A 60,948-nucleotide genomic window follows, 5' to 3' on the forward strand; every position below is an offset into this window, starting at 1 on the left:
AGAACAGACTATTAGGAGCTAGGAATATTATACAAATTTTAATTTTATAGTATATATTTTCACACCTAAGTCTCCCAAGATGCCAAAACTTCCTTATAATAAAATGCATTAAAATAATTTCCAAGAAAGAGTCAAATATAAAGTATTCAGTGGTAATAAAGGTCTCTGCTTTAGTTGTGTGACTAGAAGATAAGCTTTAACATTAGCTCTTAATCCAAGAAATTAACAACAATCAAAAACTATGGAAAAAATATAGTGGCCAAAAATCCAAACATTCTGTTTAGTTTAACATTACAAAATGTGAATTATCTGCCATGTCTCTTTAAAAACTCGATTAAGAATATATTAAAAATCGTTTGTTGGTCACTGATCTTATTCTGATCAGAGGTGTGGGGTGTGTGGGAGGAGAAATTAAAACTAGAACAAGTTTTTGAGAACACAATGGAAACAGAACCAGCAAACAAACTCTACGCCACTAGTGGATCCAGACAACCTAAAAAATGAGGGGGGCCATAGTGAGAATGTTATCATCATATAAATTGACAAATTAGAAGTCAGACAGTAGCAACACCCATTTCCACCTGTGTAACACATAAATGGCCATTTCTTGACAGCGACACCTGCCAACCTGCTTAAGTGGACAACACACTGAAGGTTGTGTGGACACAGATGCTAGAACTCTACTCTTGTTCTTGGTAAATGCCCTTACATGTCAGCATTAAAATATCCTGCCAAGATAGAACTCCAGGGTTGTTTTGTTGGGTTTTTTTGTTTGTTTGTTTGGTTTGGGGTTTTCACTATGATTTTTATGTGGGGATTTTGTTGCTGTGTGATTATTTTAATTCAGAAGAAACAATCACATACCTACTGTAAAAATGAAAGATGCAGTCTTTGTAGTAATTAATAACCTCATTCTTCAGATGCAGAAAGCAAAATAAATAAATAAAATGAATTGAAGAAAAACCATGTCCATACATACTCTATCATTATTTCCAGAAAAGCTGAATTACCTTCAGGCCAGTACTGAGTGGGATTCAGCAGTTACAAAAAGTGGTCTGTGGTCATCAGAAACAGGGGACCAGGAAAAGAATTTCACTAGCCTTTCCATGTCTTTTTTTAAAAGAACAAAATTGATAGCTGAGTCATGTGCTAATATACTGCTACAGTGATGGCCCATAAAGGAACATGCTCCTGACAACAAATGCACATAGACTACAATCTGATAGTATCCTGAGGAAAATTCTTTTTATGGCCCCTGGAAGCCATGGGAAATATTCCTTCTACTGGGTAATTTCCAAGAATTTCCTCAGCTTCTGGATTGTTTTGTGATGTAGTATCTGACCAAAAGATTCCAATCCAATCTTATTTCAGGACAGACCTACTCACTGGTGATTTTACACTATCAAGTTTCTGTTTTCACTTTAAAACAAAACAGAAACTCCGAGTGGCACATACAGAGGTTTTTAATTCAGTAACATTCATGATTAGGCAACCCTCTCCCCCCTTCTCCAGAGAGGAGGAAGCAATGAAATATTAACATGTTCTGTTACAGTTGTGCTTTTAGAAGTCAGTGTCTATCCCACATTCTGCCCAAGCAAACAAAATAACAGAAAACATTTAAAAGATCTGATAGTCACAGAAATTATGGAAGATAAAATGTTTGCAAATAAGCAGGAGTGTCAAGATATTTGCCATTCTGATTGCCAGCAGCAAAGTAACCTTTAATTAATCTCTTAAATTCATTTTCTTGTAAATATCATTTTCCTCCTGAATGACCCAAAAAATTGACACTGTAGTTCCTCACTCAAAGAAAAACAATGATAAAAAGAAAAGTAAACACACCATTTCTTAGGTAGTATTACCATTTGATTTTCACAAACATTCCTTTAAGTAACAATCATTTAAATCCTTCTCAAACCCAGCTCTGTTAAAATTATTCTTCACAGATTATTGCTTTTTTTTTTCTCTCTCTTTTCATGGTTTATAAAATCATGCTGCCAGATCCAACAAGTGGACACCCCTGGCTGCAGTCACAAGCAAAAGCTTGACTTTCATTTAGCTCTTCGCCAGAAAAAGAGACAGACCACTCAAGGTTAGAATAGAAGTGCAAAAGACCCAAGTAAGGCTACATAATAAAAGCTTTATACAATTTATACTCTACCAGCTTACAAAAGGAAGTCTTATGATCTGGAAGTCACAGGCAGGAGAGCACAATGCACTGCAACAAAGGAAATTGCTATTTGCAGCCTCAATTCTTTTTGGAGCACATGCCCCCATTAAATGTCTTGTATGATTTCCCTCTTTGCTACCTGAAATCCTGATAATCTTGCTAATCTCCAGGAATTGAATGCAGTTAGCAGCCAACAAGTTCTCCATTTCCATGCCCTGAAAATCATGTTATTTTTAACAAGTCATATGTAAAAAACAGCCCAGGGTGGTGAAAAGAACAATCTTGCTCTATTTATCTGATGTTGCCTTTTGGCCGATTTTTTTCCCTGATCTTTTCCATTAATTAGAAAGGCCCTGAAATTACAAGGTAATTGGGGAAAAAAGAAATCTATAATATTTCTTTTTGAATCTGAGAACCGAGGCCAGCTAAGCATCACTCATGTTTCTAGAGTGAACCCATACATACAGAGCAGGAATTTAAGTCCATGTGCTTGGCTAATCTTTATCCAAACTTGCACTTACAACAGAAAAATAGGAAGAAAATAAAAGAAAAACTAACAGAAGAAAGGTATTCGTTCACAAGATGGAAACAATCATGTTTCATCTTCTTATCTGGATGTCATTTTAAAATCTGCATAACAAAGGCTGTCCTGCTGAGGATCTTTTGCTCCTCAAGGAATTGCAAGGTTTATTTTCATACTCCTTATGCTACAGCAGCCACTATACAGACACAGTTCATATTTTGATAGAGAAGCACATTTATAGAGTCACAAAAAACCCAGAAAGGTGTGTGAAGGGCTCAATACCACAGCAACTTGGCAGCCCCTAGCCAGCATAGGGTTCCTTAGAGATAATACATAGACAAAAAAGTTATATCCGTTTTATATAATTACTCTGAACTGAATTTGGGACAGAATCTATTCTAACTCCAAATTTTGGACTTTATTCTCTTCCACAGAACAGTTAGAGTCCAGGGCACAGACTCAAAACTAGATGCAGGGTTCAGAACTTCTGTCAACTTCTTGTGTGTCATTGTGCAGATTGATTTATCCCTCTAGGTTTTCTTTATATATCAGAGTCATTATTCTTTCCTCTTGCCTTTTATCGTTTATAGATCACCTCATTTCATAAAAAGTGATCATCACTGCAACAGGAAGTTTAACAGTGTTTTTAAAAAGATCATCTTTTTTAAAGTCTAGGAAATGCAGCTTATTACAAGACTACAGCATCTAAAACAGCCACACAAGGTCACTTAAGGTATTTGTAAGTGTGCTGTGATCCGAAGCAACCAACACAATACAACTTTAACATCTACAAAAAGAACTCAAAGAAAAAAATACCTTGATGCAAGGAAAAGGTGCATTAACCCAGGCTTAGCACCATGCAAACACAGATCAGAGTTAGCATGAAGTACATGTTGAGGAGCTTTCCTCTTGATATACCCTAGGCTCTCATCTGTCCCTGATGTCACACCTGTCCCACTTGTCACATTTAGTCATACCTTGCTCTGAATAGGATCTAGCCTGAAGCCAGCAGGGCGGGATGTCTGCTGAGTTGTCCCAGATTTTTATCAGATCATTGCCTCCTGGCAGAGACTGGAATGTTAATGGTTAATGACTCAAATAGTTGGCCATTTGCTGTATCACATCTGCACCACCACACAACTGAAAGGAAAGAGGAAAGTTTTTGGATGAGTGGTGGTGAAACCTCTGATACTCACAAGAGAGCGTACACCACGTAAACCTAAACTATCCTGACCCACTGAAATACGTGTTTTGTGGGCTTTCCCCCACCCCCAATACATCAAGACTGTGACCATCACTTTGACCAATAGACAACTAAATGGCAACAATCAAATCTCCTTGCTGGTGGTGGTATCTTCTGACTCTAATCCTTTGTTTATCTGTTTTTCTTTTTCCTTGCACATTTTCTTAAATATTTTTATGCTTTTATATTAAAAGATTTCTGTGGATAATTTTAATCAAAACAGCTACACACTGGCTTTCCATTGCTACCAAATTGTTCTAAAATATATCCTACATATCTATATATTTATAAACACTGATTATTCAGTGTTGTTTCTCTCTAATCTGCCCCAAGAGATGTATTAAAAAGAACCTGAATTATCTTCACCGTCAGGGGCAGTCCATTGGCATTTCTAGCCTGTAGTGAATACAATAGTCTTCATCACAAAGGAAAAACTGACAGAAAACCCCATTCTAGATTGACACATATTTAAAGTTGTGTATGACTGAGAGCAAAGTCATTAAGCAAATACTGTGTTCAATCCCAAATAACTCTAAAATACAGTCTCAAAATATAATGTAGACTGAAAGGGACCTTCAGGTGCTACTTAGTCTAATACCTAATTCAAAGCTAAACTGCTGTTCAAAGATCAGACTGCTCAACACCTTGCCCGGGGTCATGAACAGCTCCAGCAACAGAGATTTCCTCACATCTTCTGGCAACTGGTGTTTGAGCAATTCCACCATGAAAAAGGTTTTCCTAGTACCCAGTCAGAAATTCCCATGCTCCAGCTGATGCACACTGACTCTTGTCCTTCCGCTGGGTACCTCCAAGATGAGTCTCACTTCCTCTTATCAGTGTCCTGCAAGCAGACAGTTGTAGACAGCAACAAGACCTCCCTCAGTCCTCTCTTCTCCAGTTTCTTCAGACTCAATCACATGTCATCTGTCAGCACCATGATTTTCTTCAAAGACTCACAGAATGTCTTGGTTTGCAAGGCACCTCAAAGATAATCTGGTTCCAATTGCCCCGTCAGGGGCAGGGCCACCTTCCACTAGGCTCAAAGCCTCATCCAACCTTGGCCATTCCTTGTTGTCCTATCACTACATGCTCTTGTAAATTGCTCCTCTCCAGCTGTCTTGTAGGTTCCCTTCAGTACTGGGAGGTTGTAATTAGGTCACTTTGAAGCCTTCCATTCTCCAAGCTGAACATTAGCCTTCCTCATAGCAGAGGTGTTTTATCCCTCTAACCACCTCGACAGCCCTTCAGCCATTATGAGCTATCTCTGGTATGGTTTACTTTCCTGTATATTCAGTCTTTTAGTGCTTTTTGAAATTCTGTTCTTCCTACTCCAAGCACAGAGGGAGAAGTCTTCAGGAGGTGACTGCTCATAATGCCATAAGGTGCTAAAATCAACTGTCAATAACTTCAATATTTTCTCTTCTATTAAAAAAAAAAACAATGAAACCCAGCTTTTCCTAAAGAGGATTAATTGTTTCAGTGTAGACATTTGATATTTTTTCTAAATGAAAACTGGCATGACAGAAATTTCCCTTTCTGGCATGTGACAGAAATGGAATATTCCCAAATATAGCCGATTTTTTCCCCTTGATCAATCCACCTTGAAAGATGTTCTACATTACTTACCATTGGCAATGAGTGCATGAAGGCATAGAATATTGGCATGTTTTTCACAGATACTTCTCTGCACCCATGGATCCATGCCCAGTTTTAAATTGTCTAGCATCCTGATTACAAGGGTACCAAGTACCCTGATCAAGGTGATTCTACTATGCAATTTAATCATTTAAAGCTGGGCTTGCTTCCATGGATTCCATAGTCAGTTTCCTGTAAGTCCTGTGACAGTGCCAGAAACATATGTCAGGGAAAAAGGTCTGGATACAAAACCATTTTCTCAGGGACATTTCTTAAACCACTATTTCACATTTTATTGCTAATGCCACATACTGAGTTAGCCACAATTAACCCTGAAACTCCCTCTCCAAGCATGTACAGAAAGTTATCTATTCTCATTCATTCACTAAGCACTAATGAATTAATTTACCTATGTTTCCCTCTGATCTCACCAAGGTGATAAATTAACAAGTTCTCAGATGCTCAATTATATTCTGATCCACTCTTTGCCCAAACAAATAATGTTAAGATCTCCACCTCTTTCTTACAAATATGGAGTTTCCCATATCCCATTCTATTCTCCTGCACTCTTCCAAGACCCATCCACAGCTCAAATCTGAACTATGTTTCTAGGTAGTAGAGGAAAGGGCAAAAGCCAGCAGCACTATTTCACCAAGTGGTGTCTCAAAGGAGGTTTGTTGGAGAAACTATCCTTTGACTAAGAGACACCTGCAGGGAGAAAAGAGAAAGAAAATTTGTAGCAGCAAACCATGGGAAAAGACATTTTCTCCTTTTCAGTACAGGATAATTTGTCAACCTTATCTCAACCCAGGATAAGGGTTAGAAAATGTCATTAGGGTCAGCATAGGTTTTGTGTAACACAATAGTAAAATAAAATTCCTACCTGGATCCTCATCCAGCACTAATGTGCATGGTTTATCAGTACAGATGCTCAAGAAGTGCATCAACAGCCTTACAGAGATCTTCAGGATCACTATATGTCCTATTCTGACTGCAAGGTTTGCCGTATCTCTGTGGGAAATGTCACTCCAAACTGCATATCTGCAAGGGCCAGGTGAACCCAACAGTTGTTCTGCAGGCATTTGCCCATTCACATCAAAATATCTGTCCTGTTTGAACATAAATGACTGGGAGCCACAGCAATACAGGTTAAGGATGGACATGTGTTCATGTCCACTCTGAATGAGGAGATAAAAGCAGTTTCTGATACACTTGTGCACATTCATTTGTAACTTTAGCTGTGATAGGATAGCCCCGAGTGGAACACTTGCAGCAAGTAATGCATCATCAATAAACATTTGTACTGAGCCCAATCTATACCTGAAAGGAGGATGACAACTTTTCTGCAGTTGGTGCAGCTGTGTCTTTGCAGCAGTGATGGATTCAAAAGAAAAAACATCTGTAGCAATTCCAGACCTACTGCTGCTGTGCCTGGAGCTCAGACATTTCCAGGAGCATCACTTAACACTGCCCAGCAGCTGTTGCTTTATTTCCCCACATCCTCTTGCTTTCTGTGCATTTTATCCCCCTGAGCAGACAAGAAGCAGAAGCAGGTGCACCACTGTCAGTTCTGGTGCCAGCACCCGAAGCAGAAGATTCCAGCAGAGTGTATTTGCTGCTCTCTTTCCTCAGGCAGGGAGATGGGGTCATGGCCTCCCGCACCAATGCCATGGCACTGCTGTAACTGCTGGGGAAAAACAGAAGGTTGGAAGAGGGATCTTGCTTTTCAGTTCCATTTCTCCTTCTGCACCATGTGACAAAATCAAGTGTGACACTGCAATGCCAGTTTCCTACATAAAATCTGGATGCTGATTTTTAAAGAAACATTTTTAAAGAAGAAACCATGGAAATTGCCCACAGCTCTGAGACAACACTCAGAAAAGCCAAGCCTTTTGTTTTCTCTAGGCAGCTGACTCACAGACTCTAGCACTACTACTTTGCATTTTAGAGTAAACTGCTGGGTTTAGGAATTCCTTATCTCAGCTTGCAGTTGCCCTTTCTCATGCCGTCTCTTTCCTATGCAATAACAATTTTTAATCCATCAACCATAGTCCTAGAAAGAGAGAAACTGTTTCCTTTGCATTTCCTGCAGGTAAAAGCATTCAGAATGAAGCTGTAAATGTGGGGTTTGGGTGAACAGCACTAGCACTGACTATAGCATAAAGAAACATTAAGCAGGAGAGAAGAAATAATAAGATCAACAGTGATCCCAGTTGCATTTCCTGAAGTTCTTGATGGTACTACCATCACAAGTGGCCACAGAAGGGACATCAAAACACATCTCCTGAAGTCATACACTGGCAGCAGTCAGTACTCATACTAACAAAGCCAAGGTTCCTATGGATGTGTGCCTTATTCCTGAATTTCCTTATGTGTAGAAAGCAAAAGCCCCAGTCAATGCTTTCTTCATGGCTGGAGACTTAAATGCTGACTATGTGTGGCTTCTGCTCCTCAAATGCCTTGTTAGAGTCAAGACCACAACTTCACTATTGGATCTACTGGGTCTCTTCTCTATCCATGTACATATCTGTTAGGTTTCTACTTCAGCCCCACACAAATACAGCTGGCTGCAAATCTTTTCAACAGAATCAAGATGTGTAACAGGCAAAATATGTCTGCATTAGATTCATTTGCTCAGGAAACAAGCATCAACACATTAAAAGGAAAAAGATCTCTGCAGACTGCTGACATTCCTACCTTTAATTAATTCTCACTTAGTTTCACAAAATCCCTTTCAGACAGCTCTATATATGAATTTTGCAAGTGGGAAACTGTGGAAGCAAATGTCTTGCTAAAGCAAGATAATACCATTTACTGTCATGAATAAAAGGCGGAAATTACTTGCTCCAAAACTGTTGTAAAAGAGGTATCACTGTTTTGTCAACACTCTTCAAGGCTACAAAATTCTAACTTCCATGAAGGAACATTAAAGTCACCACTAATCAGAGTCACTTGGAATTTTCAATCACCTGGAAGATTTTATCGTGATTTTTATAATCTTCCATTAGATGTCAAGAGCAACAGAAGCCAGAAAATAACTGAATTTACAGAAGAAAATAGTCTGAAACTGTTTTCAGAGGTGATGTTTCACTCCTATAACAGGGTCATCTAAAAAAGTGCTTCCCAATGCCAGTATTCTGTCTAAAGCTTTGAATTCTCTCTATATTTGACTGACTCCCATAAAATAAAATATAATATTTAAAGTTCTCTCCTCCCACAGTCTTCCTCTTAGTTTTTCTTTCACAGTAAAACTCTAAGGGTTTTCTGGCAGCATACATTGTACTATATATTCGATAAGTCTTGAAGTTATACAATTTCATATTACTAAATTGTGTAGAGCTTGCACCAAACAGAAACACTCTTCAGAGCAATACAGCAGCATGCTCCTGGTCTCAGAATGATTTCCTTATGTTTGTCATCAGCCACGAAAGCAAATACTATCAGTGAGAACGCATAATATAGACCACACAAGGAATGCAGCCTGCATTTACAGATACATATGGCTGTGCAAAATACATGTGTTCAAGAAGTCATTCAGCAGGCCAGTCATATTTAAGATGACAGAGGAAAAAAAATAGAATTTGTTTGATTAAAAATATGAAATAATTTTACGGTATTGTAAAACATTCTCTTTTGTTCCACGCTACTGTGCTGGGCTGAATTTTTTACTGAAGAAAATACCTTTTAAAAGAGACAGCTTAAAGCTTTGCTTCTGCATTCCCCATAGTGCAATGCATTTATTCACTCAAGTGCTGCAGGCCAAATGCCTTGCCTAGTTCCAAAGGAATTCAGTGTGAGCTTTGGTTTAGGTATACAGACAATCAGCTGATCACATAATTTGCAACAACAGTGTGGCCTGCAGGCCTTTCCTTTACTGGTGAACAAGGCAGCCATCAAACTTGCTAAATGGGCAAGGTTTCAAACAGGTTTTACAGAGCAGGCTTCAAACTCTGCAGAGCCTCCAGAGCAGCAGCAGTATCTTCTGCACTGTGAAATCCCTCCCCTATATTGCACAGTGACTGGAATGGAACAGCAAAACCCTTCCACACCAAACCTGTGAATCACCTGAGACACCTTTAGAACAAGTAAATAAGCAGTTACACCTACTCTAGCATTTCAACTGAAGTTGTAGGCATGTAGAAAGGAGAGAACAGAAGCTAGCCAGCTGCATTACTGGTGTGTGATGGGAAGAGGTCTGGTGGGGGAGGAGAGCAATCTGACAGCACCATGTGCACAATACAATTTTCTGTTTCTGCCTCCAGCACCACTAATATCAGACAGAAAGTAAAAAACAGCTGTCCTAACCTGTCATCCCAGCTATCTCCAGAATCAGCAAAATCATGCTCTGGACTTCCTCACAGCCTCTTGTTCCCTTGTGACCATTTTTCTCTTGACTCGCAGTCCTACAAGACTCTTCAGCTTTCTTATCCTGTAGCTTTATATCAATACTGTAACATAGTGTAAGCTGTCATCACATTAAAATAAAAAAAAAAATACACTGTCTGTCAAGGGCAAGAGGGATTGATAGTTTTCCACAGGAAAGTCTGTATAGCATATGTTAATGTTAGTCAGAGAGATGTTTTGCATGTGGACAAGAAGTTGTGGCAGTGCTCTGTGGTGCTGTCATCCTCGGGCGAGGGCATTGCACAGGTACAGACCAGCAGCTACAGAACATCCACTGCCCCAAGAGCATCAAACAATGCAAGAGGAGAGAGTTTACCACTGGTCCTGTCCACTGAGGTGTATAAGACAGAGAGAGATTGGGAAGAGGAAGGAGGAAAAGAAAACAGAGATCTCTTATTTGTGGTGTCTTACGTACTTTCTACTTACCATTGATGTCGACAGCTGTATCTGCTTTGGTGTGCTTTTCCAAAAGAAGGCTCTGCTAGAGCTGACAGCTTGCTCCTTTCATCATAGCTGCCAAAACACATTCCAGAGCCATGATGTGGAGGAGCAGTTAGACTAAGGGGAACACATACAACAAAAGGCAGAAGAGGATGCCATTGGAAAGTGGTAGGAAAAAAAAAAGAACAAATGGTTGTAAGCAAATCAAGTGAAATAGAGAATGGGTGCTAAACAGTAGAAAGAGAAGACTGAAAAATACTGCTTTCTGTCGAGCACAGTGGCATGTTCACATCAGGAAGCATACTGTGAGACCTAAGACATGGAACAAAGAATCAAGATATGTGAGTTCAGATTTCATCTGAAAGGTTTTCCCATCAGATCTGACCGGAGACATCCATCTCCCTGTTTTCAGTTCTGTGGCTGCAGAACACCCTTCAGTTCTTGGTGCTGCTCTCTTAATGGAGACCCTTCAGCAGGAGAACTGGATCTGAAACTGTGAGGGGTGACTGTTTTGTGGCAGTAGCCATACCATTGCTGTCAGAGAAGTGGAAGGCAGGAAGCTCCAGGCCATGTTCCCTGTTTGCCACCAGCCCTCATGTGCAGGCGTGTTCTCTATGCCAGCTGTGGGACAGCACAGCTGTGCCCCTCAAGCGAAAAGCTTCAGACCTACCAGAAGTTCTGGGGTTAACTCCAGGGTTCATTTTCTTGCTGTTTGAAAGGGCTTTGAACTTCTTTTGTCTAGCCAGCAGCATCCAGGCACTCTATTATGCTGAGGTCTCATATCCACTGTGTGCCACAGAAAACAAATTAAAAGATGAGACAGTCCCTAGAAAAGCCCAGTCCCTTTTCCACAGGTGTTTTCTGTCACCTGAGCTCAAGTTGTCTATGCACACAGTATACACACGAGAGGTTTTTTGCCACCTTTCTGGACCTCTCAGCTAGCAGCTGCTGCACACACAAAGGGTTTGTTATTTACAACTAACAGAGAGCCAGAAATAAAGGCTGAACTGGAAAGTGGACAGCAAAGGATACGTACTTTCTAATAATGAGAACAAAAAAAAAGTGCACTTAGCTCAAAAGCTGATGACTTATACTGAAGAATTTACCACATAGGATTTCCTCTCAGGTCATAGTTATTAGCAAAAACTAGGTAGGTATCACCACCAAAAAAAAAAAAAAAAGCCACCACCCTTTGCTCTATCGTTGTCAAGAAAAGGCACATGCCAACAACCCAGTGTGGTGTTTCTTCACAGCACAGATCTGTTCTTCACAGCACAACCTGACCCAGCCAAGCCCATCTTGCTCCCTCAACCTGCCATTTTCCATTAGATAAACACCTCTGTGGCTGTCCAACAGACTCCTTCCAATAAAACAGGGCCTAGCACTGATCATGGTATTCCAGATGCAGCTTGACAAGTGCTACATAGAGGAGAACAATAATTTCCTTTGACTTTCTAGCTGTGCCCTAAAAACACATTATCTGTCTTTACTTTCAGCTCACAAGTAGTCTTAAATGGTGTTTCAAAACTTGCCGGTATTTAGCTACCTCCTAGTTCTTGCATTATATATTTTGCTTTTCTTTCTGGGGTAGTTTGTTTGGTTTTTGTTGGTTTGGGCTTGGTTGGGGTTTTTTTGGTGGTTTTGAGTTTTTGGGAGGTTTTTTCTGGTTTTGGTAGATTTTTTGTTTGTTTGGGGTTTTGGTGAGGTTTTTTTTATTTTTTTGTTGTTGTTTGGTGGTATTTTGTTTGGGTTTTCGTTGTTTTTTTTTTTTTTCTTTTTTTTTCAGTTGATTCCTCTTTGGTAGTACTTACACCAGTTTCCCCTACTAATACCATTCTGAGGCTAAACCTTTGTGGAAAAATTCAGTCAAAATGATACAGCGATTTCTGAACTGACAAGTAGAAATACATTACTCCAGCCAATCTGAAAAATTTTGACAGGTTCTGCTTTGGGTCAAAAAAATACTTTTTCCTATCCCTATGAAAGACTGCAAAAGTCTGGTGGCTTAAAATACATCAAAATGTCACAGTTCATACACATTCAGATAAAATCCAGCAAGCAAAATCTCTGAGGGTTCTGTCTGAAGTGGATACACTTAATTTTCTTGCAAAGTTTAGCACTCCCTGGGCTGCACAGCACTAGACCAGCTGGATACAATTGCCGTGGAGATCCATGTAGTAGTGGCTTCGGGTGAGGGTGGGTTTGCATTACTTTGGCAGATTCTATTTTTGAGAAAATCAGAAAATCACTTGGGAAAACCTCTCTTTGCAGACTCAGAGAAAAGAAAAAAAAAAAAGAAAGAAGAGGTATGACAGAAAGTTTGTAATTTAGAGATAATAGGATAGAAAATAGTTCAGTAAATTTAAATATAGTTAAGAAAAGTTTATTTTTATTTACAGACCTATGAAATTCCTTAGTCATATTCTGACAGATGTAGCTGATTGTCAGGCTTTGTTGGTAGCAAATGCTTGTGCATCTTTTTTGTAAACAACTATCTTTTCAGACTGCTTACAGCAGCCAGAGACAAGCCCATCTTCTACTGGAAACATAAAATGTTTATCCACCACCTGCTAGGAAGGCTTTTGTTACTTGAAATTTGTCTTTTGAGCACTGTGGAAAGTAAGCATGTCTTCTAAATCTATTTTCAAATAATGAAGCAGTTTTGATGCCTTAAAACATGTTTTCTTCAAAATAAATAACAGATTTTATCACTTGAATTGACTTTTAAATGCTTGTAAAAAGGTTCAGGATGAAGCACCCTAGAGAGAATAAGTTTCTCAATTCCCAGAAAGCCAGGCTGTAAATCCCTTACTGCCAATGGCAAACAGCAATTCACATGCTTAACCCTGTAAGCACTGGTAAGAGCAATTCTTCACTGATGGGAATTAAGCTTCCATTTTTCTAGCTCGGTATAGCACAAAATGGTCAACATCAGTGGATGTTCCCTATGACATTCTTCAATGTGAGCATCAAATATCCTCATGAAAAGGTCTCTCAAGGAAATCCAAAAAACCAAATCAGCAGAAGTCACCATTTACTACAGCAAAAGTTAGGTGCCCTTTTGATGGAAAAACTTATATTGACAAAAGGCTGCTCTGGCAGTTCTGTTTTACAGAAGCCTGGAACCAAACACCAGACACTATACAGGCAACATAAAACAGTCAGCAGCAATTAATGCTGGTCAGTGTTGACTTGGGCTGAAGGTGTGCCAGGCACTGTGAGAACAGGGCACTCTCACTTTAGCTCTCTGCTGCTAAACCCCAGCAGCTATTGTCATCTGTAATGGCAGTCTGGCTGTGGAGAATTTGAAAGATAAATAATGGCACACCAGCAAGCATTTATCAACAACAACATCATTAAAGCACTGGGAAGGGACATTTTTTTAGAAGTCTTCATCAGCTCTACGAGAATTCATCCCTGCATACTGACAGTGCTATTAAAAAGAATAGATCAGTGGCTTTTAGAGCAAGAGAACATTGCTAGCAATTGTCTGACCTAAATATACAGAATCACATCCACATAAAATACTTTAAAAATAATGCCACTAAGGTCAAATAATCCAGCATTCAAAATTCTCAAAATGGCAGTACTAAGGTTGTCCTCATGACCTCAACTCAGCAACGCTTAATTCAGGCTCCCTCAGCATGACTGCAGAGAATGGACAATCCTACTTAAATAGGTAGCTAATCAGCTGCTACTTTTGCCCTTGTACCTCAGAGCAGCAGCAGAGTGCCACAAAAACCCAGCCCCAGGACTGCCTGTCATTTCACAGGTCATTACAAGCCCAGAGCAAGGCTCTCAACCACCCCAGGCTGAGGAACTCATGGGGCATGCAGAAACAATGCATCAAGGCCGAGACTGAAGGAATGAGAAAAGCACAGGCCCGGTATTTCTAACTCCAAAACTTAGAAGTTCTGCATTGCAGTAACCTGAATAGCTGCTGGTAAAGTCCAGGGTTAGGAAGGAAAAAGGGCTTTTGCATAACACCCACAAATATTTAATTCAGCTGCGCAGTGAGATGATCTGGTCCCAGGCACCACACATGGACGGTCCAAGCTTATCCTTCTCTGAGGGGCCTGGGGGTGAACTTGGTCTCTGGGCAGTACAAAGATGAGGACCAGTCAGGGAATGGGGAGGGAGTGGCTCAGGAACATAGGAACAGGGGAAGGAGCCAGTGGGGTCTTAACAGCTTTTTAAGGTACTTTTCTTGTGTCTCCCTAAACCAGGGAGGGCCCCCCAAGGTCTCCACACTGCATCACCACTTTTAGTTGTGCCTGCAATCCTTTACAGGTAAGAAAATACCTGCTTCTACTTGTACACAAAAGAGCTTTGTCTGAGCAATGGACATTGCTCTCAAGAGCAATCTCGTAACTACACTCCAAAGAAATCCCATACTTCACTCTTTTCTGACCTCAGGGGTCCACTGTGGTAACATACTTATCAATAAGAACAAAGGCCAGAGGGAGAGGTGGTGCCAGCCCTCTGCTTTATCACTCTTCAGCACTGGTCATGGTGCTCATATCAGACCAAATAGCTCTGGATTTCAAAGTATTCTTTCCTCAAATGTGTTCGTGTACGTCTTTGGGCAATATTCTCATTCCATTAAATAAGTGTTTTTGTGAGCAGCCACACATATCACCAGCAGGACTGCCCACCACAACAGCCTTTGATACCACAGTGTCAGCATAACTAACTTTTGTTTCCACAGCATCCAACTCAAAACAGGCTTATATGGTCTCTCAACTAAGCCTATTTCAGATTAAATAAGGCAAATACTAAACCAGACAAAGGGAGCCCACTTTGAATCATCCAGTATCCCTCAGGATAACCTAGTCAGAGCCCAGAAAGCAGAGTATCATAGCTAAGAGGAAGGACAAAAAGAACACACTTCTGTAGAAGACAAACCTCTGGTTCTTTAAGTCAGCTTTGGTAATTGAAACATTTCATATATGAACTTGATACCTCCCAAGAATCCATCCCTACTGCACAGCATAGGGCCATGCAGAGCCACCCCAGCCAGCCATTTCCACACGGTAAAACAAACAGCAGGCACACACAACACCAATTGCTGTTCTGGATCCAGGTGCTGCCAAAACCAGCAGATCAAAGGCTCTACCTTTCCTAAGGTTGGAAGCTGCCAGAAAGCTCCATTCTATCACTCCTTTCCCAGCCCATGGATCTAGACAAGGCAGATCAATTTTTTTCAGCCATGGGGAGAGCTACACCAGCATTCTTGCAGACGTGAGATTTCCTGCCTTGCCACCTGATTTCTGACTGTATTCATGAAATCTAATCCTCCAAGCTGCTGTGCCGAGGAGGATGGTATTTGTGAAGGCTTTGAAGACCCCGGGCAGGTAATTCCTGAGGTAATTCTGAAAGCAAAACAAAGTGACAGTCTGCTTCCTGATCCGTTTTTCTAGGAAAATTACATTTTATGGCCAATTCTGTCCTTACACACTGACTATAAAATTAACTTATTAGCTGACTCAACTCCATTTTATGTGAAGGATTGAGAAGGATTGCCTCCAGCCCTTGTCCCTTTAACTCTAATTATCAAGTGTATACCAGATTAAATTCAGAATGAAGTAGCTGGGTCAGGCAATCTACTTAAAGTTTAATGGAAGTTAATGATTCATTGATCAAACTCATTTATGTCTAATTAAACCCTTCCTGCATTATAAAAGACAAGGGGGAAGTTTTATAATGCACCTCGCTCCCGTTCACATGGTGGATTTGCGGCAGAACTCCATGGAAAATTCACAGCATCTGTCTTTTGTGAGTGCATGGCTTGGCAACAGCCCTGTGGATTTAAAAGTATAATTATCTTGGATGACTTCAGCAAATGGATGGGGTTTACACAATGCTGGCACATACAATACCAGCATCCAGCTGCACACAGCCAGACTGAAAACTGAGCTCATACACACCAGCACCGGCACAATGGTGGGGTTCAGAGAGTGGAATAATAACCAGACCTGCTCAAGTGTGAGCCCCACTGGAATAAGGCAGCAGTGATGTTAAGCCTGAGACAGGGAGAAAAGCTTCCTATTGCATGCGGATGCACCTCAGTCTCTGCTCATGCTTTGAAATTGGCAAAGGAGCCAGCATCCAAAGCATGGCAGTGTTCAGCATTGACACATAACCAAGAGTGACAAGCAACCCACTGCAATGCTCAGGATTTATTCCTTCCTCCACTGACTGTCCCTTCTTACTAAGCACTTTCTAGACATCATCTTGTATATGAGGATGTGATCACACTACAAGGCCCCTACTAAGGGACTATGCACCAGAACATGACTTTTGTCACAATTATTCAACACAGTATAATTAAACAGGAACACCATGTCTTACTTAGATATTTATCATCTTGTTACATAGATTTAAAATTTATATCATTCCTGTGAATAGTGAAACATTTTTTACAATCTCAGGCTGCCAGGGTACAGAAGAAATGCTTTATTTTTTCCCTGTAATTTGAAGTTATTGGTCCTTCACATCTTCATTAGGACTACACGGTCTTAAAAATCATGCTTTTCAAGCCTTTTTAGAGGTATAGATCCATAAGATGGTATAGTGATATAAATTACTCTGAAGAAATAAAATGCACTGTAATAATTTTCATTCTTCAGTAGTCTACATCCCTATCACTCCTCAACTGTCTGACTAACACAAGATAAAACCAACTGTCCTTGCAATTTATCAAATAGTTTAAACAGTTTTGTGTTGGACCAAGTTGTTTTCATGGCAGGACACTTTTTATCTCCCATGTTATTCTAGTTCTATAGTATTTTGCAATACTATATGGAATCTGTATGGATGTCTAATGATAACTTGTTGACCTATTCTGCTTCCTGCTTATTAAGTTACAGTGGAGTATAGGTTTCACTGTCTTCAAAACTGCTTTCCCACTGAATTCCTGATGGTCCAATATAGCTGTCCTTTAAGTAAACGAGTATTTTCAGTTACTGAGATGTTAATACGAATGGTTGGTTATATATTAAATGGATACCAACTCCCAATTTATATGTCACTTGTCCCAAAGAACCAAAGAACCTGACCAGCTGTAGTTCATACAAGTCTATTAGAAGCAGCAGCAACCTTTGATCTTTTGTAACTTTTTGCCTGTAACTCTTTCCACCATCCTTTCCAGCCCTGGCACACCAGAAAATTGTGGCATCCTGCACTCTGCTAAGTTGCAGATGAAACAGGACTTCGATAGCTTTTCTCCTCATTTCCAAAATTATTTGCCATATATATATATATATATATATAATGGTTTGATTTTTGACAATTTTCCTTTACAAATCCTTAACAGTTTTAACTCAGTTTAACAGTGGTGAGTGGCTGTTGTTTTATGGCAGTAAGGCATCACTCAATTTTTATTTTACAGTAAATTGTGCAGACCAGCTATGAATACACTGAGGTTCATTATCTCAAATGGTACTGTTTGGCACTCCACTTCTACCCAAACATTTTATTTCTTTATCCATAACTGTTCCAAGAAGTCAGTCAGTTTCCAGAAGTCTACAGAGAACTCTGTAATAATGAGGTTGTATAATTTGCAGTGGAAAGGTTATTTCCTTTTTTTTTTCAGAGGTCTGTTGAGAACGGCTTGTATTTTCATTGTTTCCTTTTGCTATTTGGACTGCATTTAATTTAACTGCAATTAAATCAAATGGTAACTGCAATTTAATTTAGCTGTTACTGCAATTAATTCTATGGTCTCCGAAACACTTAGTCAAGTTTGACTGGTATATGGCCCCTCTGGGTTTCCAAGGACAGTCTTTGATTCCAGATTGGTCATGCATATCCTTTGGGGTGGAAAAACAGAGTTCTTGGTGACCTAGGCATTATGACCCAACCACCTCTATATGTGCCACTATATACACTCAAATCATCTTGCTATTTCCAGCAATGTTGAAAGACAGATGGGGTTTATCCTATCTGCCAGACCATTCAGGGAAGATGATGCACATGAGCACTTGTAAATCTTTATTTTGTAGATTTTTTACCAATTGTTTTCAGTACCTGTCTTATGTCTCACTCATAACTCTTAAATAGCAAAAAAATTAGAGGGGAATCACACAGAAAGTGGAAACAAGAACGTATGACCAAGAATGAATGAGGGAGTAACACAGCCCAGAATAATGAATCAAAAGAGGAATTCACAAAATGAGTTACAGCTGGCGTGGAACATAAAAGGAAAAGTCCACTGATTGCATCAGAAACATTTTAATACTTTTACTGTATATATATACACATAAGAAATATATAAGAAAAAAATATAAAAAAATGCATGTACCTTATCTTTGGAAGAACAACAAACAATGTATGACACAGATAAGACTGAAATATTAACATTTCCATTCTTTTTTTTTTTAGAATGACACAATGGATAATAAAGGAGAGAGGAACACTGACCAAAATAAGGAAAGGACATATTAGAAGTACCAAGGCAAGATAGATATTTTCAATATAGCTGGACCTGACAAAGCTCACCCTAAAAAAATTTCAGAAACTGGTGAAAGCCATCGCTAACAGTTCAGAAAACAAAAGTGCCTCTCAGAAACAGAAAACCAAAGCAGAACCAGCAGCATCTGTCTAAAATAATATTCTAATATGTATTACTGGAGTTTTTGCCAGTGCTTAGGAAAATACCAGCAATAAATACTTAAATTATTATTTACTATGACCAAGAAGACAATAGGCTAATAAAGATCAATAAAATGATATTATGCCAGTTTAATTTCATATATTTAGTAGGATTACTGGCCTAGATGATAAGGAGAAAGACACAGATATGGCATTTATGTTACCTAATTTTTTCATATACCTGCATGATATTCTTACATCAGTAAAATACAATTCAAAGGAAATGTCAGTGCATGAATACCTGAATTTAAAACACGCTCACGTTTTAAGTCAGAATTTTCTGTCTCAAGATGGGATTTGGAGGGATCTGCAGTGAATCCAGTGCTAGTCAGTATTTTTAATAATGATATCATGTAAAATAAAATTTTATTTAAAGTATTTAGTCCAGTCCCTTGCTGAAAAGGATTGTTATCATCTCACATATCAGGTAAGAATGTTTGATAATCACAGAAACAATTATAGGAAAATTTAAATTGAAAGGGACCTCAAAAGTCTTACTTTCTCCACAAAGGATCAGACCACTTTACTTTTGGAAACAGTATCCAACTTCTGATTATAAAATGATACATTAAAAAAAAAAGGAAAAAAATTGTATTTTGAGGCTTTATTCCTTGTCCTAAGTGTATTATTCTCTCTCATCAGGCTGAAAGAAATTGTCTGAATGCTGACATTGTCTGTGGATAGCGACAGTTTTCATCATCCTTGGATGCCTTTTCTAGGGTCTAACCCAAATTTTGCCTCAATAGTGGGTACTTATAAGTTACTTTAAAGCACAATAAACATAATTTAACAAATAAGCTATAAGTATAGCTTAAGCAAGTAAAAAGCATAGATTCTCTCAGAAATAACTGAACTATTACGGAAAAAAAAAAAAGAGCAAATAAAAAAAAGGAGCCCTTATGCATTGCAGAAAAGTTCATCTGGGAAGTTCACATGGTCAGGAAGAAAAGTGTAAAGAGACAGAAGTACTGCTTTATCACTTTTTAAGACTGACAGCAATTAATTTTGATCATTCAGAGCAATCAGGAGGACTTCAAAATAGGAGGGCTTCCCTTACTTCCCCTCTATATTTGGTGATGTATAACAAAATTATATCCTTTACCCTGTCAAGGTTTACTACCAACTAGAAAATTACAGAGACACAAACACTTTGATTGATTAAGAGAAACATAGTGACAAGTGAGACAGTGGAAGAGAGTTACTATTTCATAAACTTAATGGCTCAAAAGGAAAGTATCTACAAGATGCATATTTTCTAGCAGAACATTAGAAAAAATAAAACAAATTAAAAAAGCAAGATGAACTGTAATCTATAGCATAGGTTATCTTTGGAGTATGGCTGAATATGAGCCAATTTGAATAACTTTAATTAAGGTTTAGAGCACAACTCATAGGCAATGTTGACTAAAATAAATATCAGTAATTTTATCAAGGCAGTATGGAAATGTAAAAATAATACATACCCCTTAAAATATTTTTTTTTCTTCTTTGAGGAAATTTAAGCAGATATGAATATTCATGAACTGTCACATTTAACAGATATCATCATGCTATTTCATAAACTTTACACCCAGCAAAGTCTGTCTTCCTACAGGTTGTATAATTTCTACCCAGGCCATCACTTCCTACCCTCAATACTAAACTACACCTCCAGTCTGCCACAAAACATAGACTGTAATACGAAGCTAGAGACTCCCATCCCTGTTTTAACAAAGCTTTGCAAAACTGACTGAAAGGGTCCACATATATCTAGGGTCAGAAAAACAACAAAATTCCATAATATGATTTCTTAGAAGAAACAGTATATAGTTGAGAAGGTTCCTAAACTCACACTGTTTATTGCTGTCTTCCTCCCTGAGTGACTGCAGTAAATCAAATATGCACCTTGACCAGTAAGGGAAATAAGGAAATGCATAGCACAGTTATCAGTCCAAGGCTCAGCCTGGATCCTGCTGAACTTTGCAGGGCTGGGAGCCAGGAACTGCTTTTGTAGGAATGCACTTGTTACTCCTTCAGCCCAGAAGTCCTTGCCAACCACTCTTTTTTTTCTAAACCCCTGCATTGTTGGCATACATTCCATATTGGGGTTCTTGGACTTACAGGTTCTTACCACAGTCAGACAAAAAACACAGTTTTAAGTGTATCACTAGTTTGTTTTAGCTTAAGTCCTATGGCTTTAGTGCCCAAATTTTAAAGTTGAACTATTACACCTCTATTAAAACCATCTAGCTTCAAAAGATTTAGTGACACACACAAATTTAACCTGCTCTTTTGGAAGATCAATATCATCCACAGTTCCTAAATTTCCAAGGTATTTTGAAAGTTTCAATAGGTTTCAAGCAAAGGTGCTGCCACAATGAATAATCATCCATATACATTATGATTTTGAACCAATTAATATTGGCTACATGGAATAAAAAAATGGCTACTCAGTAGTTAATAGTAGTTAAAGCTGTACTTTCTTCAATGTAAGGCTCAAAACAATATTAAGATTAGGTAGCTAAAATCCACAGAAAACCCACTAATTTACACATTAATTATGACTGAATTCATCCTGTCCCTGTTGTACCTACAGCCACATAAACAAAGGCTAAAAGGCCCAATCTGCCTTCCCACAAAGTTTCTGGAGCTGGCAATTTGCTTTCATCAGATATGAGAGCAAGTAGAACAGGAGAATTGCCCTTCCACGACATATAAAAACATAGATGGTCACAGCCAATGACAAGCAGGCTAACTATCACCCTGCTAACTTCTTAATATTATTCTTTGCAATTCCCTTTAGAGACATGGTATTTATAGCTTTTAACACAGGAAAGGAAGAATAAAAGTTCTTGTGCAAATTTACAGCAAAGCAAAATCACAGAATGGTCCAGACCTGATTTTATTGCAGCCAAGGATCCAACATGACCAGAAATATTGCAGCCAAATCAAAATCTGTTTCAAGGGATTGCAGCACTATGTACTGTCGTCATGAAGCTGTGGGTGTGAGAAGTGTGTGGCATACTAAGATGGAAAGCATACAAATAGAAAACACATTTCATGGAAAAGCTTTGTCAGGGGAGATTAAGATAACTGGTTTTGACATTAAAAAGTAGGATTTAAGTTGCAAGGCCCCGCATGAATTCAGAATAAGTTTTTGCTACAACAGTGAGAAAACTTCTTTTCTTTTACAATCTTACAGTTGCACCATCTTGGGAATGACATTCAGTCTTTCTAGATAAACATTATTGAACAATATTAAAGTTTTGTTCATTTTATTTTGTTCAATAAAAATTTCCTCCACAATACTAGTGCATTTTAAAATCTTCAGCACGAAGTATGAGCAATCTTTAAACTACCACCACTTCTAGAGTGAGTTTATACCAGCTGTTTTCAGCTGGAGAACAGATTGCCATAAAGTCTTCTACAATGCTCTGAATCTTGAAAGTGAGCAGAAGGTAATCATTCTCTTCTGTCCTTTCTGTTCCCAGAGAAAAGGCTGGAGACAAGGGGAAATAGGAAAAAAAGAACTGCAGTAAGGAGGGGAAAAGATCTGCATGTAGCCATCAAAAGGAGAAGGGAGAAATCAAGAAGAGGCATTTGTCCAGCAAAAGAAAGGATTCCTACCTATCTGATACTGGGAAAAATGACTGTAGGGAGGGAAAAAAGGTATTAAGTGATCAGCTTCATAAAAAAAAATCCATTTCCAAATTGAAGGAAATTCTTGAAGAAAATGCCACATTGTACATGACAATTTAGTGAAAGGGTGCCCACCATCACCAAAGAGATCAAATTCATTTTAGAAATACTAGTCTTTTAAGAAGGAAGACCACTCCTGATAATGTGGATTTATTTACACACACTCAGAGTTCCCAATTAAGTCCATAGAGGGCTCAAAGATCCTCAGCTACAGGCCACAGTTTGTGGGTCAGCTCAGAAAGGACAGCCACTGCAGACATATTATGCTAACTCATCCAGTCCTCATGGATTTGCAGCTCACAAAAGCCAGCAAAACTGAAAAGGCCAACTCACATTTTTGTCATGTCATGTTTTAGTGTTTCTCCCTTACCCCGCCTCCCCCAAGACTGCCCCAAACCAGATACCATTCTCTTGGACTCCCCCCCTCCCCTTCCCCTTTCTGCTCTGGGGATGGAGTTGAGAAATGGAGGTACAAAAAGGTGTTACAGTTCGAGATAAGAACAATTAATTTACTGGAAACAGCAATGAGAAAAGAAAACTAACAGTAACAACTACAATATTAATAACAAAACTAAGTCAGAGATTTTCACATAAAACCCATGACAAATACCAAACATCCCATCACGCCATGCTTTCTCCTGACCAGAAAAGGAATGCCTTTCCTCCAAGAAGCCACAGTCCTTTTTCCCCACTACTGGCAATGGCATAGGATGGTATAGAATAACATTATAGTCTTGGATGTGCTCACATGTCACAGTGTACTGCAGCCTAAGAAAAATTGTAAAAGGAAATTAGTATCCCTGGGTTCAAGTGATCCAGTGGGCTCAGCCTCCCTGTCAGTTGGGACTAGAGGTGGGCACCACCACACCCAGCTATTGTAAAAAAAAATTAACTCCATCCTGGCCAGAACTAAGACACCAACAAAACAATCTCTCTCAGTGGCAGGAAGCACTTAAGCTAGAATAACAAGAGCAGAGAACACAGACAAGAGAAGAGAAAGCACTTTAAGGTACTGGCACAAAAAAGAGGCATAATAAAGCTTTCTATAGAATGTAAAATCAAAGTGTAAGAAAGCTTCAATATCACTGGATACCACATATCAATATGTTTGGAGTTAAGACAAAACTTAACTTACAGCATGGAGTTTTCATGAGGTGCTCACATTTCTGTTCCACTAGAAAAGGTGAATCTGCATTATTAATCCTAAAATTGTAGCTCAAACATTATTTTTGTCACTCTCTCAACACTGTGGTTGTCACTTTCTTAAGACCTGAAGCACTAATTTTCCACATCAAAAATTTAATAGGTGATGCATTACTGGAAAAGATGAAAGAATAGCTTGCATTAATGGAAACAATATTTTAATAAGCTTTTAATGTTAATTAGTCAAGAGTACTTTTAAGCTGTCATATCAGATCTGTATCTTTTTACTCTCTGAATAATTGGAGTTTGTTGTTTGTTGTTGTTAAAGAAACAGAAAAAATACCTATAATTCTTTTATTGCAAGTAGAAATCTTTAGCACATATACATGGGACACTCACAACTTTCAACACACAAATTTCCTTAATATGTATATGTTTAATAAAATAAACAAATTGTATTAAGAATAATAGCATACCTTAGAATTACTGTGGGTCATAATCACAAATTGTTCTTGCTATTTGAGGCCTTTTGACTGTTGTAATAATCCAAAAATCTTGGTGGTTTTCACATTGACTGAGAAACCCTGATCGGGGTAGAAAGGATAGGTCAAAAAGGTAAAACTTATGGGTGCTTTCCTTCATTTTCAATCTGTACAGATAATTTCATTACTTAGAAACTGCATGTCATACATTTAAAATGAGTACAGCCTTAGTATTGTTCAGAAAGGATTTGACCTGCAAGTGTAATAGATGGGTGCATAGGCCACACAGCATTAGCTAGAAATACTGAACTATAAAATGTGGAACTTGACTGTACATGTTCAAAGAAAAATAAAAAAAAACAATGTTAAAAAGATCCAATAAAATTTCTTTTAGGTTATAGCATTCTTCACAGCAGAATAGAAACAAAACAAAAACATGCAGCCAATTACTCTTGTGAATTATCATCTGCAGAAAATAAAAGGTGAGGAGTCCCCATCATAGGAAAAGTTGGCTGGATCTTTTTTAAAGGTCTCAGAAGAGAATAGTAAGGGCTTGCTTTGGTTTTCTTCATTCTATTTGTATCACTCAAGTTTTGCAGTCTCCCTCCATGCCCCCATGAATGAATGTTGCTTAAATTAGTCTATTTAAAAGGTAGGTTGAGTCATTTTCACACTGACTTATATAAAGCCATTTTTCCTGTTTTATTAGTCACATTAGCATTCTATTGCCCTTTAAATGTCACAAGTTCAAGAGCATAGCTGTACATATCCTGGAAATACTCCTGTTTTATGTGTTAAAACAGAAAGCTACAATTTCCTGGGACAGATAAGGTGACCAAAAAATTAAAAAAAAAAGGGAAACAAATGGGGCATAATAGCACAGAGTAAAACAACAGCCGTTATGAAAGGATTATTTGCAAGTGAAGGAAGAGTAGGAATGCTACTGAGAGCACAGATTTAGAAACGCTTGTTTGTATTGTCTCTATCAAAACATGTGAAACAGCTGATAAACCCACCACTTGCTGTAACTCACAGAAAGGAAGAAAAATGGCACTGCACTCACCTCCTGACATATTCCTTAATCTTTTAGGGACATTTGAAAAGCCACATCGTATGTTGGAAGTACTCTCATTTGTTAGGGGTGTTTTATTTGAAAGCAGAAACCTGCAAAATTCCCTGGCTGTATGGTATCTAACCTAAAACATTTCCAGGTTTATCAAGGGCAACATGAAAAGCCCAGACTGGTTGAAAGGAGTTATTGGAAATCAAATGAATTTTGAAGTCTGCAGGAACTGACCTACCATCTTCTGTCAAAGGCAGGTTAGTGCTTCAAACAGGTTAGTGCTTGAAAAATATCACCCAAGTCTCCAAATCCAGTTACCCACAGAGGAAAGTAAAGTACAACAATTTTTTCCAGCACTGCCATAAAAACATCTTCCCTACATGTTACCATAGCCCACGCTACACTGCCCACCACCTCCTGGCAAATACAAGGCTCATTAATTATATTGTGGCTTTTAAATGTCTACTGCAATGTGCCACAAGAAGACATAACTCTGTTTCTGTCGCCAAGTGTCACAGGTCCCCACAATAACAAATAATTTGCTAGATAAATTAGCTTAAGAGGAAAGCACATGGTACAAAGGAGGGCAAACTCTTCCTCTCCTCTGCCTTCCTTCCACTCCAGAAATCCTTGCCAAGCTCACGAAGGAGAAAACCACATACACCCACAGGATGCACGTAACATGAGGACTTATACATTTACTCAGCAGGTATATTTTTTCAGCTTTTTGCATATCATGTTTTAACTCCAGCTGTCAATTAAGCACGATGCAGCCACTCGCTCACTGCTCCATCCTGCTGGTGGGGAGAGAATCAGAAAAGTGAAGTGGGAAAATTTGTGGACTAAGATAAAGACAGCTTAGTAGGTAAAGCAAAAGTTGCATGCATGCAAGCAAGGCAAAACAAGGAATTCATTCACCACCTTCCATGGGCAGGCAGGTATTTATCCACCCCCATGAGAGGAGGGCTCCATCACATGTAGCAGTGACTTGGGAAGACAAATGCTGTGATTCCAACATGTACCCTTTTCCTGTTTCTTTCCCAGCTTTATCTGCAGAGCATAATTCCATACAGTATGGGTGCCATGACACGGCTGCCAACTCCTTGTGCACCTCCAGCCCACCCACTGGTTGGGTGGGATGAGAAGAAGAAAAGGCCTTGTCTTTGCGTAAGCCCTGCTCAGCAATAACAAAAACAACCCTGTGTTATCTGCACTGTTTCCAGCACAAATTCAAACTACGCCATCAAACCAGCACTGTGAAGAAAATTGTCTCCACCCCAGCCAAATCCAGCACAGTGTATTACAACCATGTCATTACACCTGAACCGAGTCCACACAAAGAAATACTTGGATGTCTCAGTGTTCTCTGTGGTCCATTGTGCAGGGTGCCACAGGGTGCAGTGGTTCCCTGGTGGCTGGAGGTCCCCAACAGGATCTGTGGGGGCAGGGCCCAGTCCTGTGATGCAGCCCCTCACCAAGCAGAGAGAGGTTTACTGGTCTTGTCAAGAGCCCTGAGAGCCAAAATCCCAAAAGCAGCACTGGTGCACCCTCTGTATTGCCGAAACAGGGCTGTACACAGGGACTTTCTGCTGTGGAAACTTCATCTTCCAGCTCTGCAAAAGGTGGCAGGCAAAGGGGGAAAAGGAATGAGGAGTACTGCCACATAACAGGTGCTTGGATATCCTACATCTGGAGGATGGTGGACTTAACCTGTAGCTGCCAGCTCCAGCACAAGCGATGTAGTACTTGCTGTCAGGTTCAGAGGCAAACAAGCCAGTCAGTGACAGCCTGAAGATCCAGTTATGGCTGTGGCAGCACAGGAAAGCCACCAGAGGAAAGCGCAGTACCCTCCTGCTCCCAGCACTTACAGTATCTACTCAAATGAAGGTGGAAGTTTGTTGTACTTGCTTAGTGCTCCTATCTGGTCATCCAGCTGCCAGGCTGTCACCACACTCCTGAGGGCCCCAGAAAGCAGGCAGTGCCAAGGACCCAGTGTGGCACTGCTCAGATGCTACAAGACGTCACACTTCAAGGATTTTTGTGCACAGCAAAGTTCTATGTTTGGCAACAGGCATAGGAGGAACTCATCTGCCATTGCTGCTGAAGGCCATCAACACCAGCTGCCCATGTAGAAGAGACCTTGGTGCACAATACACAAGATGAGTGATGCTTAAACCGAAAACTGTTGAAAAGAAAGTAAAGGCTGCAGACAGCTGCCTAAGAATGCTGAGGCACAAAGATCTTTGCCTGACAAAGCCAATTTAGCAGTCCCTCGTCCCAGGAAGATGAGTAAGAAAGTCACTCAGGAAAAGGGTTTTGTCTAACCCAGCAAGTGCTCAAACCACCATGCCCAAATTTGGTGCTGGCAACAACAGCCTCAACATGGTATTTAAGCAGTCAAGTGAGCAAACAATCTGTAAGCTATTGAATATCATCTTGTCACAGTAAATGATGGAGTAGTTCAAGGCTGAGAAATACAACTGCCAGTCATGTCTTCTGTTTTAGTCTATCCTAATCCATTTTTGATTTATATATAGCACAGAGCACCCTAATAAATCCAGCACAACTCTGAACAAAGACCTGAGCTCAGCTCTTTTGCATATGCTTCCTCTCTGTGAATGTTTCAACTCCAACTCAGCAAAAATATGATGCCAATGTCTTCTAGGAAATATATAAATATTCTCATGCCTGGTGCCCATTGAAAAGTTCATTCTCTTTCCTTGAAGCTAAGATTGCTCTTCCCTTGAAGTCTATAAGGTCTGCAACTAGAATACTGAAAATGTGCTCCAAGGAACTGTTAAATCCACTCACCAGAAGCAGTACAGTAACTCTGGTTAAAGTTGGCTGTGCTTCGGGATCAGACAGGCCTCACAATTCATCCTCTGTGATAGACACAGACTGATTTTTTTGAGAAAGAAATTGTTTGCTTTGAGCTAACACACAAATCCAACACCTTTATAGAATCAATGAGTTGTTTAGGCTGCAAAAGACCTCTAAAATTATTGAGTCCTACTGTAAACCCAGCACTGCCAAGTCCACTACTAACCCATGTCCCTAAATGCCACACCTACACACTTTTAAATCCCTCCAGAGTTGGTGACTCTAACACTTCCCTGGGCAGCCTGTAATAATGCTGGACAACTCTTTTGGTGATGAAACTGGGCCTGATCCCCTCGTTCTGCACATGCTCCATGATGGCCCTCAAGAGATCTGCTCCATGACTTTCCCTGGCACCAAGGTCAGGCTGACTGGCCTACAGTCCTCCAGATCCTCCTTCTGGCTCTCCTTGTAGATGGACATCACATTTGCTAACTTCCAGTCAACTGGGACCTCCCTGATTAGTAAGGACTGATGGCAAATAGCTGAAATGGCTCATTTCATCCTAGAGTGTCTTCTTGCAAGCTGTTTTGATGTTTCTTCTCTCCCTTTTGTCTCAAAATCCAGGGAGATGAATTAGGCAGAACTACAATCGAGTATTCTTCCAAGCTAGAGAAATTATGCATCATTTATGCTGCATAACATGCTATACAATGTCCACCATCAAGTTCTAGAGATTGTTAAACTTATCCACTTACGCATTCTGAGGAGAATAGGATTAAACATTTCTGACAAAAAACTTTTATCTCCCCATTTACAGTAAACATGATTATTCCTTTTTGAGATAAAAAAGCTGGTTTAAATTCTTCAATGCTGAAGTATTCTGGGAAAGCCAACAATAAAGCCAAACAATAAATAACACTTGATTCTTCTGTATTTTCAAAAAGTTGTGCTTGAATAACACTAAGACTACTCATGATGCTTTAGTTTAGTCATGTTTTCCTGAATTTTTGCTTTTGTTGGTCTGTCCATATGAAGAAAAAGGTCCAAAGTGTGGAAGTTTATGATATTTGTATTCTACTGCAGTAATGGTCCTACCAGTGCAGGGTAGAGATTTGTCTGGTTCACATGGCTAGAAAAGAAGGTAGAATCAGAGAAAGCATGGTTATGTGTTTTCTAAAACATGTCCCTAGATCCCAGCAATTAGGAAAGAGGGAAGAAAGAAGGAATACCTTTTATGAAGATAAACATATTCAGCTATCAAGTTATGTAAAAACATAATACCCAAGTATGAACAGTGTGGTTACTGTGTCTGCCTCTCTTTGATCTACATTTTCATTTCTACTTAATGTAGACTTCCATCACTCGCTATCCTCTTCCTGCAAGGAAATTATGGTCATTTTTAATCCTCTTTGTTCAATACCTGTTCTGAGCTGTTCCCAAGAAATAGGGAACTTTCACAGAGACCTCTAGGTTTCTGTGCCACTATTAATCATCCTTCAGAATCAGTCTCCTAACCTGCTTCTTCCTATGGGCCAGAATCAAACTTTGGAATAATTTTTGAGTTCAGGTCTATCCCTAAAAGCATCTCTTTCTCACCCATTTTTCTCCATCTCTTCACCCAGCACTAGCTCCATAGGCAAGGAGATGCTTGGAAACAGACTAAATTAGGAAAAAAAAAAAAACTTTCTCTGGTCCTTACCCCTCTGAATCAGCAAGCAAAAAAAGGAGGAAAGGCTGGAGCTCTAAACATAGTCCCTGACTATCTATCAGAGGCAAAGAGTACCAAATAGCCTGGTAAAAACATAGTAACTCAACATGAACCCAAGGAGTGAGTTAGTTATGCTGTCTAGATTTACACCATTGGAAGTCATCAGCAAAATAAAACTCATCTTCAAAACAGTCATTATTTCTCACTCAGAAAACTTAAAAAGCAAGTCAGGAAACCCATTTTCTTCTTCCTACGTGATATTTTCTGTTTGGAAGTGTAATGAAAGAAAACATTCTCTGTTACTGGAAACATTAGAGGATCTCAATGTCTCTGTCCACACCAGATTCTGCAGCAGTGGCATCACCCTTACGTTTTGAAGAACAAGAGCATGATCCCTGAATTGCACAGGCCCTTTGACTTTTGTGGCTCCCAGGGAATTTGAAGGGGTTTAGATGTGTACAGCCCATGATAGAGTGCAAGCCTGAATACAGCATTAGAAGCAGTAACCCATCACACTTTCACAGCACAGCTGGAGCAGGCTGCTGTGAGAAGGCAGAAATTTCATTGCCTATTCTTTACCCTACAAGAACCACATTTAATCTTCCAAAAAGGAAGACAGAACCTACATGTGACCTAATATTTTCCAGCTGGCTATGACACTGAATAAAAATGTCAAAGTAAAATCTACTTTTCCTGTAGCTGAGCAATAGACACTTATGCATCACATCCCAGAACTGAAGACATGATTTTTCTGGAACAGGATATTTTGCTCATCTGAATCTCTCCTCTGGAATCAGCAACATTTCTGCTAATAAGAGACAGACCCAGATTGAGTCTTGTGTCACCATTGGGGTAGACTGGGAGATGAGAAAAAAGGGAGGGGAAAAAATTCTCAGCTATTAAAAACCAAGCTCTAATATGATTCTTCTGTGTTTATGAAAAGAGCCAATGAAAGTTGATGCACCCACTAAGAAGGCAAGCACTGTCATCACTGACCTTAGTAGGTGATTTGTGCCTGCGCCTGTTGCAACACAGCCCTCTATAATGCTCCTTGGCAGCAGATAGTTCATCATTATCTGGCAGCTTTAGTGGAACTTTAGTGGCTAAAGGGGAGAACTTTATGGGGAAGGAGGGGGAATTTTCCACCCTCCCTCGCTCAGGAACTAGGAGGTGCAACCTCAAGAGCTGGCTCTAACTGGTAGTGGAATGTCTAGATATAACTAGGTCCTATGTACACCCCTGTCCTTGAATGGATGTAATGTCACCTGTGATCGTGGGCTTATTGTGCCAAGCATATTGAGACAGCCTGAAAAACTGGGTTTTTTCCTTTGCTGATACAACATGAGAGACTGCTCATTCTTCAATTACAGTGATCTGCAACATGGAACTGCAAGTTCTGACTCAGGTCGAGTCAGAGCCATGTCTCCTCATTTGCACATTGCAAAGCAACTACCAAGCTAGGTAACTAAGAGCTCCCTGACTCCTGCTACCCCCCCAAAACAGAAAGTCCTAAGCAAGATTCCTGCAACACTGGGTGAGCACCACACAAGCAAAGCTGCAGTGAGTTCGCACTCAGTGATTCTTCCCTGACATAATGACTTTGGGGGAAGGGATCCAAATGGTGAGTTACACAAATTCTTCCTGCAACAGCCAGAACCTTGATTGTTTGCCATGGCTGAAGGCATAAAAGGAACAAAATTTACATCCACTGTGCCATGAGCATGGAGTAATGAAGAAACGTGTCAATAAGATCATATATGTCTGCCGTTGCTGCAGCTACAAGCTCTCCATACTATTTCCATATATTGTCTCTTTACAGAGACCACTTGGTAGGTTTCTCAAAGCTCAGACAACATTTAATGTCAGAAGCCTTGGGCATATGTGATAATTCCTGTAAAGCCTTGTATGAAAGAATATAAAAGATGGGAAAAAACCAAAGTTTACCTTTGAAAACTGTTTTCTGACTTTGTAGGAAAATATTTTCCCACAGGCTTTACTAAACACAATATAGAGTAAGAGTCACATCATGTGTATCTGTGAAGCAGTGTATGGCACAGCAGGCACAAAATAATATTGTATGGAAATATTTTTGTATAGAAATTGTTAATTTTCATTGCTGGCATACAAAAGGCAAAGGTAATGAAGGGTAGAGGAGAACTTGACATAATTTTTTTTAGTATTTGGTATCTCTAATTAAAAAGATATCAGCATCAGAAAGATGTATAAATCTAACAGCAAGAGAAAATTGTCTTCATTTTCCTAACAACATCTTGAAATGTAGAGGTTGGATATAACTGACTTTTAACATGGCAAAATAAACCCCAAACATTTTTAAAATCTACATTTCAGAAATGTTCCTAAAGTCAGAACAAATCAAAATGAGCTCCTGATATCTTCCATCAGCTTTTCCCAACCCAATACTTCTCTATCCTCACTTCTTTCATATATATACTTCTTATTTTTCCTATGAGAAATCTAAATTGATAGATTAAAATAGCCCATCTACTTGATTTCTTTAAAAGTAATTGAAGTTTCAAGGAGTCAGGCTAAGGATATAAATGCATCCCAAACTCATTACCACTTCTCTTTGAATATTAAACCCATATATTTAAAGTCCTTCACATGACCAAGCTGTAAATCCAAAATCTTCTTATGCACGGCCCCACACATCAAGTAGCAGAAGAAAATAGAGTGACAGTTTCTGTACAAGAGTTCCAGAAGTCTCACTGTACAACAGCTGTTACTCTTAAAATTCTTTAAAACACATTGCAGTGATGAAGACAGAAGCTACTGGTCCTTGTTATACTTCATTACTCATTCAACTCATACAAAAATACACTTTCACGAATACCAGTCTGAAGTTCATTCAGAGGAATACTTTTGCTTGTAGTCACACAAGCATCTTTTTCCACTCCTTCTGTTTTAGGCCTTGATCTTATCAGAAACTTCAGGGCAAACAGAAATATGACCAGCCCTGGCTACAAATATAATTTAATAATAGATCAATAGATCCCCCTCCAGAACCTAGTTAACAAGAAGAATAGGTAAATTCCCTAAATTCAGTGGAAGGTTACTTTTAGGTGAGACCAACTCCTCCAAGTACTAGGGCAGAGTTTCAAGCTAGTTTGAAAGACAGACTTGCCAAGGTGTTTCTTCTCATGTGATATCAAATTGGATTATGCTACTAAACCTGCGGTGAAAACTACGTTACATCTCAAATAAAACTTATAGTAATTTCCTCTTTCACAGAAAAAAAAGTAAAAACCTCATAAAACAGCTCTGCAAGGTAGGTTCAGGCCAATAAGGTTTTGAATAAAGGATGATACGTAGGACTAAATAACATCTGGCAACTAAAAGAGGTGTCGATTGTCCAGACACGTGAAAGACTAGAATACACAGCTACAACACTGCTATAAATAAAACAGTTAAAACAGAGCCTGCAAAGGCAGTCCTCTTCACAAACAATTGTCTTACTGGGAAAGATGAGATTAGAAACGCAAACAAAAAACTGAACTCCTCTGATGGAAATTCATATAATGTGAATAATTGTCCAGTTGTCCAAGAGCCTATCTAAATCAGAGCCAAATCACAAGCTGGGGAAACATCCAGAAAAAAATAGAAGATTGTATTTTGAACTACAAGCATGGTGTTTGCCACCAGTGGGACACACCAGCTTTTAATCGGTATTGATTACAGCACTGTTTGTGATGCATGGATGATGGAAAACATTTTATTCTGTAAGGTACAAACCCAACATTAAATATTTTATCCTGTTTTCTCCAAGATAAAAGTCAGCACTTTCTGTCAGTCTTTTACACAGAAATTTTTTGCTACCATGAGCTCTTGGTAAAGAGAACAAGAAAAAGCAAAAAGAACAAGAAAAAAAAATCAGACACACAATGACAACGTCTAACAAAATCCCTCAAATCTGACCAGTGCTAGTCAGACTTTCCCAAAGTACAGTCACTAAAAAGGCTTTTTTTAGGCTGAGCCTTAACTTAAATGCGACCTCAAATTCTGATTACCTGAAGGTAAGCTTAATATCATATCATGCTAAAATGCACTCAAGTTCTATATTAGATCCTCTTATTTTAATTAGATTGTAATTCTGCAGTAAGTCCTTTAACAGAAAAAAAAAAAAAAAGGAAAAATAAAAATCTGTGTGTGAAAGGTGTTAAAAATTAAATGTTCTGAGGGCAGATTAAAAGTCTGTTCTATAAATAAGCACATAACACTTTAACATAAGTAGCATCACCCAAGTAGCCCTATACTTAGAGAACATCTCAACTTTTCAGGAAAGATACCTCATATTGTGAAATTTTGCCCATTGTTCAAAAAAGATAACACCACACAAATATGGTGTCTGAGAGAATAATTTGCAAAGATGTCAGAGACATTATTTCCAATGTCAGAAACTAGTGACTTGGATCACCAGCTGGTAAGCTGACCCTCATTAGTGTCCCTCTCTTCACTACTCCAAATTCTGATTAACTGCTCTGCATGTTTTAGAAATTGTATGAAGCTTTTGGGTCCTCAAGGATAATGCTTTATCCACCTGCAGTTGATTTAGAACCCCTTTATAGACAGATATTTTAATACAGCTACCCCCACCAGAAGAGAAAGCACAACTTTTTGAGATAGTTCATGAGATTAAGGAGTGGTAAAGCTGAGAGGGGTTACTTTTCCTGACCATTCCTGTGAGTCTAAGTGTCAGTGCAGTCGCAAACCATGGAAGGTTGGATATAAACACTTAATCCCAGATTCCTGTCCCATCACAAGGGGTAACATATTCCCAGACTCACTGAAGAATTTAGTAATGGTACCAAGACCGGGGAAAAGGAAGGAAAGGAAAAAGAAAGAAAAAGAGGATAGGAAAAGAAAATGTAATAGATTGGTAACTCAAATAACTGAGACAAGAAGAGATCTGGTTGGCTAAACCATAGGTTTATAGCTATAAAAGGTGCGGGGAAGGAGAATGATGGAAGGGAAAAAAAGAATTGTACAAAAATGAAGAGGGATGGTAATTTAAAAAGAAAATCAAGTTGGAAATACAGAATAGGGAATTTCCCTGAGGACATATTAGGTGCAAATCTGGCTTCCCTGAGAGTGCATAGCAGAACAGTTAAGGATAAATGAGCTGGTTATTTTGCACATAACGCTGAACAAAGGTTCAGCATTATGTACAAATTGACATTAATTTTAACAATCTTAGACCTGAAACTGAGCTACAGCTATTGGTCCTTCCCCCTGTAATGGGCACCTGAGAGATATATAGCTCTTTCTGTCCAGAAATAGCTGTCACAGACTTTACCTGGTAGCACCACCCTCTTCATCCAGCTTTTGACCTCCAGAAACCACTCAGTCCAAAGACTGCCCATCTAGCAGTCTGAATAAGGACTGCTGATACTTTTCTACAGCAAAAGGTACTGTTTAAGATTAAATGTTTGGGAGATCCTTTGATAAGGGGGAAAAAATTGTTCTTCAGGAAATTAGAATTTTGACATAGAGCCTGAGTTAACACTATGGCCTTCAATAATGTATATAGTGTATATTGCTTCAATAGTGTCTACCGCTGTAAAGAAAAGGAAATAAAATTTAAGTGTGCACATTGAATTGGTGGTTTCACTATTTAGTTTCACTAATTACAGTGCCTCATTCTTGGTATGTTTTGTGCACAGTGAATTGTCACAATTGTCAAGTGAAATTAATTCACAGATTTCTTTCACCTCTGGGGTTTACTCCACATCCTTGCTGACAGAATAATTTTCATAGTGTGCTGCTTTATTTGCATGGTATTGTTATACATGTCCCTCACAAGCCACAGACACCACTATTCTCTAGATAAATATATTTTAAAAAATCCTAAACTTCCTAGAATTGTTTACAAAATGTCCACATTCAGCTTAATGCTCCTAAGGTTTCTTGCAGCAGTAAAATATTTCCAAGGCCTGGCAGGGGTGATTTTTAATACAGAGCCAGTTGTTAGCAAGAGTTCAATAAAACAGTCAAGCTTTCCATTTCCAAGGCAGGATCATAAAATATGCCAACACCGAGTAAGTAGAAATAGAGAGCAGATAAAGGGCTAGATTTCTCAGAGGGTACCATGCAGCTTGGAGGAGGTGTCAGCTCACCTTGGCTGAAAATATAGTCTAGATTTTAAAGACAAGAATTCTCTCATGTGGCAAATCTGCAGGCCCCAATCAGCAATGTCAGCTGAAAGCCATCAACTGGCAATATCAAAGACAACATTCAGCATTATATTTGTCAAAAGCATGTCTTTGGCTAAATCCTTGAGAAATTCTGCTACTAGTAGTAATTCCATAAATCTCTGTAGCTCTGTGTTATATATCAGGGAGACTGATATTCCTGAGTATACCTAAGGACTTAAAAAGCACATGGCTATAGAATCTAATGCTAAATTAGGAGCTTCCTAACATACACAGATCTCTACTTCCCTGTTGACCCTAAAACAGCAATAGCAAAACTGAAAAACAACTTTCTATCAGTCAACAGATCTCCTGAATTTCTCTTCCCATTACCAACACCAAACAGTATAGCACTAAATGAAGCAGTACTAAAATTATTCTGAATACTAGTTCGGGGAGGGAGGGAGGGCATTAAATCCCATGGAGATGGTAAAGTGTGTGCCCTGACAGCTTGTACTCTGAAACTCTGACTGATGAAGGAACAGGGAAACAGAAATTAAGCCTAGAAGCAGCAAGAATTCCCTGAGATGGGGCATTCTGGGGAAAAAGGGAAGGCTTTACAGGGTGCAAGAGCTGCTTGGCTGAAGCAGGTCCTGAACAGCAGCAGAAATGCAGAGAACAGTGTGGAAAAGTGACCTCCATGAAGCTGAGCTACCTGCACATCAAAATGAGTTGGATCCTCATAGAAAAGTTTCTTTCTGCTCCCATTAAATGAGCCAAGAGGCTGGGCCAAGCCAAGTACCCACCACAGTACAAAGCAGTGGAAGACTCTCATGTATCTGGCACTGCTAGAATAAAAGAAAACGTGAGGTCTCCTTGAACACTCAGACAAGTTCAGGCAGGAGCTAGGCTGTAAAGCTGGGAGTGAGCAGCAAAATCTAGCCCTACACCAACACTATAACAATACAAGAACATGAGAATGTAGGGACAAGAATCATCCAACAAATAGAAAATGGACCTGGGAAGTTTGGACAGGTCTGTTTTCATTCATAAAGTTATTACCAGGGTCTCTTCCTGAAAGAAAGAAATCTTGAAACAGGACATATTCAAGCTGTGTCACTTGGGAATGTGTCCTGTGCCAACCAAAGCCTAGCCAGTCCAGCCACTTGAAGTTTATATCTCATCACTGTGTCATTTCTGTTTCTGTTTGTGGCCAGAATGAGGATGTGCCATGACAGAGAAAAGCAAAGCAGCAAGCACAACTATCCTTCAGTTGCTCCACAGTAATAAATGAGTCACTTGATAGGATCAGAGAGTCCTGTCAGAGCTGCTCCATCTGTACAGCCTCACAGCCTTCATTCCAAGCACTTATTACTCAGCATAAAGGTGCAAATTCTTGAGCAGCTTCTGAAAAATTGTAAAATTAAAAAATCACCTTCTGGAGGATTAACCTAATAGTAAAAAAAATGTAGACTAACAGGAAGCATACAGAAACAGGTGCACTGTGTTAATCACAAGCAGCTTGATAGCAATGAAGTACCAGAAAGAGGCAATAAGGGAACAAGCAAAGAATCCATAACATGGAGTTGTACTATACCTGCTTTGATAAAAAGTCTCTCATAGCACATAATAGACGTTTAAGAATATTACTGTGTATTTTGGGAATAGGACTGTCACATTTTCATAGAGTCCAAGCATCCATTTATTGTGAGAGTCCACTGCAACACTCAACATAATGCTGGGCCAACCTGCAGCATAATTAATACCATAAATGTCTCCCAGACAAATTAACACAAAACCATAAAATTGCTTCAGTGGAGCCAGTCTGAGTGATCACGTTAAAACCTTCAATTCATGCAAATCTGCAACTTGTGACTCGACACCATACTTTGCTTTTTAGAACCACTTTAGTACCATCTCCACACAACTGATTGTCATTACTTATTGGGGCAAAATTCACTATGAAGTCTCAGGCATCTATTTGTACACTGTTTTGCAGCTTCATGAGCATGTGTGTGTCAAGTGTAATAAAGAGCATGAAGGCAGGAGGAGGGAAGCCACACTGATAAAGATCTGTGAACCAGTAGTGAAATGGTGATATACACATCCTTTACCAAAGACATTGGCCCAGTTTCTTAGTCCTGCTCTATCTAGTACTGTTAGGTTGAATTTCATAGGGATAAATGTTCACAGTCTTTGAATAATCCCAACCCCACAGCAACATCAGCAAAATTTTTAATTATAGTGAACTGTTTCAGTATATATTTAGTTTCTATTTTGGATATGAGTGTTATGTCAGATAACAGTTCTGACAAATGCAGTGGAAAAATTTACCTATCTTTAAAAAAAATCATACATGATATTTGCATTTGTCTCTGAACACCAAGCAGCACTCTTCACTCCTCAAGTTTTATGTCCTAAGAACAGGTTATTGTCTCCCATTTCTGTGCCCTTCCTTTTCTTTCATTAAACTGTGCTTTGAAGCCTGAATGCATTTGCAGTTCTCCACATGTAAAGTCTTGGATAATAATTTTCTGACAACAGCTTCACAATCTGGCATGCCAGTCCACTTGTAATCTTATTGTTCAAATTGGTCAGCACCAGCTGGAACTTGCCATGTTAATATTCTTATACAAGATCTTTTTCCACTCTGCTATGACAAGCCATCAATAGAAGCTCTGCCTGTGGTAGCTCTGGCACCAAAAGTATACAAAAAGCACTATTGCCACACTGCAAAAGTAATTACAAAAACAAACAAAAAACAAAGATGAAAACATTAGCAGTCCGAAGTAACATGGAGTAGTGAATAATGAAAAATAGCATCTCCTCAGTTCTCCTTCTTGAAGAGAATTCTCATGCAGAGTCATTCCATAACATAGGGTGGAAGAATGAGACTGTATGTGAGACAAAGCAGAAGAAAGCAGAAAAGAAACAGTAGTGGGTATGAGAAATAAAGCTGATAAAATACAAGCAAGTTTTAACTATTGTAATTCTAAGGCAGGAAGTAGAATTACTCTAAGATACAGCAATTTATACATCTATAATTAGCTCTGGAGAAAACGTTTATGTCTACTTTACCTGGGATAAATGGCAGAGACAGGAGTTCCTAGAAGAGAGAAGGAAATGCTATTTCATTTTGGATTTGCATAGGGTTGTGCACATAACAGTACACAAATTTTCATCTACCTGGATAAGACATTTCTGATGCCAACAATGAAAGCTGATCTAAGCTGTTGAACAGCTGCAGATCTCTATAGGCCCACATCAACAGTGACTGTATCACTACCATGTCTTTGATGAATGATGGCAGGTTGGCCACTGCAGTGTGGAATGAAGGAGGGAAGGAGCAGATCAATGCATTTGCAACGAGTTGTTTTTTGCCAACTGTACCCATTGTTCTGAACAGGTTTTACAAGTTGATTTATTAAACCCAGACTAATTTAAACAAAGTAAGATTGTTTCAAGGAACAGCAAAAAATTTTATAAATTCTTAAGAGACACTAACTACTGACCACAAATAAATTTAGCTTTAATGAAAAAAAATCATTATATCTCAACTTCTGATCATCATATTGCAGAAAAAATTAAGCACAAAGCTAGTAAATGATTTAGCCATTATAAAAAGGAGAAGACTGAAAAATAATATTGTCATTCAGATAGTATTTTATAATCAATGCTCTGGTTGCTAAGCTATTAAAGGAAAGTTGACCTTTTTCTGTTTAGCAACTTAAAAGCAGTCACTTTTCAGCAGGTGTCATTGTCGTCCAAAATATTGGTGAGTTTGTTAAGGTTTGAGTTGTACAATCTGTGAGGTTGTTATAAAAGAAGTGAAAGTACCTTTAATTCTATATATTCACTTTTTTGTACTGAAGAGTATTCAGTGTTTGCCATTGTCAATTCAACCCTTACAAAGAGTGAATGATGGCACCAGAAGTTTGCACATTGTACCCAGAAACAAAATCTATACTGACTATCAATAAAAGCTACTCTATGCCCAAAAAGGTCCGAGGGAAATTTAATAGAGAAAGAAAAAAAGCACAGCAAAGGAGCACTTCTGCCTAGTGTCCTCCCTACATGAGGGGTCTGAAAGAGTCCAGTAAGAAACAATGAATTCAGCAGAAAGAACTAAAAAAATAAAAAGCAACTACACGCCATGTAGCAGAGCACCTGTCTATGAATTCAGAAACTAATGAGTTTACAACATAGATGTCATTTATCCTTGCAGAATCATGTATATTTGATAGCGTTTTGTTAAAGGATCTGATTGTCATAAAATAATACCACTGAGCTGAATCATATGATAAATACAAGATTTTTTTTTTTTTTTTCAAAAAAAGCTCATTAAACTTCAGGTGGACTTGATTTTCCAGACAAGAATGCCCACTGCCTATTTCTTTAGTGACTACAATGAATCCTGATATTTTCCCTTAGATAGTTTAAATTACTGTAAAACTAAACCAAACCAAACGTTGAAAAAAACCTCAAAATATATTCTTATTTTGCTCACCAGGTTCAAAATAGAAATGTCTTGAAATAAACCATAAGATTGAGATTTCAGCTCAGCTTACACCACCCTGCGCATTTAACTCAAGTAGTCACTTCATTTTTCAGGACTGGGCAATTATGAAGGAAGAAATCAAGATAGATTGTAATAAAACTTAAGCTGATTATCCTGATGAAAGATCTGAAGAATCCCATCTGTAAGCAAGTGTTACTACTGACTTTTTCTCAGTAAAGACACTATTCTGAAAACAAAGACATATTATACACATTCCTTCTTGAATCCAAATATTGAAAACTCTGGATTTGTGGAGGCAGTATTGTGTATTGTAATTGTAAGGAGTAGAGAGCATTCAGAAAAATTATTCACTTTGTGCTGTAGGCAATCAGGTTTTGACAGTGGTTTTTACCTATAAACTTTGCCCCAATTAGTTACTTTCATAAGTTATCCTATTTTGCAGAACAGAATCATTGGATGATGACAAAAGTAAACATGAACTTATTTTGACATTATTTCCCAATTGACTTATATGAAAAAATATAAAGGCAGAATGAAGAAACAAAGGAAAATAAAAACTACCACACAAACCAGAAGGAAGTAGGTTGTTTCTCAAGAACTTAATAAACACTAGCAGACTTCAAAGATGATGTGGTTTCCATCAGGTCATGTTGCTGACACCTTTTAGAGGGGAGATAATAGGCCCGAGGAGTTGGGAGTGGATTGCAGGTCTTCTGCTTTGTCCAAATAGAGTCTTAATGTTATGTAAAGTTAGGAAGTTACTGTCAAATCAGTATTTCTCACCTGTTTTCCATTTGTGTGAAATGAAATGATAGTACAAAACCTGTAGAAAACTAGAATATGAACTACTGAAATATTACAAGCCACATTAATTGGTATTTTAGCAATACAGTTGGCCCTTACCCAAATGGACATAGTTACGTATCCTTTTAAATCTTAGTAGGGAACTCTCTGGGTAGAATATCACAGAATCAATTATGTTGGAAAACACCTCTGAGATGATCAGGTCCGACGTCTGACCTAACACCACGTCAACTAGACAATGGCACTAAGTGCCACATCCAGCCTCTCCTTAAACACCACAAGGATGGTGACTGCACCACTTCCCTTGGCAGTCTGTTCCAGTGCCTGATCACCATGTCTGTAAAGAAATTCTTCTTAATGTTCAATGTAAAACTCCCCTGCTGCAGCTTAAGAGTATGTCCTCTTGTTCTGTCACTGATTGCCTGGAAGCAGAGGCTGGCACTCAGCTGTTCTCAGCCTCCTTTCAGGCGGTTGCAGGGGTCTGTGTAAGGAAACCTAAAGAACTTTCCAATACAGTGCATTATGCCGTGTCTACTCAGCCTACCTTGGCTAATTCATAGCCAAACTTCTAAAATCTTTATTAGGAGAAAACCAAACTATTCTCTCTACTACTGTCCTATACTGGAGGAACCAGAAATGCCTAAAAGCCATCAACTGAAGGTTTCCTCAGAGCAATTCCCAAGCAAGTATACAGTATGTGTTGAAGTTGGAAAAGCTTTCTGCATAAACTCAGCATTCATAAAGAAACTGTTGTAAATTTAGTCTAATCTATCCCCAAGTTGCTCAGGGACATCATGTAACCTCAGTAGGCCTTCCCTACTGTTTTCTCCTTGCAGTTTGATCTCAAAGAGGAAAAGTATTCTTTCATTGTTGGTGGTCTTTACTTTTACCTTCAATTAAAGACCATAAAAGTAACAATCAAAGCATTTTTCTCCCTGTAAAGATGTTAGCACACGTCAAATGTAGTAAACTAAAATTTCCTAGCTAAAGAAATCAGAGCAACAATGGCTACAAGAGTCAATAAAACCCAAGACTGAGCCCTAATTTCCCTTGCTCTGCTCTAACAAAGGTACAATTCTCTCACAATTTACTTCACTGTTAAAGTAAAAAATATTGACCACAAAAAACGTTATAGAGACTACAAGCAAAAGTAGCCATTGTAAGAGAAATTAAATAGTTGAAAAAGTATTTTTATATAATTTAAAAGGACTAAAAGTCAGAGCTCTGCTGAAGTCAACTAGCCAGTCAGATAATCCATAGCACAGAAAACCCTAAGAAATGTGTTTAGCCAAGGATGAGGTAATAAGTTTGTGTGATATTTGCAGCTAAACAAAACACATATAAGCTTTATTGTTTCCTTGCCAGTCAAAAAGTGGCAAGGACTCCAAAAGACACAGCTTCATACACTCTTACCCACTGATACACTTTCAAAAGACCTCATGGAATAACTTCACTGCTCATTCCATTGCAAAAGGACAATGACAAGTTGTACAAAGCTTTCCTAAAGAGTTATCCAGCTAAAGTTTCACAGGTTTTGGAGGAATAATTTAGAAGACAGGCATTTCTTTTGGTATGTGAAGACTACTGCAATGCTTTTTACCAGCTAGGCTTGTGGAGTGGAGGAAAATGCACTGGCTTTCCAAGGTTTTGTATTCCAAAGCAGAACCAGCATCATTTCAGCTCAGGTAGGATCTCTGGTTTTAAAAAGCTTATTGCTTCACTGTTTCTGAGTCATGTTATTATGAGTTGTCTTTCCCCATATAGAATTTCTAAAGCATTCATCAAATGCACAATAACTGTCAGATTTAGAATCTGAGTGAATTAGTTATTCATCAGTGCAGAAGGCTTTTCCAATCAAAACTCTTTGTCCATCTCTTCCTATAATGAGCATAATGGGCTACTTTTCCTTCCAGCACATCCCACTCTCACTTCCTCCTAACCCTTGACAGAGCTGCTTGTAATGCTAGCATGGAGAGCTCAGAGGATTATGACATCTGGGAAAACCTGAAAAGCAGGGAGAGGTGGAAATATTTAACAACAGCAGCTGCATCCCATTCAGCTGGCTTGTCAAAGTACATCCTGATTGGAATAAATTACATCTCAGCCTCTGAACACTGGAAAGGAAACACGATGTTTACAACATAACACTTAGTTGGATCAATTCCAAACTGTGACATATATCACACAAAGTTGTCATGACGGAGCTAACTACAGGTTTCTCTCCAAAATTGAAATCAGTGCATTAGCATTAAAAGATTGATCTTCATTTTGAATGACAGCATCATCACATTAGCATATAATCAACATAACCTTGTAGAGAAATGAAAGATTGTGTTGATGGAAGACAGGGATACATCTTGAAGAAACATGTTAATACTTTAAAATGGAATAAAGGCTACAGAAAATTATCAAATTTTCCAGATAAGATACCAGATACATTTTCCTCAGCTTCTATAAAATGGTCACTCTTGAGGAGACTGGTATTTGGAAAACAAAAAGTTAAAATAGAAGTCCTGCCATGGGTAGTAGGAGCAGTTCAAAGCCAAATTCTGGAAAGCCAGCTGCAAGCTTTCATTGCAAGTTTCTCTTCCTCTGTCCCCAAAGTGACAACTGAATTTTGCTAACTGTCAAACAAAAATTGAAAATAAGCTAGAATTTAAAGCCAAAGGCTGCCATGTTACATAAGTTAGCCAGTTATAACTCGGTGCAGACTTCTTGCATCTTAGTTAGCCATGGGTTGGCCTCTGTTGATCAAAAAAGAGGCCTCCTGAAGATACAAAACACAGCTACACCATGTGAACAAAAGTGGTTCCAGAGAACCTGACACAAACAGGTTTTAGACATCTCCAACTCTTGCTTTTACAACTACATCAGAGTATCAGTCATGACAGACATAGCAATGGACATTGACAACAATCTCTGCACAAGTTGTCTTTGCTTACACACAGAACTCTACTATCATAAGCAAAAAAAAAAAAAAAGAGTCCTATGTTACAGCATTACAAGCATACATGCTTGTTTTCTACAATAAGGATTTGACACTACATACTTCAGATATTTTACAGTCACACTGAATAGCTACATCTGCTCCAACAGAAAAATATAATTTCTACCAACAAAGAATTTAAAAGTTGGAAAGGAGAGAGAAGAATGTCACGGAATCTTCATTTCACTAGATTTATAGCACAACAGTTCTAAGATTTTAACATTAGCCAAAGATGATGTAACAACTACAGATCCTGACTCTGAGTTATGGGAACTTTAGCAAACATGAGCTAATGCTGAAAAATCATATTCCTTCTTCCCTATGCCCTCATGAAACATTCATCTAGTTATTTTAGGGCCCAAATAAAATTTGTCAAAGCAGTCATAGAGGGTGACATTAGGAAAGTGCAAACTATTTTCACAAAAAGAATATTAAGGAGTTTTGTAAAGTTATTCATCACAGAGTTCTGATTGTAGAATTGTAATACTAATGGATATTTGTGTCAGGGTGCACACAGCCTAACTTCCTCACTTTTGAAGGACAGCTCATGGCTGAGGATTATTGTCTTCCAGCACAGTCCAGCTGGCCAATTTCCTCAATCTTCCCTTCCAAAAGATAGGTAAGATTATGCAATGCTGAGTGGTTTTGTGCTTACTCAGTCTTAGGGAGGCAGCTGCTGCTAAGCAGGGATAGTTTGTCACCAGCCTTTTGAATCTCTAGCTCAATCATGGCAAGGATGATGCCTCTGTTTACCACATGAAATGGCAGGTTAAGGCAGTTCCCATCCTTTGTCCCCCTCTACTAGTCTCACTCAGGCCAGCTTAATGGTCAACTTCCCATCCTCCTTCTGGATCCCAAGCATTGTGAAGAGTGCAAATAGAGCCCCTGACCTAACCCTTTGGCTTCACCTTCATCACTGGGTTGCTTGCTTTGTTTCCAGATAAGCAGCTGAATAAATGTGTTGAGCTGTCTGCATTTAAGCAGAAAATGACACTGATTGTCACTAAATATAGTGAGTGCATATGTATGTTTCATTGGAACCACAAGCTCAAATTAGCCTGTCAGAATTTGACTGTACCCTGATGCTAACCTGTCAAGTGACTCAATTAGCTCAAGAGAATAAAGAAAAGGCTTGTCAAAGCCATCAAGGCTTTCCACTTGCTCAAGTCCCATCCCTTTGCTCACTGCCTTTATTAAATCTAAATACATTTCATATTTGCAGATGGGTAGATTCTGTCTCTTCATTCTCTCTTCTTCAACTACCTCTTCAACACCACCTTCTAACTGAGAAACTCATCAAATCTATGGAGAGGAATAGGAAGCAATTTCTTACAGGTCTCTAAAACCTGCTTTTCTTACGATGAAAGGAAATACCTGTAGATAAAGCCTTATCAATAGTTTAACTTTGCTTTTCTTGCAGAGCACTAAAAAACATTAAAATAATATTTGATTTAGAGATTAAATGAAAGAGCAGAGATTTTAATCACAAGTGCTGTCTTAGAATTCTTTCTTTCCACACAAGTGGATAAAGAAGCACAGCATTTCCTGTCACAGATGTCTTAAAAACTAGCAGAAAAACAGTGAAATCAAGCTCAGAATTGCTGTCTGCCTCAAGGGCACAGCCATGCCTAATGCAAACTGCAAAGTCACTAATCCCAAGCATGTCCAACACTGACTCACAGGCTGGCAGCTCTGAGCTGCAGTTGGATCTACAAAGCAGCCAGCCTGTTCAGACACTCCTTAGCAATGGCACTTTGCATCTTTTCCCAAGCACCCCCTCTCCTTCCCAGCTGCTGGCTCTGACCACACCACCTCCTTGTAGTGCCAAAAACCCTGTAATGATAGCAGCTAATCAGCAATGAGAGAAACAAAAAAAACCTATTAATGACATATTCTCTTAATGAGTATGGTAGCAGTTTCCCTCCTCTGAAAATATTCTGATTTATATAGCTGAAATATAGATATATTATATTATTATATTATATATTATATTTTTATATTATATAATATATTTCTTTTATATAGAAAAAAATTAAAAAAAGACATCAGGTCTTATTTTGGTAAGGACGAGGCTCATAGAAGGGACTATGAGAACGTGTCATCTAGATCAATCTATACTTCCTTTTAGCATTGCTTATCTTACAACCAACATTTCTGCACTTTAACAGAAAATAATTGCTCAGCTTAAAGGCTTCTCCTTTGGCTTTGCTCCTGAAGAGTCTAATAAGCTGTCAAGTGCATCACGTCTTTTAGGAACTAAAATTCAAGAGGGCATTCGAACACTTGCTCCACTGCACAGTTGTAAATGCCAGTCAAGCCAAAACAATCTTCACTGCTTCTGCAGTTGTGCATGAAAATGCACATCTGATGGATGCAGCCTTTTTTAAATCAAATAATACCTTCCAAACTCTCTTCTCTATAATTTGTTGGTGATACACAACAGCTTATATTTGTAAAGAAAGCAATCCTAAAGATACTTTTCATGAACCTTTCTTCTGAGGTACCTTTGAGTCCTCAATTCTATAGCCTCAAGTAGCCAGATTTATTCTGCTGTGTGGTTTGTTGAAGCTTCAGCCAATGGATGTTAAGTGAAAAAGTTCAATTGCACTAAGCAAGAGAAAAAAGAGCATAACCAGTGCACTAACATTTAAATATTAATTAGAGAGGACTGGAACATGGAAACATTTAAAATAAATGTTCTTGTGATATTATTAAATGTTAAATTTTGTGCATACTAAATCATTTTGTAGCCTGTTAAAACAGCTTCTTTCTGTGGCCTAGGAGATGCATAATTAATATATTTTTTCTAGCCATCCATGTTTAATTATTAAAAAGTTTGACTAACATTTACATGGCAAGAGTATAAAAATCTTTTGAAAAGCCTAACTTTTTTGGGAAGAATAAGATTGAAATAAGTAATTTTTATTAGAGAGTTTTTTATAATAACTTATCTCAAAATGGTGCATATCAGTATTTCTAGATCCTTCTGAAATCTAGGGTAAGGAGAGGATTGTAATTTCTATTCTCTAGTTTCTTTTTGAATATATATCAATTAATATTTTCTTGCACTGAAAAAGTAGGTGCAAGGAAGAGCTAATTAAGTATGAGAAACTAACTTACAAAATAACTGGAATTTTTATTGTTAGGTTGTCTATGTGTATATCAGCCAAAAGTGAGACTTTCAATAACAGTAAAACTTTCAACTACAGATTTCAACTTACAAACCTATATCCTGCATTTGTGTATTTGATAGATATATCCCATTAAAATTAATCAAACAAAAGTTTATTAAGAAGACAGAAAATTTTTTAACATTACCAGAAAGAGAATCCAAAACAGTGCTGCCAGTTTTGACAGGAGTTATGGAAGGAAATCCCTGTAGGGTTGGTACTGAACACACATCTGGGTGATGCTACAGCTTACATCTTACAGCAAACAAATGCCTTCCATGATTATTGAAGCTTGGCAGGCACCTATTCCCAACACTATGTACCTCCATAATGAATTTTAGAATATCAGTGGTGCATCATTGCCTTTTCTGGTTTCTATACACTGAGAAAAAAAAAATCAAGCAAAACTGAATTGCTAGATACATAACAAGGGAGTGGATGGATGTTCCCAAATAACCATGGCACAGACTTCTAATCTTGTAAATTTCTAATCTTTCTAATCAAGACAAGCCTGCTGGTTGCAGATAAAAGCCCATAAAATAGGCAGAAATTCAGAGCAACAGCCTGCAAGCTTTAGGGTTTGAATGCAAGCAAACAGGGCAAGGCAAGGGTCTCAAAACAAGAAGAAATGAGCACTCAGAACCACAGCTGATGCCAGCCAGCCTGCTGGTGGCCCAATGCACAGCAGCCCAGCTCCTGTCAACTCTCTAGTAGGTATTATGAAAGTTTTAAGGAAAATCACAATCAGGCGTTTGGAAGAGAGCAATGAGGTCACTTTGGGGTGGTGGAGGAGAGCACTGGAACTGCTCACAAGCACCTGGGCTAACAGGAGACAGCACAAAAGTACTCGCCCAAGAACTTTTAAAAAAATTAGGATGCAAGTGTCTGGCACTGCTGGTGTCCAGATGGTTACTGGAGATGGGAGCTGAGCTTTGGGTGCATGGAGAAAGGTCAGATAGGTCCTAAGAGTAAAGCTATGGCTTATGTTTGATGTCACAGAGAGAAGAGCAAAGTGGTGCTAAATGTTGTGCAATACAAATGATGATTGCAGGAGGAGTACATAGTTGTATCCTAAATGGAAGGGGGAAACATTGGGTTCTTGGAAATAGTTTGATATGAAAAAAGGGAGGGAAATTCAGGAGAAAATATAAGGGTTTTTTCTGTGGGAAGAAGACTCAAGTTAAATAACTTTAAACACAGGAGTACAGATTTTAGTATGAAGAGAGATAGAGAAACAAAATGCAACTTTGCAACAGCTTCGTTATCACAGACTAAAAACCAATTCCGCTTTTTCCTTGCTTTTCAAAGTATCATTACATCCCCATTTCACAAGAGTCCAGTAAGAGCCAGCCCAAGCTGGAATAAATGCAGCAGGAGTACTGCTGCTTTCCAATAGGCTTTTCTGGAGCATTCTTCCCACACCCTCTGAGGGAATAAAACAAGCTGATAGCTGAATAATGTAATCAACAGCAATTCATTGCCTTGAAGTTTACTAAATAGGCAGAAACTATGGACTATGGGGTAACATACTTTAGATAAAAAGCCATTATTCTACAGAAGCAGACTGGGATTTCCTCTGTTAATGAAAATTTTAAACATATAGTACTCAATGAATATACAGTTCAATGCTATTCTTTGGAGAATATATCATAATAGGTATGGAGTTCAAAAACACTAATGGATGCTGGTTGAATCATATAGACCTTGTTAAACCATTTTTTGAGTAAATATGAAATTGTTAGCCCAGAAACTTTAATTCCCATCCAAACCCAAAATTAAGCACCCCATTAACTAAATGCAACCTGTTCCACTAAAAGCAGTGTCTGTTCTTAGTCAGTAAAAGTTCCCACTATCTTTGCTTTCCTGAAAACACCACTGATAAAAACTCTTAATAGGAATTATTTCTTCTTTTTTCTGTGCCAAAACTCTATTTTCTTTCCACCCTGCTATATCCTACCTGGCAGTGTGGTGGTGTTAGCAGATGATAGCTTTGATTCAGGTTTCTCACTGACAGAACCTGGGTCAACCACATCCACCCAAAGTTTTTATAAAAGTGTCAGGAATTCTTGAAGATTACTCCCTGAATTGTGTGACTCCAGGACAAAATTCCCCTCCCATCACAGAAGGTTACACAGACAAGAAGAGAACTGAAAATACAAATACAGTTAAAACCTGCCAAAAAATAACAAAAACACCCAAACAAAAAAACCAAAACAAAACCAACCAAAAAAAAAAAAGCTGTTGAAGTATCTACCTACTATCCATATTCTTTAGATGCAGAAGTAGTCAGCAAGTCAAACACAAAAACAGAGGAGGACACTTATGTTGTGAAAGAGGAAAAAAGTGAGAAAAAATCAAATAGGGAAGGGGGAAATAAAATAGTGATTCAAAGGCATTTACAGTAGAATTTCCATGCATAAAGCCAGAATCTGATATGCTTATTCACCACAGAACTTTTAAAATTCTTTAGTTAAGCCCACAAAAGAAAGAAAATAGGAGAAATCTAAAGTAAACCTGTAGAGGTTTGCTTGAGGTTTTTGCATTTATTCTTCATGAGTATTCACCAGTGAATAAAACTCAGACTTTACTTACAAAACAATAAACTCAGCATTTAAAATGCAACTGTTACCTTAAGAAATGCAGAGTTCAGCTCTGATGGGATGAAGTGCTCCCTTTTTTCTGAAAGCTATCACAAGCTAGCTATTGTCAAGTCAGAAATATAAAAGAGAAGAGAAATGAAATCATAGATGTGAGTGTTCCAGTGCAAGAGCAAGATTTCAGACTTTTTGAGGGTTTCATACCTCAGATAAACATGAGTACACTCAGAGCATTGATACAATTCATAATAAATGCTACTTGATAAAAAAGTTGCTCAAATACACAATTTCATCTTAAGCTTTGTCTTTGGAAAGTTGGTCTTCATGACTTGCTGACAACACTGCAAAATGCATGCAGACACCTTCTCCATGTGGATAGTTGAGGTAACAAACTCAGAATTCTTGTTTTGTAGGAATGAAGATGTTTCACCACTTGAAAGTAAACTTGAAGTAAAATAATACAGGTAATACAGACTTTATAATAGCTATCGGTGACTCGTTGGTTTAGAATAAAAGCTAAAATATTTTTCTCACCAGTTTATAAGGGTTGAAACATTTTCTTCTCAGTCAACACCTGCTTCCATTGTTGTGAAATATTTTGACAGAACAATTTTTTTCATTACAAAGAGGTGAAAACATGAAAAGAAAAATATTCTATTATTTTCCATGCAGTAGTCTGCATGATTACTCAAGCTAGTATTTTAACATCTGAATGACACCTCCTGAATTTTAGCTTTCAATAAAACTTAGAACATAATTATACCCCAAATATAAAATTACTGAAATAGCACCAACAAGACAAACTTCTGAGGGTAGAATCATTAAACTTGTAGGACTTCTCAGAGTAGCCCAGACCTAATCCATATCCTCAAACAGGTTCAATATTATTTTACATTGAGTCGAACATATTTTTCAAATACCCTGACGATGCCTAGTACTGGGCATGCAGATCCCTAGTGACTACTAGGTATTTTCTCAGATTTTTTTATGGCCAACATCACAGTCTTTCCCTTTAATTCATCTTCTCTGGCCCTTACAAAACAAATTGTAGGTTGTTCTCATACTTTCTGTCAGGCTCTCCAGCCACGGCTGTTATTTTGGGGTTTTTTTGTATTCAAAAGTACTTTCAACTATACATATTTCTGGTGAGGTATGTACACACAGCAGCAAGAGACAGAAAAACTTCCTGTATTTTGTCCCTTTCCAAGGGAGGCCAGTGCCAACCACAGTACTTGTCCTCTGAGAATTTTGTCTTCTCCTCAGGAACCTCACTTCTCTCTTATTTACTTGTCATCATATAAATGGGATTTATTACAACATGTATGAAAACTGCTCTTTAGGACCTCTAATAGCAGACTATACCACTTGTGACAAAGTGTTTGAAAACGTTACCACTACTTGGATTAGTCTTTCTTTTCATTTTCAGCAAATCTAATCATCCACTCTGGCTTTAGAACATTAATTTCTCTTTCTTGCATTTTTGATATTAAAAAAAATCCCCATGAAGTTTAAAGATGAGTGCAGGAAAGAACCGAAAAACATTTTAATTGTGTTCAGTCCCAGGTCAATAATAAGAACTGCTAGGGCAGGGATAACAGGAGAGAATAGGAAAAATGGCCATGACTGTTGAATTGTGCCTTCCCCCAGCAGTCTGGGGTATTATAGCCCAAATACTATTGAGCAATTTCTCACACTGCCTGTGGAGCTTCATTTATTTTATATGTTTTTTGCCCCTGTAATACCTTTAAACTAGGAAGCAAATAAACATCACATAGTATTGGCACTCAGAAGCTGGGCCAATTCTCCTACATGCTAATTTCAAGGACATGAAAAGGCAGAAGCTATTTGCCCTTAAGGTGCTAAGGCCTGCATGCATACACAAGTGATTGCCACTATAGTCCTGACATTCCTCTTTATGCTAGACATGGTGAGAATACCACATGAAAATTTCCAAGTTTTTTTAATTGAATGCATGTTGTCTGTTTTCACATACATGGGAGAATATGCTTTTACTGGGGGGTTAGTGATGGGGAGGGGAGAGTATAGAATTCATCAGGAACATAAAATTTCTAGTCTGCCCCAAAACCAAAACTTTTTATACAGATGTTGCCCGCTGGGAGTTTTAATTAAGTGCCTTAGGGGTATCCTCAGCAGAAAATGATGCTCCTTGGCCAGACTCAGCTCCCAGCATACCCTGTCATTTCCACATTTAACAAGCATTGGACCTTCATCAGCTGAGTCCCACTCCTGTTGGGAATGCTCATACTGGAGAAAAAGTGAATAGGAAACAGATACTGAAGTTATCTCCTGAGAGCAGACACTTTTCATAGACCAGCATGTGAGTCAAAATGATTTTTTCAAGAAAAATAATTTACTTAGGTCTGACCTACACAAAATAAAAATTGTCTCTTAGAGATCATCACTGGGTTTTGTAACAACATTGGTGGGGCTGGGGGCAATAGTAGAAGGAACTAATTTAGCTAGTTTTCACATCTTGGGGAAGAAAAGAATAAAAAAGGTTAGACTGGTGCAGTCTGTAGGTATAATGCTTGGACACCACTGAAGTCCTAAAATATCAGCATTGGTTTTGAGTGTGTAGTGGTCCTCTTCAGCTGGGTGCAGATTACTCTCAAGTGAGATAATATCAAACTATCTGAACCTGTATTATCTCTGAGGATTATAGCATTATCACTTGTCTTTCCCCCATCACTCTGTGGCCTCACTGTACAATTTAGTATCAAGTAGTAGAGATGTTTGCTGTAATAAATATATTGGAGGCCTATTTTCAAAGGCAGCAGAAACAGAATTTTGCCTAGTTTCATATGCCACTGGAAAAAACTTCATCTGACTCCAGATTTAACAGCAGGTTTTGTTCAGCCATCCATGCAATAAAAAAATGACAATTAGTTGGAACATATAAATGTTACCAGAACAAAACAAAATTTCATCCTGGTTGTACACTTCAGTTCTGGGGGAAGTTAGAAGTTCAAGAGAGCAATTAATTTGCTCTAAACTTTTTTATACAAATGTTCATTCCATTTGTCTGACAATATTTTTCAGCTGCAGATTTATTGTCTTTTTTCTATTTTTTTCATCCCCTGTGGCCAATAGTTTCCAGCAGGCTGTTATTTCAATTCCTTTGTTTCACAATGTCAGTCTGTGAGACTGCAGGTAAAAGTTCTGTTTGGGGAATGCATTTTTATTATTTCTCGATAAATACTTTATGTGTTTTATTCCACATCCAGCAGTACTCTGGTCACAGGGTTAATAACAAAAGTCCACAATTATGGATGGTGACTGGTTGCTTAGGCTTTACAGCCTTACAAATTCTCCCTGTGGCTGCTCCAGGATGATATAAATATGCTGTAAGTGCCCTTACATTCAAATGTACTTTGACTTTGCAGCAAAGAGCAACAGTTGTTAAGATAACAGTGGAGATCTATTTCAGGATGCATAAGGGGCCTTTCAAGTTCACACAAAATTATGGTGAATCACAACACACGCACACTGAGAAATTAATTCTAATATATATTTAACAATAATACACTGCATAACAGCCATTCACCTCTGTGCATGTACACACTTCAGACAAATATAGAGAAATCCCTGGAAGTGCTAATCAACCTAATTTGCATGCACAATATCAAATATTCACAGCTAAAAAAAACCTGAATACAATTGTCACAGAAACTCCTTTTTCTTAGAGCACAAGGAGAGTCACACCCTTGCTAACTCAGTTAAAGCAAAGTAGTAATACCAATGTATGCCACTTACATGTTCTTCAGTTTGGGGCTTTTCTTTTCAAGCTGAAAGAATATAAAATAGCAACTTTTAAGCCTCCAAATGAACAGATCAGAAGAAAAACACCTGAACATGAGGAAAAGCTCATTACTGGCTGATGTAAGAAATTTAGAGGCCAAATTAAGTTCCCTCCTCTGCCTGGACAGAGCTGCATCATGCACAGGAGGACATCCTAGCCATGGCAGCAGTCTTTCCTGTGCATGCTGATCCCCTTCGATGAGATACTGAAATGCTTGCCAAGTGCTGGAGAGACAAGTAGATAACTGATCACTGGGACACTCATCTGATATTTGGCAAGCTTGGGTTTGGGTCTTCACGTGCAAAAATATTCCAATATTTTATACATAAAGTGGAACGCTTAAAGCAAAAAAAACGCACCTCAAAACCCCCAAACAAGCAACAACAAAAAACCCCAACAAATCTCCCAACCAAACAAACCAACATAAAAAAACAAGCAATGAAAGCAACTGAGCCAGAATACCCTATAATCCAGAGCATCAACTTGCAGGAGGAAAAAAAGAGTTCAGATAGATGTCTTTACTACCTTCATCTAAGAAGGAATGTGGAATTCAAAAATAAAACATCCTAGTGGTTAGAATGCTTGTGTTTAATCTCCTCAGCTAAGCAATAATCACAAAAGGCAACATTTAACAAGACTGAGAAGACATGTAAAAGTTGTGGCAGGAATGAATGCAGTCTACTAAATAGCTTGGTTTTATACTGATATACTTGGGTTTATAATATGTAGGCATAAATGGCAGAATTATCCTTGTGCACATTTGCATGCTACAGAAATCCAGTCTTAGCTTAAAACTTATAAAAAGCATGAATAAAACAACATCTGCAGTTCCCAATCCAGTTGCAGTATTAGCAGTAGTATATACAGAAAGGTATTGTTGTATCACCTCAAACTGAGTTTCAATTTCAAAATGTTAGGTAAACGTGACATAGTGAACTTTTTGATCCAGCCAAAATAGCTGTTCACTTTTCACAGAAGCAGCCAGGAACTCCTTAATTTCACACACACAGGCAGAAAAGAATGCATCAGCAGCCACCTTCTCACAGAAGAGATTTTTCAAGCATTTCTGCACATGAGAGACAAATCACATATTTACAGGTCCTAGACAACTATCCGGACCATACTAGAATGTTTTTTTAAAAAATTATTCTTCCTAAAGGTCCAATTCTACTCAACATTATTCATAACTTTACCTTGAAACACTTCTTAAAAATGTATTACCTGCTCCACTGTAAACAGCTCTGAGTAGAGCTGTGAGGCTGCCTTGGGAGGCTCTGGAGTGTTTGGCATCTCACAGGACATCACTCAGCTGCCCAGAGGGAAATGGGACAGCTCAGCTGCTGCTGGAAGTCAGATGATTCAGACAGCTCATGGCAGACAAAGAAACACCAAGGAACTCAGTAAGATAGATCAGACATGGCAGGCACAGGCAGAAATCCAAAAAAGGCTGTCCTCTAGGAATGCTACTAACAAGCCATGAGCAATAGACTGCGGGCAGTAAAGACTTCCTTCACAGGCACACCCCTGCCCCTTAGCTGAAGGAAGACAGAAGTTGCTGTCTTTTAAAACAAAGTAACAGGAGGATATACTGGAAATATCTCTTCTTGAAACACCTACCCTTACAGAACTCCAGTACAGAGCTACAAGGCAGCCCAAGTGGGTTGGAACCCCCGCCCATCACACCAGGTACAACACAGGTAACTCTGAAATACACAGCCCCACCTCCCCACACCATCTCAGAAAGATCCACAGCACTTAATAAAACCCCAAAGAGAAAAACCAGATTTGCCTGTTTTTTGCAAGCAGCTTCTGACATCCCTGCAACAAAGTTTTCTAGTTTATTGTTCCACTTACCCTATTTTCTACCTCCCCATGTCCTGTAATCTAGACTGAAGAACATCATGCCTTAACTGCACATTTTCCTTTCCTAACATTTCTTTCCATTACCTTTATAGCATCCTTAATTAAAACCTTAGTGATTCTTTGACACCTGAATAATCACAGAATCACTCAGGTTGGAAAAGGCCTTTAAGACCATTGAGTCCAACCCCTAGCTTGTAAAGTCCAACACTAAACTGTGTCCCTAAGCACTACATTTATATGTCTTTTAAGTACCTCTAGGGATGCCGATTCAACCACTTTTGTGAGCAGCCCATCCCAACGCTTGATAACCCTTTGGTGAGGAAACGTTTCCTAATATCCAATCTAAATCTTTGTAAAACTTGAGTCTATTTTCTCTCGTCTCATCATTTGTTAAATGGGAGAAATAAGTAGATTTTATCATTTTTTGATCCTTACTTAAATATTCATTTGTTTCGCCACTTCTATCTTCATCTCAGAAAAGTAAGAAACACAGGCTTATGTATGAATACTCTTTTTAAACCTGTAAAGCATGCAAGCGTACCTGTTCTATAAAAAAGCCTACCTCTTCCAAAAACCAGCTTTCTACTTTGAACTTACCTTGCATCAGCAAGCTATGGATGTTCTCATTAGTGCACCTTACACTTGGAAACTGCACATTTGCCTCGTTTTGTTTTTGTGGTATTAGCACACCTGCTGAACAAAGTTCATCTCCAGCTTGGATATGTCTGTTAACCAGATCTGCCATATTATTACAACCTTAAATGTTATGCAGACCTAATACTAGAAAAACACTGATAGTAAATATGCAAATCTTCTGCATTACCAACTTCCCCAGGTTCTGGTGCCCTTTTATCTTACACAGCTGCACCTTCTCTGAAGGGAACTTGTGAGAGAGAACAAGGCAAAATGCCATCTAAGAGCCTCAGCAAGCAGGCAGCAAAGTAGAACACCTGTGTGAACCCTGAAACAGGGAGGAGCAGCAGAGCAAACAGGTCTGAGAATGGAGAAAGATTTGTTTGCAGATATCAGGATGGGCTGTAGATGTTTAAACCTCAAAGAGTGGGAGGACAAACTGGGAGGAGACAACTCACAGACCCCAAAAGTCCCATCACACCGTGCTTTTTGCCATAGCTTCACAAAAGCTGTGTTACCTATTGTAATACACTCAACCTTTTCCAAAATACCACTAGCTGCTCCCCCACCCAGCCCAAGGGCAGAACACCAATCCTGTCTATGCCCACCTACAGGTCCTGAAATGTCCAGACCGCTCTCACCTGTTATCTTCATGTCACGAAGTCCTCAACTGGTTCTATTCTGTACATTCCTAAAGAAAACATAGGAGTAGTTCACAGGGCTACCTAGCATTTCCTGCTGAAGACATTGGCCCAAAACACAGTGCTTTAGGAAAACAAGCAAAGAGATAAGGATGATGGAGATTAAATACTAGAATGGACATTGCGTTAGGTGACGCAATGAGGGCATTAACAATTGCATCACTTTGTTCACATCATCAAACAGTTTGTGGTAACTTAGCAACTAGTTTTCTCACTGCATAAACAGGCATTTTTAAATGTTTTTTTTTCTGAATTCACTTCAGTTACTGACTAATTTAATCATGTTTGGGTTCTTTTTTTATTAACAGAACTAAATGATAATTACAATATCTTACTGCTACTACTACCTGCTTCTTGCACTTCATTTATTGGAAAAGAGTAAAAGAGATTAAATATACCCACTGTTCTAGATTAAATAATTTAATTGCTTTGGATAATGTCTTAATTAACTAGACAAACAACATAGAAGAAATGCATGCCACACTATGATTGTATGTTATGTCCAAGTTTTGGAGTGAATTGAGGTAAGTATCCCATTCCTGGCAGTTAATAAGAGGGAATTACTTGTTCATTTGAAGTCTACAATAAAGTAGCTCCCTAGTACAAGACAGACACTGTAAAAATCTAAGTAGAGATTGTTTGCATTAAGGTAGTAAAGAATAGTGAGCCTTGTTTTTTCCCAGCTGATGGTAATTTGCAATCCTGAACATTACCTGAGATATGAACCAAACCATGTGAACTGCAGACCTGAAAAACCATCCATGACACTGTATAGACATGCCTAAGGGTAAGCAGCATCTAAAATTAAAGCAAAAAAGAAAACCCCTTCCTAGATAGTTACAAAATGAGTACAAGTAATTCTACATAATGAGCCACTGAAGGAGACTTCCTCCAGTTTCAAATTAATTCTGCTGACAAAGTCTTCCTCATGCCAAAACCCTCCCCCACAGGATTCATCCCTTTGGAAGCAGGTGGTTTTTTTACATTTCTCTGTGTTTACCTGTTAAAACATACAATCTGGCAATAAACAGACTTACCTCTGCATTATTTGGCCCATAATACAAAACTTGTGAAGTAAATCCTAGTACTGCTTGCACAGTGGTGAGAATTTGGCCACTGAACAAGCTCTGCTTTTATTGAAGACAAAGTGTTCACATGAGTATTCAGAAGCCTTGGTTCTTTTCTTTATTTGAAAGATGTTTCACTTAGTGAAGGACACAGACTTCTTCCTTCCATCAAACTGCACGGCTGAAATCTCATTAAATGGTAATTCTCCTTTCCCAGACTGCAAGGAAAAGTCAGCCAGATGTGCACCTACAAAGATTTTCTAAAAGAGAAAACTTTTAGCTAACAGGAATTGAAGCACAAGAGACAAGCTACAGAGAGTGAGAATCTACTTTACCCTCTACATTTTAAAGATTTTAAGAACCAGCTAAACTGGTGTTGGGACTCGGGTAATTTTCAAGATCACTCTTCCAGTTCTATGTTTCTGTGATGCAAGCACCCAACTAATCATTTATATTAAAAAACTTTGCAAGTTTCAGCTTGCTGGACTAAGGATAGTTTGACATATCAGAATAAAACAGGGTAAAGAAGAAAATGACTGTTTAAGCCTGTGTCATCTTTATCACTATGAGAATAATTCTGGCTTTAAAGATCATTCTTTTTTAATATAATTTCTCATTTCATTAATCGAACTGAAATAATATTTACATTGCATTTTTAGTTGATTTTCAGAGCGCAGGAGAAAAATACACATGAGAAGAAAATAGCAATTCTACCATCAAAGAGAAATATCTGTTTGTAAAAGTTGCAACAGAATATTTTAAAACCCAATTAGAAAGCCTGCTCTCTTGGGACTTAAGGAGAGAAATGTTCTATTTTAAGGGTCCTGTGGAGATGTCTACCAAAACCTTCCACATTCAGGGGTAGAAAATCTCTTTGACTAATCGACTTCCAGGTCTGGGACAGATTTTTGGTTTCTTGAATGCACCAGAGCAGGTTTTTTTGCCTTTTAATGCTTCATTTAATATACTTCAGTTCGTTTACTCCTCCATTCTTACCTTAATCAAAAGGCCCTTGTTTAGCTTCTCCTCTGTGGCTGATGCTATGAATACTTTTATGCTTTCAAAGCATAAAAGCCTTTTTGGGGTTTTGGTTTTTTTTGGGTGGGGAGGCGGGGACATTTTTGAGAAACATGAGTAAGGGTTGCCTACTCAATCTTGTAAAATTTTTCTAGATTAAATGTTGGATCCAAACTACTTTTTTGAGGATCACGCTATTCTGTTCTTAATTTACACCATTAGCCAAAAGAAAATTCTTTCACACAGCCCTCTATCATCATCTTGCAAACTGTCCTATGCACCTGGGCAGATGCTGAGATTACTTTTGGAAATGAAAACCAATAAATTTACTGCACAGTATAAAAAAATTCAATTCCTACAGTCAAGTTTGAAATTCCCTCCCCAAACCACATAAGTGATCTTGACATTTGCCAGCATCCTGAAATCAACCTGAACTCAATCAAAATTCAGGTAAACGTAAAATAAATACTTTACTGACAGAAGCTAAATAGATGCAAATTAAATATTTTACTAAATATATATATAAATAAATTAAATATGCAATGAAAGCTTCCTACTTCTCTCAGCTCCAAAGGTTCACACTGTTAGACATTCATAGCTCAGGCCCCAGGATCTAGTTGCTTGGCACAATTAGAGGATGTAAAACTTTTAAAAAGAAGAGTATTTGACTTGGGATTCTCTACTTTCTGCTTCTCCTCAACACTTCAGATCTTCTCATGCAAATCTTCCCATCACTTCTCCCTTCAAAGATGTCCTATGATTTCCCACCCTCTGGCTGCTCACATCTGCTTGGGAAACTCTTGTATTCCCTGCATGATTAAAAGTGATTATTACCACTTGTCCAAATGGCAAGCTATGAATTCTGTGGTGCTTGGCAGACTCGTAGCCCCTTATGAAGAAAAAGGCCTGTCTGGGCAGAATCAAATCCTTATGCAGATCTTCTTTATGTTATTAACCTGTATTCTTTAGACACAGGTAACCTCAATCATACTTTCTAGAGTCACCCTGTTGGGGTTAATGTATGCACCATATGATTTGATTTCACTTGGGAACAGATATAAGAATAACTACTCACTTCAGGGTAATCATACCAGCACTTCCCTGACTGCTCCCTAAGCTGACACTTGAGGTGTAATCAGACAGGTTTTTAAATAACAAATAAGTTTATTACAAAGAGAATTATCATAGCGTATCTACCCATCTGTTCAAATGGCCATCCATCTCAGTGCCAAAATCAGAAAGAACCAGTTGACATTCCTAAATCTCATAGGTTAGAAAGGATGGCTTCTTTCTGTGAGAATGTCCCTAAAATTTGGAAGTTTTCACTACAGTAACATACAAAGTTTTCTTTGGCACCACCTTCTCTCCAGGAAAAGTAAATCCAGCAGTCTAACAGTAACCACCCATTTTTCACATAGAAGTATATCCTCTAATGTTGTAGAGCAAATATTGTAGTAGTTGTTCTTATGCCTTCATAATTAATAGCACGCATAAGGGAGAACTGAAATGACCTTTAAATCCCACCCCTACCCAAAAATTTTAATTACCTAGAGCTGAAATGGGAAGAGAACAATTTTAATAACTAGAAGCTTTGTATTTCTGCTCACAATTAGATACATCTCTATTAGGTTCAAAGGGGTTACCAACAATAACAGGAAGAATA

The 60,948-nt window shown here is 38.5% G+C and overlaps 1 long non-coding RNA gene across 1 annotated transcript; it reads right to left on the reverse strand.

Annotated features, from left to right (window-relative positions):
• Nucleotides 1-21,548: 21,548 nt before the first annotated feature.
• On the reverse strand, nt 21,549-58,521 carry LOC135298225 (uncharacterized). The gene is made up of 6 exons (XR_010360237.1): nt 58,239-58,521; nt 57,142-57,265; nt 55,226-55,371; nt 24,366-24,473; nt 23,882-24,063; nt 21,549-22,546 (listed from the first exon to the last, which is right to left on the reverse strand). It is a non-coding gene; the product is annotated as an uncharacterized LOC135298225 (long non-coding RNA).
• Nucleotides 58,522-60,948: the final 2,427 nt, after the last annotated feature.

This window comes from Passer domesticus, chromosome 3 (genome assembly GCF_036417665.1).
Source record: "Passer domesticus isolate bPasDom1 chromosome 3, bPasDom1.hap1, whole genome shotgun sequence".
NCBI lineage: Eukaryota > Metazoa > Chordata > Aves > Passeriformes > Passeridae > Passer > Passer domesticus.